The following is a 72,089-nucleotide window of genomic DNA, read 5'->3' on the forward strand; positions in this document are numbered from 1 at the left end:
TTGGCCGCGCTGTTAATAGAAGAAAGCATCATAGATCCATAAAATATCGAAAGAAACACATTCATCATTCCCTGGACGGATTTCTTGGGTTATAAATAACATTTATTTTTTGTTTTGATACGACAAATCGGTATTACGTATGGCGTTGAAATACGAGGAAAGAGTCGTGACAGTTTTTGTTAACGACTGCATATAAAAATAAAAACAAATCATTATCAAAAGAATTTTTTGGCAATGATTAATAAAATATATTTGAAAAAAAAAACTAAGATAAATACAAATTTTACTTCTTTAATTCATTTTCGTATGACAACTTTCGTGTTTTTATCAGATGACAAACTTTATATTGAAAATCTGTTAAGAGTCCTCGTATAACGATTCAAACAATGCAAATTTCTTAGTTCTTGTTCAAAAGATGATTTCGAACGAATTATTTTACATTTAAAAAAATATACATTTTTTTAATTTTGTATGAGAAAAAAATTGTCGTTGTCGTAAATTTTTCGTGATACCATAAAATAACCCTACGACAACGACTACGCCAATGACTACTACCTCTACGCCAGACAATTATTTTGATTGTAAAAACTGTAGGGTTGGTTTTTCTTCTGGATTAAAAGCTTAAATATGATCTACTAACAATTCTATTAAGTTTTATACCAAAAGAATTCTTTAAAATTTGATATTTTAGCTTTAAAGACGAATATATTCATAATACCAATCAGTAGTTTCGACACGTCAACTTTCAATTTTGGATACGACTACGCCAACCGTAATAGGGCTGAATGTCTTTGAGCAATCATTTTAAGTTCGAGTAGCAATATTATGGAATATGCTTCCGAACCACCTAAAAATCTTTGCAAATCATCGAGAACTAATAGGAAAAAACTCATCACTTATTTTTTCTCAGGATTTACTTTAATTCATCTTATATTAGTTTCACTGGCAGTTTTTACAACTTACAGGTAGTCTTTCCCTTCATGTACTTTTTAAAAATTTGCGTTAGTAAAGTTTTAAATTCTAAATTTAGTCAATGATGTTATAAAGTTTTGAATTACAGTAATTTTGAATTTTAAGTTAGTTAGAAAATTGTTATATTTTTATACCCAACACCAAATTGTGATGGGGTATTATGTCTTTTTGCATTTGTTTGTAACATGAAAAAAGAAACGAGACCCATAGTTCGTTTTGGGGATATACATAGGATCACTTTCTGAGCGTTTTCGCATGTCCGTCCGTCCGTCTGTGCATTTATTTTTGTTCGCAACGTACAGGTCGCATTTTAATTAATTTTTTTTTCAGATTTGGGTATAGCTCCCATATATATTTTCGGCTGCACCAAACACGCTATATATGTCCGATTTCGACATATATGACTAAATTCAGTCTAGAAATAGATATGCCAAATTTAATCGAAATCGGTTTAGATAGATGTAGCTGCCATATATATTCTCGGTCGATTTCATGTATTTGCTGCACCAAGTACGCTATATATGTCCGATTTCGATGAAATTTGGAATGTGTGACTAAATTCAGTCTAGAAAGAAGTTGTGGCAAATTTAATCGAAATTCGTTTAAGTACAGTACACATTGTAAGTTTTGAATGACGATTTTTTGCAATTATCGATAACTGTCCAACCGTCCAGCAACCACAAAATATTTGGTGGTTGCATGATGAATGACAAAAATGAACGGTCACACTAGCAAGCAACAACAAAGCTGCCATTCAAAACTGGCAATGTGTACCCAGCTTTAGATTTGGATATAGCTCCCATATACATATGTTCTCGGTCGTTTTCATGTATTTGTTGCCCCAAACACGCTATATATGTTCGATTTCGATGAAATTTGGAATGTTTGACTGAATTTGGTCTAGAAACAAATGTGCCAAATTAAATCGAAATTCGTTTAGATTTGGATATATGTATGTAGCTCCCATATATATTCTAGGGATAGGTAATGGAATGCAATAATCGATTTTTCGACTTTTCGATTTTGGTCTAAAACTAAAAATGCGATTATTTGGTCTGGCGATTATTACACTTGTCATAAAACTCGACTTTCGACTTTTTCATAACCGCAGAAAATCGATTATGATCGATTATTCGTCGATTTTCGAGTTTTTTGTTGAAAATGTAAAACCGCCAAATGTAAAACCGATCACAAGATAATCGATTATGCGATTTTCCCTCCGGCTAAAAGTCGACCACGATTTTTAGACTTTTAACTGCAAAAAGTCGACTAATCGATTAATCGAAAGTCGACTTACCTATCCCTAATATATTCTCGGTCGATTTCATGTATTTGCTGTACCAAGCACGCTATATATGTCCGATTTCGATGAAATTTGGAATGTGTGATTAATTTCAGTCTAGAAATAGATGTGCCAAATTTCATCGAAATTCGTTTAGATTTGGATATAGCTCCCATGTATATATTCGGCCGATTCCACGTATTTGCTGCACCAAACACGCTTTATATATCCGATTTCGATGAAATTTGGAATGTTTGACTGAATTCAAGTCCAGAAATAGATGTACCACGTTATATCGAAATCGGTTCAGATTTGGATATATGTAGCTCCCACATATACTTTCGGCTGATTTCACGTATTTGCTGCACAAAACACGCTATATATGTCAATGAAATTTGGATTGTGTGCTAAATTATATCGAAATCGGTTCAGATTTGGCTATAGCTCCCACCTCCAACTTTGATCCTTTCCTTACTGGTTTTTCATATATTATGTTTTCTATCATGTTATAGCCCATGTGAGGACTTTTTTGATTGAAAGAATAAATAAATAAATATCGAAAATAGCAACACATAGCGGTGTGGAGCAGAAAAATATTAAGAAACCCGTTATCAGTTTTCTCCTACCGTTAAAAAATATTCCGCACCGTTAAAAAATATCTCACCAATTCGGTGAGATGGAATAGATGTTCAAAAAGAAAAAATATCCAAAGTCCTTAAGAAATCTGTGTCGGTGCGGAACTAAAATACGAGTTTTCGTTATAAGGACAATATTCCACACATGGTACTGGCGAGTTTTTTGTGGTTATACCGTACCGGGACGGAGGAAAACCCAGGGCAATATACTTGTGCTCGGTTTGTCACATCCGCATCTTCACCCATATCCAACCTTCGGTGAGATGGAATAGATGTTAGAGGTGGGTGTATCTTAGGGGTTACTCTGGACTTGTCCATGTTAGGCCGAATTACACTAATCACAGCTTCTGAGATCTATCCAATCCTTCTGATGTTCGGGAAGCGGAAAGGACGTTCCGAGACATCATCACATCGAATACCCGAAGTGAGACCTAACTTCCCAACAGAGTCGACGGGATTAGGAAATAAGAGTGCTGAGCTTCGTCAAGCCAACCCCAGTTACCCCGGGGTCATGGAGCTGACGCTGGAAGTTAACAGGTTGTCGAGTACCCCGGAGTACAGGGCGAAGAAAAGAGTACTACGTCGCCTCAGATCTCTTCCTGCCGATGGATGAACCATGATTTAGCGTTCTTGATGGAATTCGCAACACCATCCAAAGCATTGGACCCTGATGGAATCTTCATGGTAATGCTGAAACAGCTGGATGTGCCGGGAGTGGAGTATCTCACTAAAGTTTTCAACCTGTCGCTAGCAACCTATCGTTCCCGAAGTATGGGAAATGGGCAGGGTGGTCCCGCTACTGAAGCCAGCCAAGGATGTCAGCAAATGTGAATCGTATTGGCTGATTTCGCTTTTTCCGCCCGTAGCAAAGACCCTTGAGGCCTTAGTCCTCCCCAGCGTCAGTAATAGCTATCCAGTTGCCGATCATCAGCATGGATTCCGTAAGCAACAGCACGTTATATACGACACATATTTGTCGAGGACTCAACCAGAGAAAGCCTTGAGATAGAACAGTGATGGTGGCGCTTGACTTATAAAAAGCATCAAGCACGCTGCACAGTGGACGCGCCCAACGACAAAAATAGTCATTTTAAAAATTAAAAGATGTACGCCGCTTCAAAACTTTCCAAATTTTTCGAAATTCAATTTATTTTTTCCATTTTTCGCGGTTCTTAAGGAGAAAAAGCCTCACAAACATGACTAATTTTGAAGAAAAAAATGTATTTAAAAATTAGAAAAAATAGTTGTATTCTAAGCGAATTTATGAAACAAAGTACTATTTTTATCGCCTTAACTTAAGTTGACTCCTTTTTTAGTTGCTGAATTTATATTTTTGGAATATTTTTAAGTAATAGGCCGTTTACATATAACCGGGTTAACCCAGTGGGTCTGGGTTTCAAATGTCATTTCCATTGTGTATACTTCAAATAAATCCTCATAAAGAAGGTTAACCCTGCAAAAAACTATAATCTAAACGCCGTATAACATTCTTATATTTATGTTCAATATAATGTTTTTGTGCTATTAGCGATTTCTATTGTCATGGTAACTTGAAGCCGCACTGAAAACTCATGAAAGAAAAAGAAAATGTTTTGGGGACACACTAATGTTGTATCACGCCAAAACGTGAAATTTCCCCGCACTAAGAATCAACAATAAGCTATTACATGCAATTCTGCAGAAGAAGCTGATTAAATCTTATAAACTACCGAAGAATGGATGGTAACCCTATATGGAGGATGTGGTCAAAACTGGATCCATATCACATTTCTTTTTAAGTTGGTTTTCTGAACTCTGAGTTCATAATTAAAAACCATTGGTTATCATCTGCCGAAATAAATCACGATGTAAGTCATATAGGGAGTACACCAAATCGTGGACCAATATTGGCAGTTTATCCTAGTACCGGATTACAGCGAATTCGGTTAACAAAATGCTGGCAACAGTAAAATACTTCAATTCAGAATAATTCGTTACATGGGAACCACGCGAAATTTTGGACCTAGGACTGCAATATTTTTGTTAGGATGTTTTTAGCCCCCGAGGACCAATTGATAAAAATTTCAGTACGATATATCATCTAGAAGTATTTTTGGCACACCTTCCCATGTAAGTGACGCCATTGTGCGCTGTTTGAGGACATTGAGCATATAACGCTCCGGCCAAGCTTGAAACGTTGGATAATCAATTAAATGCGTGGGCGCCAGGGTTTAAAATGCTAACGCCATATTAGCAAAAGCACCGAATATTTGCAGCTTTGCCTGCTAAAATTTTTTCGAAATATGTTTAGCAACAATGAACAACGGCAACATGTAGCTACAAATTTCACAGAAATATTGCTAGCGATGCTATTTGATATTGTCGCTTTAATAGAAAAGCATCGGACACGCATACTCATATTTTGCAGCACACATGATCAACACATATCAGAAAAGAGAATAATAGGTACTTTACACGATATGTTATTTTACACATGTGCTGTCATTTTGCATATACATTTTGTATACAGAAAGTGACAACCCATATGTAAAAACATATAGTGTAAAGTACCCATAAGCAACAAAGTTTCAACGGCTTAGCCATGTTGTCCCTGTCCACACTAGCGTGAATTTCATTAAAAAATTTCATGAAATTAGGTGTTCTTAAATCGAATTCCCCACTACAGCAATTTTATGATTTTACTTTACTATGGAGGTCGATCTAGAGACGCATAATTTCATCAAATTTTTCAATGAAATCACTCTAGTGTGGACCGAGACTTTTCAGCAAACAATTGTTTTTGAAATCAGGGTTAAAAGTGTAATGCATTAAAAACCAGGGTATAATTAATTCCACTTTTTCGTTCAAAGGACATGTGAATTTTTGGTGAAGCCGTTCAAAATATATATTTTTTTATTTTTAAAGAATAATAATTAGTATTCTTTAGGTTCTACCATATGATGGGAGCATTTTGACATGAAATGACATCTTTTTTATTACTGCGTTGGCAACTCTAATGACAAAAAACACCCTCTCTGGCTAATTCGCTGTGACGAATGGTCAGCCGACTGCTAAATATGTAGCGTGGTTGTCGATTATGCCTAACGAAAAAAAGATTAGGCGTAAAAAACGAAATAAGCAAAAATTTACAAAAATAAATATGCGTTCGATTGCTTGTTTAGTCGTGTGTGTGAATATTGCGTAGCAGTTGAAGTGTACAGCTAATGCTAATGTTTTTAGATGCTGTCTTTTAAACCCTGGTGGGCGCCAGTCGTACGTGGAATTCACGAACAAGAAGTCCAACCCCGGAGCTATGCGCGACAAGCTGAAATATAGGAAAAAGGTCCTCAAGTTCCTAGCAGTACTTGGGGTGCAGTTAAAAAACATATAACACTATAGTTCGGTCTGTGGTAAGCTATTCGGCGCCAGTTTTGTCCGCGAATCTAAGTGACACGTGATGGAATAATATTAAAATTTTGCATAATGCCTCGCCCTGAGAACAGTAACAGGGTAGACCATCTACATGAGGAGACAAAGATTCTTCCGATACACAGTGGCATGCTTTCGTTGCAGTACTTGCTTGGGAGTATATGGTGGATAGGACCCCCATCCCGGCATGTCAGTAGGGATCTTCATGATTTAGAAAGAGAGGTCCATCATTACAAGAGAGAACCTCTAGGTCAACAAGCCTATCAAGCAAGTTTAAATAGCATTCACACGGATGCATTCGCTGATGCCATAAACAAATATTGTGTGAATGCTTCTTCATTTTCTATCGCCTGCTTGACGGAAACATCACTTAAAAGCGATTGTGGTATCTGCTGCGACAGATAAGAATGACTAAAGAAACTGTTTCACTTATGCGGCACCAACTGTGGAGTCGCTTCCGTCGCTATTGGAAGTTATTCAAGTCCCGGTCCATACTAGAGCGATTTCATTGAAAATTTTTTATGAAGTTACCCGTTCTTATATTGAATTCCCCACTACAGCAATTCCATGACATTTCTCTTCTGTGGAACTCGATCTAGGGACGCATGATTTCATGAAAATTTTCAATGAAATCACTCTAGTGTAGACCGGGACCATGCGATAAAGTTGGCATTGACGAAAAAAAGAAATTTTTGGCCGGTTTCTCTAAGACGATTCGAATTCAAATTTGTAAAATTATGAATGAAAAATCATCGGTTTCTTTTTATTTCCCATTGTTCCATTATTTTACAGGTAGAGACAAGTGTTGTTGTGCAACAAACTTAACAACAACCACATAGTAATTTGTTTTTGTAAGTAATACAGCAATGGACCGGATATCATAACGCAGACCACCTTATCAACACATCACGAAATAGAGAACTCTTTAGTCAAATCATAAATAACATTTAATGAAAATAGAAATTATGTAATTGTATGATCGCTAATATTCGAAAATCGAATAAGCAAATAAAGAAGAAGATGCTCTGTTCCAGAACCTGCAAGAAGCTACCATTTTTTACTACGATAACAATTTTTCCTTTATGTTATCGAAAAAATAGTAAAAATTAGTACATTCTTGCAGTACTGGAACAGACCATTAATTTCAAAATAAAAATTTTTAAGTGGGGCATACACTATCAAATGTTGATGTCAATATTTGTAGTAGTATGTGTAAATTTTTCAAAATATGAGAATGTGTGTGAGTGAATTTTATGGATTGAGCAAAATCAAAATAGTTTTTATTTTCAAAATGAAACCCAGTCAATTCGCGTTTATTTTAAAAATTGTCAAAAAGCAATTTTGAGAAACAAAACATTGTGTTTGTGAAGAAATAAAAAAATTAAGTTCATTCATTTTTTGAGGAAAATTTGAAGATTTCGGTTGCAGATTGAATGCTTTGCTGGGTTATAGCGGTCCACTCCTTCCGATATCTCCCACACGAACATTTTTGGAAAATTTGTGCGCACTATAACTTTTGAAGGCAGTAACCGATTTTATTGTTGTAACAACTTGTATTCACTGCCTCCCATACAACGGTACAAGTTTCATCAAGGGCAAGTCCATACTTCCTAAGAAAATACCCTGAAATGTGCAAAAAAACCTATGACACCGAACGGATCTGCCGATTTAATCCTAAATTTGGCCTTCGTAATATTTTGTCCAAACTTAGTTTAAGTTCGAAAATAAGCCACATCGGTTCACTCCTTCTGGTACCACCACCACAAAAGTTCAATAATGTTCAGAAAAATTGTGCGCACGATAACTCTGAAGGGAGTGACCGATTTGGCCCATACTTTACACATCCTAGATACTTTACACATCCTAGATATAGGTGAAGTTCGAATATGGACTATATTTGTAAATTTTGGATCTCCTAATATTTTGTCCAAATTTAGTTTAACTTCTAAAATGGCTCATATCGGTCCTCTCCTTAGGGTACCTCCCCCACAAAAGTTCAACATTTGTGTCTAAGTGTAGTTTAGGGTATGTTCGAAGATTCTTTGGAAATGTATACCGATGCTGTTCGTTGTGGTCCTGTTTAGAACAAACAGGTCCAAACTGGCCCAAAATTTGTACGATGACCCACTGAAATGGCTAGTGGGCGCAATATCTATCCAAAAGATATGACTCTCAAAATAAGATCCACTTCCATAATGGACTATGTCGGTTAATTCCTTTAAGTACCTCCTCCGCAACACTTTTGAACTTTAATCATAATCCACATTTTTGTCGGCAAGTTCAAATGCCCAAAAAGGGCCACAAACTTCTAAAAAGCCCCTAAATTTATTCGATCTGTCCGTAAATGAAAGCTTCAATTCACACAGGCTGAGGGTATATCTCTGTCGGCAAAGCCTACTGATACTTTTTTTTGATGTATTTGAGAACCTTCCTTCCTTCCTTTTCTTTCCTCAGAACTGTTTCCCTTGCCGACTTTTTGTTCGTGATAAGGGGAGTTCCTCACGGAATTGTCACTCGGGATTGGGCTGAATGTATTTTGTCTGTGCGAGTTAGCATTATCAAAAGTCTAAAAATAATAAATAGTTTGTCTTTACAAGCAAAATGTGTCGTTATTTTCAAACAAAACTTCTCAAATTCACATTCCATTTGCATGAAATATCACACGCTGTTTAGGACAAATTAAAAAAAATGCAATTAAAATAAACAGTAACGGATCTTTATGTACATATGTATGTCTATTCAAGTAGTTTCTTTCATTATGTGCCAATTCAATTATTTTTTTATTTACTCATATTAATACAACAACCCTGGCCATGGGCCCATGATTGTTTTAAAAACTATACATTAACTACTCTCAAGAACTTAAAGGTATTCTATACATCGACTTGTGGTAACACACATAATTCTTCATTAAAATTCGCTCCCAGATTGCAACACCTCCTCTTTCAAGACCACGTCCCTGACAAGTGATCAACAAACCCACACAGAAGTAATAGAACAAAACAAAAGGCAATGAAGAACAACCAATCAGCTGTAATATGGCATGCAGATTACGTTTTGTGAAAACTATAAGCCGGTCCGGGGGTTGGTGGTGTTCCCAAATAATTTTCACCGATTGTTCTTTTTTTCGTTCGTAAATTGAATTAACAACTAATAAAGTCGTATCGCTTTAGATAACGACTTAAGATTAGAATTCGTGCGTTTAATCGATTATAAAAAATATCGTTGGCGTCGTTACATTATCATAAATCTAATTCTTGAAAAAAAATAGGTAACATATAAAATAGTAACAATAACAACAATAGTGAATAATTTATATGGCACAGTGATTGGGAAGTAGATACAAATGAATTATAAAATGATTCACATGCTTATAAAGACACGCGTAGATAAATGTATTGTACAGTGGCGCCCACAATAATACAAACGATGTTTATAATGTTTTGCAGCGATTTTAGCACCATCTAATCTATTCTTAAATTATGGAATAAGGAGGAGTTTTTGTTTCCTGCAAATTATTCTTCAGTTCTATAAATTATTGGATTTGTGTGGGTCAAATGTCCATTTAAAAATGATTTTTAGTTTATTACAAGTGTTCGAATATGAGTTTTGCCTACTGAAGTTCTAAGTTCCTACATGTCATAAGTAGAGTGAAATAAATTAAAAAATCGCTTGGATATATTTTCAATTTTAAAATTTTGCTGTTGCCCCCAACCACTGTGCATTCATTCCAAATAGGGAGAACTGTTTTCGAATTGTGCCGGCTAGCGTTTTCTTTTGTTTTGTTTCAACGTTATTATTATTACTAAAAGTAATATTAGCAACAAATTTTCAGTTGTGGCCTTTAGTTGTCGCTAACAATTGGTTGAAGGTGGTGGGAGTTCGTTCGGTAATTAATTAACCTAACGACGTTTCGCGCGATTTTCGCTTAGGATTGAATGTGGATAACGGTGCGGCGGCGGCATTACATCGAAGTTAAACCCGTATTTCCGTTGGTGGCAGCAGTTTTGCCTAGTTCAGCAAAATGCAAAGAAATATTTCAATGCCGGAAAATAGTGCAGCATCAGATATTGATGGTTTGTAAATATTTGAAAAAAATATAAATAAATATTGACATGTGTTTTTGTTTAAATAATTGTTATTGTTTAATAAACTTTATTACAGTTTGCATGCATCGTGATAACAATTTGTTCTTCTTCTTCTTTCTTCTTTATTTGCCAATCCGTGTTCGGATGTTAGCGATCATACAATTATAATGCAGTGTTACATAAATTAACTAATTGTTAATATTATAGTACAATTAAATATGTTCTATTCAATTATCGAAAGGTTTCGGTTTCTGGCGGCATTTAAAAGAATTCGTTCGTTTTGCACACCCGTCCATTCTTTAATGTTACTTATCCATGTTGTTTCTTTTCTTCCTCTGGATCTTTTTCCTTCGATATTGGTCTGTATAATGGCTTGGAGCAGCTTATATTTTTCATTCCTCATTAAATGGCCCAAATAGGCAGTTTTTCTGGTTTTTATCGTACGTGTAATTTGAAGTTCGGTATTCATGCGTCTAAGCACTTCTTCATTTGAGATACGTTCAGTCCAACGAATTTTTAAAATACGGCGATATATCCACATTTCAAACGAATTTAATCTTTTCTGATCTGTTACTTTTACCGTCCAGGTTTCGGCTGAGTATAATAGTACTGGCCATATGTAACATTTAACAAAGCGCATTTTTGTTGTTAGGCTTATATCATGACTTGTAAGCGTTTTTTTATATTTAAAAAATGAATTTCGTGCCATTTCAATTCTGCACTTGATTTCTTTCGACATATCCCACTGATCATTAATCTGGACTCCCAGGTATTTAAACGTTTTAACTCTTTCTATTTCGGTATTACTTATTAACATAGGTGCAGTTGTTTCCACAGACTTTCTGCTCACAATCATATATTTGGTCTTTTTTATGTTAATACGTAATCCATATATTTCGCTTGTTTTCACAAGTACATCTAATAATCTTTGTAGCCCCGCAAAACTGCTTGCTAGTAACGTAGTATCGTCGGCGTAACGGATGTTATTAATTAGCGTATTGTTTATAGCAATACCAATGTTCTTTCTAGCAATGGATTCTACGAATATTTGTTCTGAATATATGTTGAATAGAAGGGGAGACAAAACACATCCTTGTCTTACACCCTTTGAAATTTGAACATTGTCTGTTAATTCACCATCTACATTAATATTTGCTACTTGATTCCAGTATAAATTTTTAATGCATCTTATATCCCATTCGTCTAGCCCAATAGAAGTCAAGATATTCATCAGTTTATCATGTATCACCGTATCAAATGCTTTCTCATAATCCACGAAGCAAATATATACGTCTTTTTGAACTTCTCGACATTTTTGTATTAATACGTTAAGTCCAAGTAGTGCTTCTCGCGTTCCCATACCTTCATTGAATCCAAATTGCGTCTGCCCCATGCGTGCCTCACATAGTGGGTATATTCTTCTGTGTATTATTTTTAGAAATATTTTCAGGGCATGGCTCATTAAACTAATTAACAATTTGTTGAGAACAGTAAATGCAATAAAATCGTCAGAGTCTAATTTCCTTTTTAATGAATTTATGGAAACATAAATTTTAATTTGTTTGGTGGTAATATTGAAATTATGAGATTTGTTGTTGTTGTTGTTATTTTATTTAGTTGAGAAATGTTCGAAATTATAATAAGTGAAAAAGTATTACAAGAAATGTGTTAATTATAAATCAAGGTATTTTACGAGTTTGAATTACAATTGTTAGTTTGTATTCATAACTGTTTAATGAATGTGCAGTTAAATGCGTTAAAGTATATAACGGAAATGACATAAAGGTAACTCGTTTTTTAGAAACTTTTGCAAAAACAGCATACCATGCATTTCTTATTGTTGTGAAACAATTTTAAAAATAAATTTATATACCCTCAGTCTTTGAGCCAAATCGGTGTCTTACGACGCCACTTATAGAAAAGTTTTACATGGCTGGAATACTCAGGAAATGTCGAATGAGGGGTAGTTTGTCACCGTTGGAAAGTATGATGTGATTGCCCGGCTTGGCTATCGAACCCAGACATACAGAGTGTAAAGGCCTGCGTACATAAGCTGCTTCGCCTGGTTGCTTGCTTTCCTGCTTCATTTTTGACATAATAAAAATAAAAGAATAAAGGAGGCCGAGCAAATTTTGAACTGGGTTGCCCTTTTCTTTTTTATTCTTTTATCAGAAGCAAGCAAGGAAACCAGGCAAGGCAGCTTATGTACGTAGGCCTTAAGGCGGACCAAGGTGGCATAGGATTTTCGTAAATGATTCCTTTTTTTTAAGTGTCCACTATACATTTTTACGCAATTGTGAGGTAATAAATAGTACATTTATATATAACCGGATTTAATAAACCCACTGGGCTTCAAATGTCAATTCCATTGCGTATGTGTCAAATAAATCCTCATAAATCCTTAACGTTGCAAAAAGTTATAATATTAACAGGCTATAAGTGTCAAAACAGTGGGGCTAATTATTTCACTGACAGGCCCATTCAACACAGTCTACACAAAAAAAGAAAAAACAAGTAAAAAATCGTTGAGTTCGGCCGGGCAAAACTTTTTATACGCTCCCACCATAAAATATTCTTAACTAAAATGGCCTCCATTAGTTTCCTCCCTATCCAAAATTTTAGGTGCAAACATTTTTCGACAACGAATACCCCAAATGCCTAAATTATCTAATCTAACCTAAAAATGTGTTCAATCAGGTCGAACCTTGATATGAGGGCTATATCAAAGTGTGGACCTATGTTGACAATTTTTTTTGGAAAAGTTTTGTGACTGCAGGTTACATCAAATGTCAAATTACGGATAGTTCCGTCAAACATGTAGCAAAAACCCTCAAAATACCGAACATGGACCTATTTTGACGATTTATCGTGGAAAAGTTTGGTGAGTACAATAGTTATTTGGGGGGATATACCAAAACATGAACCTATGTTTACAATTTGTGGTTGGGACTTTCGTGACTTTCGGGTAATTCCGCCAAAAAAATTTTGCCAAAACCCTCAAAATACCGTTATGGACACATGGACCTGTACTGACAGCTTTTGGTGGAGAAGTGTTGTGACCAATAGGAACTTCAAATGTCAAATTACAGAAACTTTAGTCAAGAAATACAGCTAAAATTCTCAATACAACGAAAATCTGGAGGTAAGCTTAGATGGGGCTTATACCAAAAAGTGGAACTATATTGGAAAATTTTAGTGAAAACGTTTCGTGACCACTGGGAATCTCAAATGTCAATAATCAAAATACCGAAAATCGGTAGGTACCGTTATATGGGGGCTACACCAAAAACATGGACCTATGTTGACGATTTTTGGTGGAGACGTTTCGTGACTTGACTTGACTCAACACAAATGTCAAATTACAGCTAGTTCGGTTAAAAATTGTAGCTACAATCCTCAAAATACCGAAACTTGGTAGGTACCGTTATATGGGGGCTATATCAAAACATTAACCTATGTATGTTGACGATTTTTAATGGAGAAGTTTCGTGATCACTGAGAACCTCTAATTTCAAATTACACCTAGTTCGGTTAAGAATTTTAGCTACAATCCTTAAAATATCGAAAATCGGGAGGTACCGTTATATGGGGGCTATACCAAAACATGGACCTATGTTGTTGATTTTTAGTGGAGAAGTTTCGTGATCACTGGGAACCTCAAGTGTCAAATTACAGCTAGTTCGGCTAACAATTTTAGCTACAATCCTCAAAATACCGAAAATCGGGAGGTACCGTTATATGGGGACCCGTCATTATCGACAGAAGTATGAATACAAAAATATCTCTTGAAGTATTGCCTATAGTCATAGACTATTACCCTCTTTTAAATACAATACGAGATGTGGCCTTAAAGGGATGATCCGGCATAGTCCGCTTTGGAACTGGATCTAATTTTGGCAGTAGTTCTTTTCAATAGCGATCGTGGCACCAGTCATGTAAGTTGATCAACGTAGGATATTTTAGACCTTCCTTACATTGTATTGAACACGAAAAAATTATATTGTTGTAATCTGAATTTCAAGGACTACCTTTGATGAAAATTTCAAAACAATCCTCGAACAACCCATAAACTGCACTTCAGGAAAAATGTTTAATTTTTATGAAGGAGGTAACGAAAGTAGTTGTCCGATGTAGTCCATCTTCGAACTCGATTTACGTTTAAAGGAAATTTTACGACGAGCAAAGTTTCGGCCAAATCCGATACTCATGAGTCATTTTAGTCGGTGCCGCCAGAGTTTTTAGGGCGTTTGGGCCATTGCCTCCGGAAATATGGACATGCTCCCGAAAAAAATGAGACATATTCTTAAACTGCAATTATCCAAAAGGTGTTGAAATTTTGTGTGGGAGTTTCCCGAAGTCGTTTTATTTGTTGTTGTTGCACAATTTAAAATCTGGTTCTGGGACTATCTACACTTCTGGGAATGTGGCTGTATCGATGGGATGTAATCACAGATGAGGAGGTACCCTGTTGCAGTTTTCAGGGCGGCATTCTGACCGGTTTGAATATTTTCCCCTCGCTTTGCACTTATATTCGCGGACCAAACTGTTGCCGCATAGCTTATAGACCGACCTATAGCGTGATATGTGGTCATCAGGGTTTTTTTTAACTGCACCCCAAGTGCAGCCGGCTAGGAACTTGATGACCTTGTTCCTACATCTCAGCTTGTGGCATCCGCGGACAAACATGCTGTCGAATGTGACCTCAAGAATTTCGGGGTAGTTTGTGGTCGGAATTCTGCTACCATTGACTATGCCAATTAACTATTTTCTCAGCTTTGTCGTCCATGTTGTGAACAGAGTGACCGTAGATTTAGATGCTAAAATCAGCCTATCAAAAATGACACCAGGGAAGGTACCTGACGCCAAGATCGTACAAGCATCCGCATACGTTACTATCTCAATGTAGTCTGGAGTGGGCGGAATACAGGAGAGGTAGAGATAATACAGTTCCGGAGATATTACCTTGGGGACTCCCTGTTTTACTCTACGATGCTTGTACTTCTTGTTTCTGAATTCGACGTACGACTATTGACTATCCAAATAATTGATTATCCAAAACTTCAAGTTTGGCCGGAGGTTTGTCTGCTCTATGTCCTTAAACAGCGTGGAGTGCCTGACATTAACAAAGGTTTTTGATAAAGCGCACACGGCGGTCTCTGGTTGAAACCTTGACAAATATATATGGAGATGGCGTGCAGCGTTGCTGTCATGCTGTGCTGCTTACGGAATCCATGCTGATGATCGGCAACTTGATAGCTATTTCTGATACTGGGGAGGACTGAGGCCTCAAGGTTCTTTGCTACGGGCGACAAAAGCGAAAAAGTACGATTCACTTTTGCTGGCGTCCTTTCCATTTTCCAGACTTCGAGAACAATGGGGGTGGCTAGCGATAAGTTGAGATCTTTAGTGAGGTACTCCACTCCCGGCTCATCCAGCTGCTTCAGCATTACCATGGAGATTCCATCAAGGCCTAAACTGTAGTGGTTCATCTTTGGCCGGACGAGATCTGATCCCACGCAGTACTCTTCTCTTCGCCATGTCACTCCCGGGGTGCTCGACAATCTGTCGATTGAAATAACTTGCGCACCTCTTCGGGTCAGTCAACGTAACGTCGCCAAACGTGACTGAGGTCCTATTTTGCATCCTTCCAGGGTTCGAGAGTGACTTAACCGTTGCCCGCAATTCACTAATTTTGGCTCTAATGTGACAACTCTTCAGATGATTTAACCACTTGTTCCACCACTTGGGGTTGGCTCGACGAAGCTCATCACGCTCATTTATGATTATGTCTGGCAAACTGGTTACTCTCCACTAATTCTGATAGAGGCATCCTCATTGACCGTGCAAAACCGACAATTGTCGGTAAAATGAAAATGCTTATGGTGCGATCCTTCCTCAGTACGTTGTAATTATCACAACTCTGTAAGCTGCTGAGGTTGAGGTTGTTTTCTTGCACCGTCGCGACGTTGATATTCTTCCGACTCATGAAATTCACTATTTCCTTGGTCATACCTCGGAGTGCATTGCAATTAAATTGTAAAAAGAATGCATTGTCAGGGATTGCAACAACAACTGCTGGTGTTAGGTGCTGCGTGTACGTGTGCGAAGACGTGGACGACTCACTGGGTGTTATGTTCACGCAACATGCAGCAACATGGTCCTTCGCAGGCACGAGTCCAGAACAAACCCTGAGATGCACACACTCCCGGCATCTATTGCATCTCTCTGAAGTTTGGGTGTGGTGGATGCGGATGTATTACAGGGCAGCATTACGGTATATTTATTCAATTGATTTAGTCGAGAGGTTCCAAGTTCTGTGAACTTTTGCCAATCTGCCTTTCTTCACATTCCTCCATAAGTGAAATTTCTAAATTTGGTCGACACAATAAAATATGCTGATACTGCTCATGTTAATCAATAGTTCGGAAATAATCGTACTTGCGCCAGCGCATTGCGTAGTACCTGTTGCGTTTGAAAGCCAAGACTTTTGCTTAGTACAATCCCAGGAAACGTGAAGTGCCCCTTATGATGTTCAAATCGCTCCACCCTAATAAATATTGGCTGTTTCGTGGGTGTTGTTTTTGTTTCAATGCCAATTCCGTAGCAATTTCACAAGAAAATTAAAAATTACTTCCAAAAGGAAATCGCATGTTACATGTAATAGATAACATTTTGATTAAACTTTAATTTAAAAATTTATTATTTTTTAATGTTTAATGGGAACAATTTAATAGAATACTCGCATGTATATTAATAATAATAAATACTGGAATGTAGGTGCATTTCAATTATACAATTTGGACGAAATTATAAGTGTTTTAAGGTAAGACTAAAGGCCGCGGCACATACGGTCCGTTAAGCGTCGCGTTACAACAACCACACGAAAACTTCAAGAACAAACTTGGCATCACGTACACATTTTTCATGTGGTTGTTGTTTTCAACGCCTTAAGGTTTGAATTCGCTCTGCGTGTCACCTGATGAAATTTGCTTGATCGAGCCTTTTGTGGCTCTTGTGCAATTGAAAACTCAAAATTTTTGCCAGAGAAATTCACCAGTAACATTTTCCAAATTTTATTAGGTGTCAAACTAGACAGCCAATTCTGTCTCTTTCCAAGTATTTTTTCCGAATTCCGTCTTATTACTTGAAATACTTTATACACGGGAAAGTAATATCTGGTGGCATGACTTGGCAGATATCGTCCGCACTACACTATAGCTCTGTTCCTTTACGTTCAAGAATCTTCAAGTTTTACCACTTTTTACTCGAAAAGCGTTCCTTTACTTCAGACACCACACAATTCATATGGGAGCAGTTTACAACTTTTACCACTTTTGCCGGTTTTACCATTTTCAAAAGTAAAGGAACAGACCATATATACCCCAATGTTTATTGACTCCATTAAAATTGTTAAATGTTAGGTAGTAACAGTTATGATCGGCCATTAATTGATAATAAAACTTCAATAAACTAGATTGTTTTTATAGACCCGATAAAACCCAGCAGACATGGGTTACTAACTATTGTGCTAGTCTCAGATAATCACTTCTATTTTTGGCTAATTACATATTTTTGTGTTTTTTTGGGAATTTCTTATAATTGGCAAGAGTTAATATGCCTAATGTGAATGATTAAGCCACAAATATTATCAATATTAAAAAATATGAGTGGGGAAAACAGCTCAATGCAAATTGTTGTTATAGAGTGTTACTAGTGAAAAATGCGACTTTGAAAAAAAAATCATCTTCTTTCTTTAGAACTGATTAGGAGAATCGTTAAAAACCTTTTTTTATGACATTTATTCTTGTTTTCAGCATATACATATCGCTCATTTACTGAAAGAGTGGCATAACTCAAAAAATGCGTTTTCTAAATTAGCAATTTCTATTTTTTCTACGACTTCTAGTTTATCTTGTGTCAAATTTTCATGCTGTTATCTCTAAAACTCGACGAGTTACAGCCCATTTACTACGAGCTTCGCATAATTCAACACAAAAGTTTTTTGAGTTTATGAAGCACTAAAACCCTTCAAATCATGTTTGATTTTGCGCAGATATCTGGCTAGCTATTTGCAAAATAGGGTCCAAGTAGTTATATTATATCTTGTGTAATAACCTTTTTAAGTTGGGAAGTCCAATTTCAATCGCCAACTTAAAACGCGTTTTTTTTGAAACACGATTTTTTGAGATGTGTCACTCTTTCAGTAAATGAGCGATATGTATTACTTACTTACTTACTTACTTGGCCTTCTACAGGACATTTGTCCTATAAGCCGAACTAAGAAAATATTTCGATTCCTCTGTATTTTTCCTTTATTTCTCCAATTTGGAATACCGCGTTTTCGATCTCGTATTCCACTTGTGTAATCCATTGAAGTCTTGGCCTTACAGTTTTGCGAGTACCTTAGGGTGGTTTTAAAAATCGATTTCGGATTTTTTTATGCGGCACCCCCCTAACGTGTTTAGTTTTGTTAGATTTTAAGATTGTCAAAGTTTGAGCACAATCCACAGTGGTCCCACTTGCATGGGAAGGTGTGACAAAAATATTTATAATCGTCGGATCAATCCGATTTTTTTCAGTATATGCTAAAAATAAGTAAAAAATACTTTAGACAAAAAATCATCAATATGGGTCCAGTTTTTCCTATAGCCCCCATGTAGCGGTACAACCCGATTTCAGGTATTTTGAAGCTTTTATCTAATTGGCTGTACTTTGGTAGTTGGGGTTCCCAATGGTCAAAAACCTTTTGCGCCAAAAATTGTGGTCTTGGGTTCAGGTTTCGCTATAGCCCTCATATTACGGTACCTCGCTATTTCAGTTATTTTGAGGTTTTTATCTACATTTTCGGTTTGAATTGATTGTAATTTGCTATTTGGAATTCAAAATAATAAAGTTCTGTGTGACCGAACTTTATATTTTTCTTGTTTTTCATATTATATGTAGCATCATACATACATATATCAAAAATATACAAATGTAAAAAATACACTCATAAGTAGATCCCAAAACAAAAATGTCTAAATCTTTAAAGAAAAAAACCAAAACAAACAATTAAAACACAAAACAAAAAAGAAGCTGAGAATACAGTAATAGCTCATTTAGACTTGCCATAAATCCTCGACTGGATTTCATAAATCCAGTACAAATCTCATTGCATTTATATATACATTTTGGAGGATTTAAATGGCAGTCAGCTGATTTTTGTTCATAGCACAATTACCAAGGTAGATACATCAGCCCATCTGATCGAATTTGAAACGTCAAAATAATTTTTTGTAAATTGAATTCGTCTCAAAAAACATACGTCAAATTACAAATTTATTGTTTAATACTGAAAATGTTAGCACATTATGCTACTATTGCTAACTAAAGAGCAAATAAAGAATTATTTTATCGCAGTTTTCCCATCTAAAATAAACGAATTATTTTATCGTTTGGACATCGTAAATATTAATTTTGGTTGATTAAAATCAACTTTGTACATCAAAACAAATTTAATTTTTCCGCCTTTCTTTACAAATTTTTACATTTTAAATTATTTTTAGTGTAGGAATTCACCGATGCATCTACCTTGTTTCTCGTGCCAGCTTGCAGCTTTTTGTATTTTCTAGCAACATATTGCAAAAACGGAGTTGTATACGAGGATTTATGCCAGATTTAAAACAAATCTACCCAATACGAGGATTTACTTTTGTATGGGAAATCTGGTAGATTTTGGCTGGATTTAGCAAATAAATCTGATAATGTGCTAAACCTGGAACCCTGAAGTCATATCTAAATGGCATCGTCAGTATTTTTAATGTCACACATGGAAATGCAAATATATACAGCTGGAACCAAATTTTTTGTAAAATTGACACTATTTCGAACATTCTTCAAAAAATTTGGAGAGTGGCGACGGATGGCGAAGTTAGTAAAACTCAACTTAAATTTTTAGGACTTTGAAAAAAAATCCACAAAAAATTATCATAAAAAATGTGATTTCCAGCACATTTGATGCGAATAATTGGTATGTTCCAGTACTGCAAAAATCTACTAATTTTTCCGATAACATAAAGGAAAAATTGTTATCGTAGTAAAAATAAGTAGATTCTTGCAGTTTCTGGAACAGACCAAATATGTACAAATTTGTATGTAAAAGTAATTAGAAAACCTTGTACTAAAACTTCCATATCGAAACAAATAATTTTATCCTTTCAATTTTGAGTTACTTGCCTTATAAGAAGTCACAACCTTACTGATGATTTTAAAGTTTTTAAGAGATCATACGTAAATGTCAACTTCTTCTGTTTTGTTTTGTTAAATACCGTTATAAATTACAAAAACATTGCTGGAATATTAAAATATGATATGTTTACGAGTAGAGACAATTTGCTGAATTGTCGCAGAGATTTGCTAATATAAGCTCTGTTCCTTTACGTGCAAGTTTTACCACTTTTTACTAGAAAAGCGTTCCTTTACTTCTGACACCATACAATTCATATGAGAGCAGTTCACAACTTTTGCTACTTTTGCCGGTTTTACCATTTTCAAAAGTAAAGGAACAGACCAATAGATTTTTCGATTTTTGTCGCAGGTTGGGACCAGTGTGCAATCGTTATATTTTAACACTTGCCACTGGGGCCTCAAAATTTCCATAGTAATTTCTATGGGGCCAAAGGTGAATTTTCACGAAATTGCCCTAACATATTTATTGTTCAATCGATCAGAAATTTATACCAGTTCATTGCTGTGGCTAGAAAACAAATCCTAAACAAATTAATAAAAATCGAGTAAGATTTTTTATTGCTCCAATAGTATATTTGGTCAATTTGGGCCTATAATATAGCCTCATATTAAAATCCAGCCAATTTTCACAATTGGCAATCTTAAAATGTAACAAAACTAAACACTTTTGGGGTGCCGGATAAAAAATCCAACATAGATTTTTTCCATTTGAGTTAAAACCAGAGTATTGTACCGCCATGCGGCCCGCATTTATACGCCTTTTAGCGGTTTCAACATTTCAACTATAGACGCAGAAAAATATATGTTAGAAATATGTTTGGATTCAAACAAATGTATGTTTGGGACTGGTTGCAAACAAATATATGTTTGGATCCAAGCATAACATGATTGGGTCCAAACAAAAATATGTTTGCAACATTTTTTAACATATCACAATTTTATTTGTTTGGGTACCAACATATTTTTTATGTTAGAACATATTTTTTACGTGTGGAGAGTGGATTTTTGTCGAAGAAAGTAACAACAGGGCTTTCGCGACTGCGGAATGCTGTTTTATAATAAAGAGCTGTGTGTATGGTATTTGTATGAAGAATTGAACGAAAACGTAAAGGCTAGTGCTCATCTTGTTCATCTATGGTATGGTGTAATAGAAGACACAGAAGCGAAGACGGGAGGGTAAAAAGTTTGTTTGGTGGAGGTGTGTATGCCAAACGCGTGTGTTTCGTGAGTTGTTGTTGCGATTTTTTCCACTTTTTTTCCAATTTTGTTCTGTTTCCCTCAGTTAAGCAACCTATCAAGCGAAGAGGAAAAGAAAAAAATGGCATGAATTATTTTTGTTCTTTCAGTTTTCTAAATTCAATCGTTGAGTAAAGACGGTAATGTCTGTGAATAAATCGGTGTTTTGTGTTTTCTTAAAGAAATTGTGTTTTTTAGTAAATTAAATGCCCAAAACATTTTATAATTGGAAGTTTTATAATTGAATTGAAAAGGTGAATTGAAATATTTTATTGCGCAAAGAAGAATTCGCATTTAATATTGGTAATTACATCAATACATTTTTCATATACATACATATTTGAAATATGGTTGTACCTGTTTATTACATTATATAATCATTTGATTCCAGATGCCGATTTTTCGCTGATGATTTCAACTTTGGAGAATGTGTTTATTTCACAACTATAATGAAAAGCGTTCAACGATGCTTCTCTATAATTTTTTCTTTTTAAAAGTGTGATTTTTTATAAATTATTCCATTCCGTTTTTCTTTCATTATAACTACGCGTCTGTGGTTGCTTTTGTGTTTGGTATTTCTATGTATTTCAATAAACTACCACCATTTATAAACGTTTTTTATGTTAGAGATAGCCAGTGAGTGCTTACTGAGAGCAAGTGAGCATACATTTCAATGTGTTTTACATTAAAATTGACGCTCACTTTTGCTCTCAGTAAGCGCCCACTGGTGCATGTGTTTTGTTGCTTTTGGGTTTGTATTTATATTATATCTAAACAAATATTTGTTTGACCCAAAAATAAATTTGTTTGCACCCAAACATAAATTTGTTTGCAGGACCCAAACAGACAAACAAATATATGTTTGCTGCAAAATTTGTGTGGGACATATGTTATGTTATGTTATTTTTTCCTCCGTGCTGCATATGCAAGTAACATGTGGCTATTAGTGTAAATTGTACATTTTTAACACCTGCATTACGTATAAACTTATGCAGCAAAATGTCGATCGGCATCTCTTGGTTCTTCTCCAGGATTTGTCGCAGGGTAAATTTCTGGTCAATGGTGGATTTGCCAGTTCTAAAGCCGCATTTAGGCTTTAGTCGTTCGCACAATATCACTGACAATATCTGGAGCACACAGTCTTATCTTTGTGGACGGGGCACAGGCTTAGGTCCCAATCGTCGGGTACGCGTTCTTCCTGCCAGATGGTACAAACTAACTGATACATACACCTTATCAGCGTGTTGCCTCCGGTTTTGAACAGCTCAGCTGGTAGGCCTCGCCTTCTTCTGACTTATTATTCTGAAGCCGGTTTATTACTGTCTTTGCCGGGCTGTATACAAGCACACTATATGTATTTCTTATCAAATTACCTTGATGGTCTCTACAGGAGGATGTGCCGTACCAAAGCCATCAGATTGATGTATCTCACTTTGGTAGAATTTTCGGAAATTCTATTTTTCTGTACATCTCGATTTTTTCACACATCCGCTTTTCCATTTCTCCCTTTTTTTGTGCGGAAAAGACGTTTATACTATCCATTTCTCCCGATACTTCTCTCGTGCCCTACGCGAGTGGATTGTAGAGTAGTCCTATATGTCGAATTTTTCTCTTCTTCTCTTCAAGTATGGATTTAGCGGTTGTTTGCAAGGAGTAGGCAATACCCAATGTGCTGATATTTTATCGGGACCAGAAGTGTTTTGATTAAGCAATTGAACCAGTTGAGTGGAATATGTTGTGGCTATCTACTGTGATTTCAGCTTAACGATGTCTAACTTCCGTGTTCTGTCTGTCAGTACTTTATTTGCTACGTTTAATCGGGTAGGTACCCTTGCTGCAACAAGGTGGTGATCCGAGTCTATGTTTGCTCGACAGAACGATCGTACATCCAACACACTCGATGAATGTCTTCCATCTATCCGAACGTGATCAATTTGATTTCTTGTTTTTTTTTTTTTTTTTTGGTCTGGAGACAGCCAGGCTCCCTTATGAGTATCGAGATGTTTAAATCTGGTACTGCTAACTACAAAGTTTTTTTTTTACTGCTGCGAAGTTTATTAGCCTCATTCTATTGTCAGATGTTTCACTGTGGTGATGTTGAAGAATTTTGCTTTTATTCGTGTTGTAGCAAGCCTGTCATTCACTGGTGTGAAGCTAGAAACCAGATGTTTTAACCTCGGTTTTTAACGCGGGACTCATGTTAGCTTACTTCCTTTAACGGATGTTAAAGACAGCTCCCTAGGTGACACCACGGGAAGGTCAGTGTCCACTTCAGATGAAAGAGGGATCAAAATAGGTCTTGGGCTTTGCTATGTTAAAGCCGGTCAGTAGTGCGTTTCCGTAAGTAGTTAACGACAGAATTACCGACAATCGTCGGTAAGTTTAAATTTTTAAATGTCAATAACTTTAAATATTACCGCTAATTACTACCGATGTCAGCTTTTATTTATATTTTTCATTCGTAATTTTTCGTTTTAAATATTACCATTTTTTGCCGATAATATTCAAATCAATAACAAATTTCAACTTTAATTATCCATTTATATGTATGAGTTAAATTTTAAATATATTGATATTTGTCTTCATCAAATATTGTATTAAAATTAATAAATTATTTTTACAAAAAATACATTTCAGATAGTTTATTGTACAAAGAAAAAATACCAAATATCGGTGATAGGCTTAAGGATGGCATTAGCAGGGGATGCAGCCTATCAACAATTGCACGTAAATTTCCCATAATTGGATGGTTACCAAAATACGAGGCGAGCTTTTTGTTGCAAGATTTTATTGCTGGATTTACAGTGGGTCTCACCACCATACCACAGGCCATAGCGTATGGTGTTGTGGCGGGACTTGAACCTCAATATGGGCTATATTCAGCATTTATGGGTTGTTTTGCCTATATAATATTCGGTTCCTGCAAAGATGTTACAATAGGTGAGTAATAGTCTCAAGGTATCTCATTTTTTTAATTTGATGAATTAAATTTTTATGGAATTGTGTCCTGCAGCTACCACCGCCATTATGGCTCTTATGGTCCATCAATATGCCGTACTGAGTCCTGATTATGCTGTTCTAGTTTGCTTTTTGGCCGGCTGCTTGATTTTATTGATGGGTCTTTTGAATTTGGGCGTTTTGGTGCGTTTCATTTCAATACCCGTGATAACAGGTTCGTGGAAATTCCTTTTTATGATAAGTCCATAATTACATATAAATATTGATATTTTCTTTAGGTTTTACAATAGCCGCTGCTACTACCATTGGAAGTGCCCAAATCAATAACCTGTTCGGAATGGCAAGTAAGTTGTTATAAAAATCAATGAAAATGGCCTACACCTATAACACTTAGGGTGTCCAAAAAACCGGTTTTTCCAAACAAAACGGTTTTCGGTTAACCGAAATTTTAAATTTTTTCAAAAACCGGTTTTCGGTTTTCAGCATTTGGCAAAACCGGTTAACCGGTTTAAACCGGTTTTGTTAAATAGGTACAAAATTGCTCATAATTTATAAATAGTTGATTAAAAATGTGCGACAAGGGGTAAATTAAGCATAATGACTTCGTTATTATATAATTATCTCAAAATATCCTTGTTATTTGGTATTCAACCTCGAAATGGGTGCTGCAAAATTAAGACAGAAATTGTGCTCTAACAATGGTAAACCATACAAATATAAAATTGTGTACCAAAAGAATTAAGTTTACATTTCATTAAGTCCGGATTCTTCGTCTCACTTTGCCAACCTCAACTTATCGTGAAATGCCTGAATCCAACATTTATTTTGTTACCGTTACCCTTTATAATCTGACATTCGTCTAATGATTGTGTTAACTATGCACAGACTTCCCCTAGTGAGACTGAACATTCGTCGATCTTTAATTGGTTGGTTTTAAATTGTAGCTACTACAGCTCTAGTTCCTAGTTCACTGTACTAGTTCCAAAACGTGTGAACAATGTCATACAAACTGCTGTGTGATATTACGTATACGCAGTTTTCATATAAAAACGATGTGGGCTATTGGAACTGCGTAGTGAACTAGATTGGCACAACTTTACATTTTAAACAAAATATATTTCAAATTTAAAGGTTAATAGTTAAGTTTAGTTTACTTTCAAGGAAACAACTGTAGTGAAATATTAAAAATATCACTATTTTTTAAAACCGGTTAACCGACACAAATAACCGGTTTTGTCGGTTAACCGAAAATGTCGTTTTTGGCGAAAACCGGTTTCGGTTTTGTAACTCAAAACCGGGTAACCGGTTAACCGGTTTCGGTTTTGGACACCCTAATAACACTCGACTTCGCTGAATCTCGAAGATAGGGTATATGGGTCCCTCTTTCGGGTCTCTCTTTCGGGTAACTCCCTACAAAAGTTCAACATTAAAATGGTGCGCACGATAACTCTCGAAGGGAGTAACCGATTTGGCCAAACTTTGGACATCGCAATATTTTTTGCAGACATAGATTAAGTTCGAATATGCAATGTGTTAGGTTGTAGGATGTGCACTGCCGTTGATTATTGATAGCCACTTCACTTGGAGGCCAGTGGTCCATTGTGCTCATCCTGAAAAGATACAGAAAGGGAGGGGATAGTAAGGGGGAGGTACAGGAAAGAAGTAGGTGGGGAGTAGATATAACGGGGAGTTATGAAAGTAATTAGTTGCTTTGTCTGGGATGAACCGCCCCATAGTCACTTAAGACTCTTACAATAATTTAGCAGGGCTGCAGGGTCTATGGAGGAGAAAATAAGAGATATATACAATCTCATGCACTGCAAACAGCATGTGTCTTTTGACTGCATATGAGACATACAAAGGAGGTGCGCGATTGTTTGAACTTCTTCCACATCCTCACGTAGCTTGCAGTACTAAATGTTGTTGTCCTCCCACTTACTTGTCATGGATCTAATGCTGCAATGACCAGTGATGACCGAGAGAAGGGGAGTAGTTCTACGCCCAAAGATTGTCGCCCTGATTGAATCGATAACTTGCAACCAGGTGGGCCTTGCCAGATCCTTACGGGTTCCCTTGCGTAGAGCTTACAAAGTTTGCTAAAGAAGAAGCAAAGCGGTGCCTTGACACAGTCCTCCATCCGAAGGTTCCAGAACTGGACCAGTTCATCAACTATGTAGCTCACTTCCCTCAACATTACAGTGCCCTGGTACACAGGAAAACATAACGGCTATGTTGCACATTTTTAGGATAAACCTAAAACTTTGAACAGTCTTGTATTTAATATATGTAGGTCCACTTGTTTTTAGTAGGTTGTACTTGACGTACATATATGTTCGAGGGCAAGTCCTTACTTTCTGAAATAATGGCAAAAAACTCTAAAAAACGCTGCCGGTACCAACAAAAATGCTTGATGAGCATCATAACTTACGAACTGAATAGCGGATTTGGCAGAAACTTTGCACTTCGTAAAATTTCTTCCAAACATACATCAAGTTTCAAGAAGCTTTACATCGCACAAAACCTTTAGGTAACTACTTCACAAAATTCCGAATTTTTTCCAAGTATAGTTTTGACATTTTCTACCAAAGGTAATCCTTGTGCCCTGTAATGTTTTTCGTGTGGAAGACCATGTTTCGTGACATTTGACATTTTCTACCAAAGGTAATCCTTGTGTCCTGTTTAGAATGAAGCAATGTTTGTCGTGTGGAAGACCATGCTTCGTGACATAACGACCCAAAAGCTCTAAAATAACCTACGGTGACCAACTAAAATGATAGGGCGAAGTGGAGTGTGCTACGTCGTATAAGAAGAGTAGTCCTCCCAGCTGAGGAGGTACCACCACAATACGATACCATACGATGAACGATGTTGCAGACGTCATCCGAAACGCGAAATCATCCGAAGCGTTGGGTCCACACGGAACCTCAATGGTACCAAAAGACTGGAAAGTTGGCAGGGTGGTCCCGCTACTAAAGCCAGGCAAAGATGCCAGTAGAGGTGAATCATACAGGCCGATCTCCCTCATGTCGCCAGTAGCAAAGATTCTAGAGGCACTAGTCCTCCCCATGATGAGAAGCAGTTTCCCAGTTGCATGGATTCCGAAAATGCACAGCACTACAACAGCATTACAAGTCATATCCACGGTCATATCAGTCGAGGACTGAACCGGAACACGCCGTGCAACTGACCATTTATGGTGGCGCTTGACCTAACTGTTCGGGGACATAGAGAATACTTCCTTCAGCCATATTTGAAACGTTGGGTAATAAACTGTATATGTGGAAGCCAGTCGTTTGTAGAATTCAGAAATAGGAAGTCCAAGACCAGTAGGGTGAAACACGGAGTTTCCCAAAGCGGGGTAATATCTCAGAAATTGTTTAACTTCTACCATGCTGAAATTCCACACCCTCCAGACGGCATAGAGATCGTAATGTATGTGGATGATTGCAAGATCGTGGCGTCGGTTCCTATCGACGGGTGACATATGTATCTGTTGGGTTAGTGCACTTCTTCCATCTGAGGAATATGAAAATATCTGCCGCTAAATCCAAAGTCACACTGTTCATCACCTGGACGTCTTAAATGAGGCTCCCCTTGAACATATTGAGCGATGGTGTCCAGATGTAGGAACAAGGTTCTCGAGTCGCTGGCCGGCAGTACTTGGAGTGCTGACAAAGAAACCTCTTAAAAGCAATAGCCGGTCTATGGTGTGGCGCCAGCTTGGCAGGGAGAACCTCTAGATCAACGAGCCTATGCCGTGTCAATGCCGTATTTGGAGACCAACCCCTTCCATCGCAGCAGAATAACGCCAGCTATCAAGGCAAACACGAGTGCTTTTAACCCAGTTATCCGGATCCAGAACCGGACGGTGCAGCCGCCTTAATTCATGTTGGGCCCGAATTGATACCACGATACATAACACATGACCCGCATTCAAGGGTCCAGCTTGATGTTTGTACCAGAGCAAAAGGTCAGACAGGGTTACAAAGGGACATTATAAGCCATCACCTTACTTTTCAGATGGTTCAAACCACAAGAATTTCATTTATTACCAGAAGTCACAGTATAGGTGAGAGAACTCCACCCTATGGTGTACCTCTGTTAACAGTTGTCCTGACGGAACTTTAAAGGTAAAGTTTTAGTTTTTTATGTTCTTTTCAACGTGCCAGTGGAAGTGGTGAGGATACTATGTGGTCTCGTACATGCTCTCACCAAAGGACAAGGCGGACAGTATAGGTCTTACCACTTAGTTCGCTCACCTTATTCTTATATAAATAAGGCTCCAGGACTTGGGCGATATCGATGTCTAGAGGGGTTTTAGGACTTCAGCAGCTTTGAAATGATGTACAAAGCTAAAATTTTGCTGATTCCTTCCAATTGGTGCTTTGGAGCAAAGTTGATGAGAAGTCCGTCGTTCTTCTGAAAGGAATTAAGAACCCCCCACTTTCCTATCTGAAGACCGACGTTCTATTTCTCGACTAACTTCAATATTCGGCCCAGCTCCATTGAAGGAGGAGGGGCCCATACTGAAGTCACCATCCCACATGGTATTTCAGTGACAGCTACAACTGAGAGTTTGCTGCCTTCCCAAAGCTAGCCAATGTCCTTAAATGTCTGAATATTTAAATCTACTGATTCCTTATTCTCGCAGCTAATTGCCGTACATTTCTCTGTCCCTAAGATGACCATCCAACAGCAACCAATGACAATCGCTGATGAGCAAATTGGGATCAGCCTTGCCGGTGATCATCCGGGACAATTCGTCGATTGGTATTGTCAATATGCTTTGGGTTAGACGAGCACGGATTCTGTGAAGAAGTGACATTCGCGTCCCCTTCGCAGACGTACAAAATTCGAAGATTCACTGAATGAAGAGATTTTCCTCTCTCCAGTAGTGATCTTCTCACTAACCTTCCTCGTCACCAAGGCATACGATGTAGGCGAATAGACCGGCGGTGACAGTGTCAACTTCTTCTCGGCATAAGGCTGTTCCCTGGACGAACTCATCCTCTTCACAATCACTGGTTGTGATTTTGGATTGGTCGTTTGAGGACCGACGACTTTTGAAGCAGTTGACGCAGCCACAGATCCATCATTGCTCAACCTATTCGCGTTTGCACCTTAGTTAGATGGTTTCTCTTTGCTCATCAGCTGACACCAGGGATGGAAAAATTAAAATTTCAAAAAGTACTAAAATGGTACTTTTTTCATTGAAAATGTACTTTTTATTATTTTTTTAAGGAAAAAAAAATAAAAAATTATTCAGTAAAAAAACAACAACAAAGCCTTAAATCTATGAAGTCTGAAGAATGTTCCAAAATGGTATATTTTTTATACCATACTGGAGGTATAATTAACTTTGTCATTCTGTTTGTAACACATCGAAATATTCGTGGGAGACCCTATAAAGTATATAACCAGGTCCGTCCGTCTGTTGAATTCTATATACTGCTCTCAATATTTAATGTGGAGCTTTTTATATAGCCTCCATGCAACAGTACCTACCGATTTTCGGTATTTTGAAGGTTTGAGCCACATTATCATACCAAAATTGTTGAAATTTGATATTTAGTCTTCGTTGGGGCCACAAAACTCTCCCCCAGAAATTTGAAAGTGCGGTCCTCGTTCTGATATAGCCCTAATAGAACGGTATTTTAAAAGATTTAGCCTCATTATCCCATCGAAATTACTGAAATTAGATACTTTGTATTCGTTTTAAATAGTCTTGAGCTGGCAAACTATCGATAGTCCGACTATTGTTTTGATATTGAACTCTGGACAAATTATTATTTTTTTAAATAATTCGTGACAGATAGTCCAACAAATTTTTTGCTGGCCGATGTAAACTTTGTTTTTCGTCAGTAATCTAAACGATAGTTGGACTGTCGATAGTTTTCCAGCACTAATATAGACCCCATAAAAGAGGTATAGCAGATTCTCATATTGGAATGTACTTCGATCCCGCTCGATGTGAAATCTTTTAAATGATTAGTCTACCGTAGTGACTCTAACTTTATATTTCGGATCCCCAAGGGTGGAAGAGCTCCACGAAGAAAATGATCAATATAGGTTCATATTTTGGTATATTCCCAACATAAAGGTACATATATCCAGATTTATAAAATTTCTAGTAATTTTAATCTTTAATTTTGCATTTTTAGTTCCACATAAAATTTTTCTAGACTAGAGTATGGAAATGGTACTGAATTGGCCGCGGGGGTACTTCGGTACTTTTTATAGTGAAATGGTACTGAAAAAAGTACTATTGTACTGAATTTTCCATCCCTGGCTGACACACATCCATCACCCTTTCACGGGGTTTTGAAGTTGAGGCAGTTGAAGAGTCAAGTGAAACCTCACCGGAGAATTTGGACACCTTCTTTGCTTTTTTAGCTTTTTCTCAGCCTTTATTGAAGGCTACGACCTAGACGCTTTGGAGGTAGTAATATCCTTTTTCGATCAAGAGACTTTCTCCGTCGTTAACCCTTCTAGATAGTGGTTCCTCTTGTTCTTGAGGTGGGCATTTTGTTGACAAAAGGTTCCGTTTTAGTTGCATAAGGCTAGTTCCTTTCGAACTTCCTTACAAACTTGAGGTTACATCTTATCAGCTGAAATTCCCTTGCTCTAATGGTGTTTGGATCTTTATTTGCATACCGATTGCCCTTCGATATGCTTTCTTATCTATTACTTCTTATCCATTACCTCCTTTGCCTTTTGTCTGATTTGTCCGATGCAAAAACGTTCGGCCCAGTGGAACAAGTCGGTTGGGGTTGCAATATCACGGCTGGAATTGGAGCCATGGCTTCATCCTTTTCTTCATCCTAACCTTCTCCTCCCTGAAGGTTAGGGGCATATTTTCCTCAATGAAATTGTTTATTTATACTGTTGTTAATATGGTGCAGCTCCGGAAAACCGCCCCGCCCTTGGCTACATTCAGTTTCTCTGCTACATCAGAGCTTGAGCTGGTGACAGTAGTTAGGGGTTCGCTGTCAGTGTGAAAGTCAGGGATAGTAAGGTTGATGCACTTGTAGAAGTGAAGATTGAGTGTGCCAAGGCATCCGAAGGTTTATTTTCGAGTTTTGTTGTTGTTTTTTTTTTTTGCGAAAGTTAGTAGATCCATGAGTGATTAGTGGAGAAACTGGTGTCAACCGCAGCATAGCCTCCTTACCACGGCAAGGACTTGACCAACTAACCCTAATACTCGTTGAGGCGCTCTGGTATCAACGAGGCTCTGTATAAATATGGTTGGCACCGTACTACTAACGTTGAAAAAAATACCGATATGTACATGATCGCTTAACATCCGGGTGTTATATATGTCATTTGTCTCAGAGATGTATTGTGAAAAAGCCAATCGATATCATTGGCTCTCCACAACCCCTCCACTTTTTCAACCGGGCTTGGGATCGCTTTCGGCGGAGTTACCTCGAGGATAGTTTTGAAATTCGTACTGAAGGTACTACTCGTTGGTCCAGTTTACAGCGATTTAGTATACCAATGCTTCGTTGCAAAAAACGACTGGTAGGTACGCTGATCTCCCTCAAACTTAGGTCAAATTTTAAGTTGGATTTTATGGGTACCTTTCGGTAACTCCCTCACAAAAGTTCAAAATTTTCGTTAAAGTGCAGTTTAAGGGCTGTAAAATATGTGGGGCGAACCAAAAGAAAAAAGGAAAAAGCAGTGTCTGTTCCCATATTGGGCGACTGCAAACAGCGTCTGTACTCCAGTGGAGCGGCTGAATACCGAGAAGGAAAACTGTAAACCCTTCAGAAGGCAACGGGAAACCATTGAAGTAATATCCCATGAAAATCATGCAAATATGGACACACATGAACAACGGCCCTCAATCTCCGGTCATACGAGGGTGCTAAGAATCCCCGGAGGTAAAACAAAACACACTCTGAATATTGGTACGTGGAACGTGCGAAGTCTTTATGAATCTGGAAAGTTTGCTAATACCGTGAATGAAATGAATAAATTGAAAATCGACATTTTAGGAGTCTGCGAAACCTGGTGGCCTTACAGTGGAGACTTTGTCTCTGAAAATGTTAAAATGTTTTATTCAGGAAATATGAATAAAAATCACAGAAACGGCGTTGGAGTTATTGTTAAAAAACATATAGCAAAATGTGTATCAGGCTTTATTCCCAAATCTGATAGAACAATGCTTATACAATTGGAAGCAAGACCACTAAAAATTAATATTATACAAGTATATGCACCTACCGCTGATAAAAGCAAAGAAGAAGTCGAAGAGTTTTACGAAGATATTAAATACTTAATGAACATGACTAAACACCATGAAATAACAATAGTTCAAGGCGACTTTAATGCTAAAGTGGGCCAAGATATAGTGCCCGGGATTACGGGAAAACATGGCCTAGGAGAGAGGAATGAAAGAGGCAGCAGAATGATCCAATTCTGCCAGGAACATAACATGAAAATTACAAACACAATGTTTTCCCTTCCTCCTAGAAGACTGTATACCTGGAAGTCACCCCAGGATAGACCAACACACATAGTGAGGAATCAAATCGATTATATATTAATTAACAAACGCTATTCTTCTTTTGTAACAAAAACCTCTACGTATCCAGGAGCGGACGTCCCATCCGATCATGTACTACTGATGACAAAGCTACAAACAAAGCTAAGGACAAACATGAAGAAAAAAATACGTAAGAGAATTAACGTTGAGAAACTTGATGAGCCATCAATAAAAACAGAAATAAAAGCCCTCATAGGGCAAGAATTTAGTAAAATTGAAGGAATGGACAGTGAAAGCATATGGAAGTCGGTAAAACAATCGCTAAAATCAATAGCAGATAATAATTTAGGAAGCAATCCAAGAAAACGGAAGAATGAATGGATGACTACAGAAATACTGGGCCTAATGGAAGAACGTCGAAAATATAAGAATTCCAACTACGAATTATATCATGAATTAAATAAAGAAGTACAATCTGCAATCAGAGCAGCGAAAAATGACAATCTTAACAAACAATGCCAGGAGATCGAAAGATTACAAGAACTTCATGACGATTTTAATCTCCACAAAAAAATTAAGGAAGCAGCGGGAATATATCGTAAATCACTGCCAAAAGTTCTATACAACAGCAACAATGAAGCTGTTTTTGATATTACGGAGAAAAAAGCTATATGGCAGAATTACATAACCTCTCTTTATACAGATGAAAACAGATCAAACTACGACATAATGGAACCCGAGCCACAAGTAGGAACTCCGATAACTAAAAACGAAACTGAAGCTGCTATTAAATCTTTAAAAATGAAGAAAGCATGTGGTCCAGATGAAATCCCATCCGAAATTCTTAAACTGATTGAAGGCGATAATATCAACATACTTGTAAGGCTTTTTAATTGCATATATGAAACCGGTAAATATCCACAGGACTGGCTAAAATCTACGTTCATAGCTATTCCTAAAAAAGGACATCCAAAAGCATGCAACGATTATAGACTAATTAGTCTTATGAGCCATACCCTTAAAATTTTTCTCAAGATAATTCATGGCAGGATATATAAAAGATGTGAAAATGTTATGGGATTCTATCAATTCGGCTTTAAAGAAGGAATGGGAACACGTGAGGCGCTTTTTTCAATTGAAGTTCTTCTTCAAAAATGTAAAAATGCTCAAAAAGACGTTTATATTTGCTTTATAGACTATGAAAAAGCATTTGATACAGTCAAACACGATAAACTTGTAGAAATCCTTGCATCTATTGGTATCGAAGAAAAGGAAATTCGCTGCATAAAAAGTTTATATTGGCAACAGACCGCACAGGTTGATGTTGAAGGAGAGATGACTGAAGATATAATAATATCTAAAGGTGTTAGGCAAGGATGTATATTGTCACCTTTACTATTCAATGTATACTCCGAAAAAATATTTCAGGAATCATTTAAAGATGTTCAGAAAGGAATATTTGTAAATGGCGCTTTCATCAACAATATAAGATATGCAGACGACACAACAATCTTAGCTGACAGCATGTCAGGCCTTCAATATCTCTTAAATAGGCTGGTAGCACAAAGCGAGTTGTATGGGTTAAAAATCAATATTAAGAAAACAAAATATATGATTGTGAGCAAAGAAAACCGCTGTCCCCCTTTCACACTAACAATAAAAGATACACCAGTAGAGAGAGTATACAGCTTTAAATATCTCGGTGCAGTGATAAATGACAAGCTGGATAACTCATCCGAAATAAGATGCCGAATTGAAATGGCGAGGGAAGCATTCATCAAGTACAAGAAAATCTTTACCAGCCATGATATAAACATAAAAACCAAGCTGCGATACATGAAAACATATGTATGGTCAGTTCTGTTATACGCTGTCGAAGTTTGGACCTTAAAGGCAACAGATATTAAAAAACTAGAAGCTTTTGAAATGTGGACATACAGAAGAATATTGAAAATTCCATGGACGCAGTTTGTTTCAAACAGTGAGGTACTGCAAAGGCTACACCAGGAAAAGGAAATAATCCATATAATAAAAAAACGAAAAACAGCTTATCTTGGTCATATAATGCGAAACAACAAATATAAGCTACTCCAAAATATAATCCGAACAAAAATTGAAGGAAGACCCACTAGAGGAAGAAAAGAAATGATATGGATTAATAACATACAGGAGTGGACTGGTATCCAAGATGTTGGGAATCTTCTCAGCGAAAGCCGAAACAGAGAGTCATTTGCTGAGATAATAAGAAATTTATAAACACCAAAATGAAATTTATAATGTAACAGATGTAATATGTATGTATATAATTGGATTGATCGCCAAAATTCGAAAAACGAATAGGCAAATAAAGAAGAAAGAAGAAGGGCTGTTCGAGGATAACTTTGAATTTTTCATCGAAGGTAGTCCTTGTGATTCCGATTATAACGACATCTTTTCGTGGACCTCCTGAAATAGTGACCCAATAGTTTTGAAAAATCTTGCGATAACTATTGAATCAATACAAGCTACGTTCCCGTACTTTAAAAAAATTAAAAAAAAATTTTTTCTCACACAAAAGTTTTTTGAAATAGATCGGGAACGGAAAAATGGAAAATACGTCAAAAAAACTGGAACAAATGTCAAAGTCGGCGTATCAGCCAATCAGACGTCGGCAACCATGTTACTATTTTTTACACGCTCAAATTTGTCGAGTCAAAAGTTTTTAGAGAGAGCGCCATTCAGCGCCATTTTTGTTCAAAGAGAAGTGAACATTTTACAACTTTTTTTGTGTACGGGAACGGTTTTTTGGGTAAAATGTGTAAAAGTCGTAAAAATTGTAAAAACTTTATAGTTCTGGAACAAAGCTACTATAAATATCAAAGTTATATCCAGTGACTAGATTGACCATGTTGGTCCCTTTCTTCAGCTAACTCCTCTTCATAAGTTCCAGTTTAATGCCAATTTTCGCAACAAGTCGGTCCATTTCTCCACATTCCTCCTCCGTAAAAGTTAAACACTTTTGCGTTTTAATTCAGATTAAAGCTACTTTTCGGATCTTGTTCGAATTGTATTTGTTTTGATAAGTTAGTTTTAGCTGAATTACTCTTCTACATTGTGTGTGTGTCCCATTTGTTGTTTACATTCATTCGCCTTTTTGTATATGTTTGTATGGACATCTGTGAATGAATGCATTTCATATTGTAGAACATCCTAGATTGAGGATTCTAGAACTGTCTATGCTTCAGCGACGGTATATAAATACGGGAGAATAACAGGTGGGTGAGTGTGTTGTAAATCAGACCGCGAACTAAAACCGGCTGTTAGAACGGAAGTAAAGTGTAAACTTATTTTTTTATTTGGTACAAATTGGGGAGTAAAACAACGTCTACAAGGGTTAATTTAAATCTGATTCCGTAATAATATATAAAGGAATATAACTATATATGCCACAAAATATTTTTCTTTAGATGTCAGAATGTGAGTTTAAGCCCTTAGTCTCGATGAAGAAGTAAAAAACTTATGATATATAATTATACCAATAACATCTAATTATTTCCAGGTCCTTCAAATGATCTGATACCGGCATGGAAACATTTCTTTACACATTTAAATAAGATCGGATGGTATGATGCTGCCCTGGGTGTAACATCGTTAGTATTCTTGTTTCTTATGAAGGTAAGGTCAACTTAAAGCCAACAAAGTAATATTAAAGTTATTCCAGGCGACAAAATATGACTACTTCATAAAATATCACTTGTCCATGGTTTATTTCCCATAATTCCTTTATATGTGTCTTACAAAATTTATTTCTTTTGTTTTATAGAAAACAAAAGATATTCCCTATGGTAATCGCACCTTTTGGAAGTACGTGTCATTATCTCGCAATGCCTTAACTGTTATAATTGGCACATGTTTAGCCTATGGTCTTAGCCGGGATGGTAACCAACCATTTAGAGTTACGGGAAATATAACTGCCGGATTACCACCATTTCGGCCACCACCTTTTCACACTATTGTAAATGGAACTGAAGTCAGTTTTGGGGAAATGCTTAATAATATTGGGGCCTCATTGGCTTCCATACCGCTGGTGGCCATTTTGGAAATTGTGGCCATATCAAAGGCATTTTGTAAGAAGAAATTTTTCTTTTAATTTTCCTATCAACTAATCAATTTATTTTATCTTTCAGCAAAGGGAAAAATCGTAAATGCCTCCCAGGAAATGGTGGCCTTGGGCATGTGTAATATTATGGGTAGTTTTGTTTCCTCCATGCCGGTGACGGGCTCCTTTACACGTACAGCTGTCAACAATGCAAGTGGTGTTAAGACTCCCTTGGGTGGAGCTGTTACGGGGGCTTTGGTCCTAATGGCATTGGCTTTTCTTACCCAAACTTTTTACTATATACCAAAATCGACATTGGCCTCAATTATCATTGCCGCAATGATATCCCTTATGGAATTTGAAAAAGTTCGTGATACATGGAGATCAAAAAGTAAGACCTTTAGTGGGATTCTGTAACTCATTTTTGCTGTTACCGACAAAAATCGGTAAAATTGAATCGCCAAATTATGACTTACAACATAAAGAAAAATTGACATCACTGTTTGTGTCGGTAGAGGCTAGCGACTACTTTTTATTCATCGTTAACTTACCGAAAAATTTCGTTAATTATCGAAATTATAAGCATTTTAATTTTACCGACAATTATCGATAACAGCAAAAATGAGTTACAGAATCCCACTACTTATTGAGATGGTTGTCGTTAAGTAGAAATATTAAAAATGTTTATCTTTCATAGAGAAAGATCTGTTTCCGTTTGTGGCCACTTTAATACCCTGTATGTTTTGGAGTTTGGAATATGGTATATTGTGTGGAATGGTTGCAAATATTTCATATATTTTATATAGTAGCGCTAAACCTCAAATAAAGCTGAACATTGAAAAGGTAAGGGAGCCGGAGAATGATTAAGTAATGAAAGTTATTTTTAATAAGTACCAATTTTAGGTTTTAGATTACGAGGTGGGACTGGTTGAAGTTAAACAAAAATTGGATTTTGCCTCAGCTGAATATCTTAAGGAAAAAGTTGTCAAGTTTGTGAATCTCAATACGGTGAATTTGATTATAATTTTGGGACAGGAAATTAATTCAATTGATTATACAGTGGCAATGGTAAGTCAAGGATCTAATGCTTATGTACATTAGGGCGGCCCAAAAAAACGATATTTTTTTAAAAGTTTTCCACTTGTTCCAAAAACCTTATACATGAAATTTTATGGCGATCGGTTAACGTTAGCCCGTGCCGCCTGAGCGATCTTTGTTTCCATAGTAATTTGGATGGGACCAAAGGTGAATTTGTACGAAAATGCACTAAAGGCCGCATTTATGGTCCAAACGAAGAAAAAACTTTATCTAGGCCTTTCAAAAAAAAAATATTGTCTTTTTTGGGCCGCCCCTAATGTACATATATGTACATATGTTTATATGTATATCAATCTTACTTGTAAATACAGTAGCTTTTTCATAGCTACATAATCCCACCCTTTTTGCAATTATTTTTCTCATTTTCTTGCAGAATTTAATTACATTACGTGAAGATTTGAAAATATTAAAATGTGATCTAATCTGCTGGAACTGGAACATATCGTCCGCCGGTGTGGTATGCCGTCTGAACAATGAAATGCGTGAAATATTTTATTTTGAAAAATCATTGGAAGAGGTTCTGACAAAATACCATCAGCAAGAACATTCCAATAATGTATCGGAAAATAGTTTATATACCTTAGCCTAAATACATATTTTTATGTTTATTATTATTTTAATTAACTAAATATTTAGTAGAAAATGTATTTTAATTTATAACAAAAACAACAATAAATTAAAACAAATTTATTTGAAAATGTTTGCCTTTTTAGACGACGACCATTTTTAGTATTAATTTTATTAATTTTTAATTAATTTTTCGTTGGAATCGAGCTTAATTATCAATAATGCAAGTAAAGAGGGAAAGCTGACGATTCGAACCCACACACCCATCACTATGCGGCATGCATGTTTCGCCTTCGGTAAAGGCTCTTCAGACATATCGGATGTGGAGCGTCTTCGCTGTCTTCGAACTTTTCTTCTTTCAAATGCATTTTGTTCTGTTTTTTTTTACAACAACAATGGGAATTTACTCATTTAGTTGTGCTTTCATGACAAACGCTTAGCGCTGCCTTGGAATGTAATGAGTTTGGTTCTGAACGCTAACATGTCGTGACAACACTTTTTTCTTGTGTTTTTCAGGGTTGTGGGTTCAAACCCCAGCCTGGCTCAGCTGATTTTATTTTTATTTGAAATTTTTTTCCTTTTTAGGCGAAGAAAAAACAAAACAAAATGCATTTGAAAGAAGAAAAGTTCGAGGACAGCGAAGCCGCTCCACATCCGATATGTCTGAAGAGCCTTTACCGAAGGCGAAACATGCATGTCAGATAGTGGTGGGTGTGTGGGTTCGAATCGTCGGCTTTCCTCTTTCACTTGCATTATTAATCATTAAGCTCGATTCCAAGGAGAAATTAATTTAAAAAATTAAATGTTCAGAAGTTTGAAGTTACTGACCGTAAAATGGTTTAGATTTTTTCGGGAAAAATCAAGTTTTTCTATCGCTAAACATTTTTATACCCTCCATCATAGTATGGCCATGTTCGTCTGTTGTAATCACTCTAGCGTCCACAATAATTGAGCTAGAGCGTTATATTATTGCATCAGTGTGTCTTTGGCAGGTCAAGTTCGATGATGGGCTGTATCGGCCCACGTTTTGGTATAGCCCCCATGTAATGGTACCTTCCGATTTTCGGTATTTTGAGCATTTAAGCCAAAATTTTTAACCAAACTAGCCTAATTTGACACTTGATGTTCTCTGTAGTTACGAAACTTCTCCACCAAAAGTCCACAGGTCCATGTTTTGATATAGTCCCCATATAACGTATCTCCCGATTATCGTTATTTCGAGGGTTTTAGCTAAATTTTTTAACCTTATAAGGGTATCTCCCTATTTTCGGTATTTTGAGTATTTAAGGTAAAATTTTTAAACAAACTAATTTGACACTTGAGGTTGGCAATGGTCACGAAACTTCTTTACTAAAAATCGTCTACATAGGTCTTTGTTTTAGGTACCCATATAACAGTACCTCCTGATTTTCGGTATTTCGAGGATTTTAGCTAAAATTTTTAACCTAACTATGTAGCTGTAATTCTACATTTGAGGTTATCTGTGGTCATGAAGGATATCCACCAAAAATCATCAACATAGGTCTATGCTTTGATATAGGCACCATATAAGGGTACCTCCCTATTTTCGGTATTTTGAAGACTTTAAATAAAATTTTTAACCGAACTAGGTGTAAATTGAAATTTGAGGTTCTCAGTGTTCACGATAATTCTTTACTAAAAATCAACATAAGCCCATGTTTTGGTATAGCTCCTGAATAAAGGTACCTCCCTATTTTCGGTATTTTGCTATTATTTAGCTAAAATTTTTAACTGAACTAGCTGTCCGTGGTCGAAAAATGTTTGTACCTAAAACTGCGGACAGGAATGTAAACTCATTATTCTATTTAAGTTTAGGATATTTTATGGTGGAGGGTATAAAAAGTTCGGCCCGAACTTAACGACTTTTTACTTGTTTCAGACGAAAAATGACAGCGTCTATAACCACTACTATAATTCCAGGTCGGCAGGTTTCTCGATACCGGATTGACCCGGAACCGCACAACACTCGTGTTCCAGCTGCTGCCACCTCAATGTACACATGTTTTTATTTGTATCATTTTTCTGTGTTGGGAGGATCATATCCCGGAATTCCTGGTTTGAATTCTTTTGGTTCCTGCCGGAACAGAGAAAAACACAGAACCCGTCCATTTGCATGCTGCGTGAACACAGCCTCCAGTGAGTCGACGTTGTCGTCAACAGACACATCCTGGCATCTCGTCGTTTCTCTTGGGTCGGACCATCTCCCCATAATTGTCTTCAGAGATGTGATCAACCATTCTGATGCTGCAGCCGATACCTATATACCTGCTGGTCGAATACCCGGAGTGTGACCATCAATAAACTTTCATTCCAGAAATTATGGGCATAAGTCCATATTTTGGTATATCCCCCATATAACGGTACCCGCGATTTTCGATATTTTGAGGATTTTAGAAAAAAATTTTAACCGGACTAGCTGTAATTTGACATTTGATCGTCTCAGTAGTCACGAAACTTCTTCACCAAAAATCGTCGACATCGGTCCATGTTTTGGTATAGCCCCCATATAACGGTACCACCTGATTTTCTGTATTTTGGAGATTTTAGCTACAATTTTTAACCAAACTAGCTGTAAATTGACATTTAAAGTTTTTAGTGGCCACTAAACTTTTCCATCAAAAATCGTCAATATAGATCCATGTTTTGGTATAGCCCCCATATAACGGTACCTACCGATTTCCCATATTTTGAGGATTTTAGCTACATTTTTTAACCAAACTAGCTGTAATTTGACATTTGAGGTTCTCAGTGGTCACGAATTCCTCCACCAAAAATCGAAGTAGCTCCCATATAACATTACCTCCCGATTTTCGGTATTTTGAGTCTTTTAGCTAAAATTTTTAACCGAACTAGCTGTAATTTGACATTTGAGGTTCTCTGTGGTTACGAAACTTCTCCACAAAAAATCGAACTAGCTGTAATTTGACATTTGAAGTTTTCAGTGGTCACGAATTTTCCCCGATTTTCGGTATTTTGAGGGTCTTTCTTAGCTACATTGTTTGACGGAACTATCCGTAATTTGCCTGCAGTTATAAAACTTTTCTACCAAAAATAGATAGGTCCACACTTTGATATAGCCGTAGGTGTTGCCTTGCTGAACATGGTTTTTAGATAAGATTATATAATTTAGGCATTTGGACTTTCCACCTAAAACTGTGAAAGGAAACTAATTATTCCATTTTACTTAAGACTATTTTATGGTGGAGGGAATAAGAAAAGTTCGACCCGGCCCAACTTATCGACTTTTTCCTTGTTCATTTTATAACTTTTTTTGGGCATTTATGGTGACGATATGTTGTTTTCTTTGAAGTTGGAGATAAATTTTACATAAATTTTACATAAATTTTACAAAAAAAAACTCCAAAAATATTAAATCAATATTCACGGTGCTCTTGAATCAAATTTAAATGGAAGGTGCTTACACCTGGGAAGTTTTTGCGGATTCTGAAACTACAATGTTCATAGATGAGAAAAATCGCCGGAGCCCTTTTTAAATAAATCGCGATTCAAGTTGACATTTTTACGGGTTGTTTAGGTTTTCACGATTTTGCTTAGAAACCGCAAGTTCTATCAAAATGAGTCTGAAGAAAATGTTGTAGCCATGAAAATTCTCTACAAGATAGGTCTTTACGGTATTTTCGTAGGTTTTACCATTTTTGAGATATTGAAGTTCAAATTGGAACAATGCACTGACTGTATCACCCCCCTTATAAAACAATGTCATGAAGGGTGCGCCTTAACTAACTTTTAATGAAACCCGCTTACACAGGGGAAGTTTTCATGAATTCTGAAACAGCAATGTTCATAGATGAGAAAAATCCAAAAACAAGAAAAAAATCGCTGTAGGGATTTTTAAATAAATCGCGGTCAAAATTCACATTTTTAGGTGTTTTTTAGGTTTTCACGATTTTGCTTGGAAACCGCAAGTCCAATCGAAATGGAGCTAAAGAAAATGTTGTAGCTGTGAAAATTCTCTACAGGATTGACGTTTATAATTTGTTCTCAGGCTGTATGATTTTTGAGATAAAGAAGCTCAGTTTACATTTTTAGGTTTTTTTGGTAGTATTTCGCGGTTTTGCTTGAATACGGCAAGTCTTATCGGCATGGGACCTGAGAAAATCTTATAGCTGTGAAAATTCTCTGCAAGACTGGCTTATGTAATTTTTCCTAGGTTGTACCATTTTTTTAGCTATATAAGTTTAAGTTGGGAAATTGCAGTCATGACATTGTTTTATAAGAAGCCGATACATAACACTGTGAACCGAAATTTTGGGGTGTGGAAAATTCCTTTTGTGGATGAATGCTCTTGGTGAGTGCATACAGAACCCAGAAGGACTGATCCGCCGTGAGTCGAACTTTTGAGATATGGCGTGATGAAGTTTTTGCTAGAGACCCTGTAAGCCATCAGGAATTAGCGTTATATCTTTGTTCACTGTCAATTTAGCTTATCTTTGAGATCACATTTCTTCAGTCAAATCGAATGAGGATTATTTTCGTAGAGCATTTTGACCTTCTATCTCCCTTCAATGTCCCTTTCGTCCTTTATTTTAACAGCCGCTATAAAAGTACCACAAGATGACGTTTTTCAGCTTCGAAATGTTCTGCAAAAATGTCTTTCTTTATTTCCATTTTGATAGGATTTGCGGTTTCCAAGCAAAATCGCAAAAACCTATACAACCCCTAAAAATGTCAACTTAAATCGCGATTTATTTAAAAAGCGCTCCGGCGATTTTTTTAGTTTATTGATTTTTCTCATCTATGAACATTGTAGTTTCAGAATGCCAGGTGTAAGCACCTTCCATTTAAATTTGATTCAAGAGCACCGTGTATTAGGTGTGTACCATAACTTTCCCAGCAATAATTACTCAGTCAGTTCCAGCAACCTCTCTCAGTGAATTTTACTCTCTCAAGCAAGAAAAATTGCATAAAGTTATCGATCAGCATTTTGCAAAAACTTGCAAGAAAGTCAGCTGTTTCCGAAAATATGTATATGAAATTTGCTTTTGTTCCTTTTGATATTTTACACCAAACGGAACAAAAACATAAATTTTAAAATTGCAGTTTACTTATTTAATGTTTTAATTCTATCCACAATGCTTTAGATTCTAAAGCTAAAGTTTAGAATCTAAAAAAATGTGCAATTATGAAATTTTCTTGGTCAAAAATGTTAACATTTCGAGTTGTTTACCTTGAACAGGTGATTAAAAGTCAGCTGATCAGACTTGCAAATATTTGCGGGACAAATTTTCGCAGCGAAAATTTGCAAGTTCTCAGTCACAAAACTCTCCAAAAATCTCTCCAAACTCGCTCTCTTTTGCTGGATAATTTTGTTATCGAACAGCATTTAGTAAAAATTTGTACAAATTTGTACAAATTTTTGGGTTATCGTACATAAAATATTTAAACATAATTAGCTTATTATCCTAAAGGGATAAATTGTAAATAACGAAATTTATGAAAAATATGTTGATAACGGACTACTAATTGTTTATCGACAGGGTTCTATATTAAATTCCTTCTGATAACCTAATAAACGTCGGTCTACCACAGGTTCTTAACTATTTGGGACATATGGATATAAAGGCTTTAATATGAATGCACTTTGTCTGCCTATGTATATATTTTACGGCGTCTGACTGTCTGCCAATGGAATTTGAATCCTCAATTCTAAGAAGAAAATAAAAACAAACCCGAAAAAAACCTTGAAAACTCTGTCTAGAGTTATTAATTACGTAATTAATACAAGGACCCAAAAAAACCCAGACATGCAGTCTGCCAACTTGGATTCTTTTGCCCGTTCTTGTTGTTGTTTGTGAAAGTGTTGTAGTATTTTGTGTGCGATGAAATTTCAAGTGCATATTCTGGCAACCTTGAATTGATCACTGTATTCATTCATTGACTAAAACATAATTCTGTGTGTGTTTTTTTCTAATTGTTGTTGTTTGTGAACTGAAGGACACATTTAGTTAACCTCCAAAGATACGAACATTGTCATCTAGGCATAATTATTCATTGTCAAAGGACACTTAACACTTTGGTCAACCACTACCAAAAACAATGGCAATGGTGGTGGTGCCACTTAGGAATAATTGTGGGTTGTGGTTTTTGCTTTGTTCCCAGAACTTCGTTGGGAACATTTGAGGATTGAAGTATGTTGTCAGCCAGTGAAGCGTTTCTGTTTTTCTTAAGATCCATAAAAATATGAAATATTAATAAAATTATACTTAAAAATGTGTAAAATCCGGATAATAACATTATCTCAAATGACACATTAGAATTTTTTTCGAAGAAACGTGAGATGTCAGGAGAAATGTCTTTATGGAGGAAGAGTGTAATTTCATTTACGAGAGAATATAGAAAATCATTTTTTATGAACAACTTTCATTGACAGGAATACATTTTTATACAGACCATTATAGAGGTATCTACAGAACCAACCAATATACAGCGACTGTCACTGAAAATGATGCAACCTGAAATAAATGATTGGTCTGTTCCAGTACTGCAAGAATCTAATTTTTACAATTTTTTCGGTAACATAAAGGAACAAATGTTATCGTAGTAAAAAGTAGTAGCTTCTAGCAGGTTCTGGAACAGAGCAAATGTTAACGTTGATAACTTGGAGACGAGTTGAGATTTTTTAACAATTCAAAAAACAATTTGCAGGCTGAAAAGTTGTCTTTAAAATGGCATACATAAAAAAATATTGCGTTTACAGTACCGTTACACAAACATTTTACCGGAAAAAATTGGGTATTTTTAAATTGAGCATTGAAAATGATCGATAATCGATTAATAATTTCCAAATTGTTAGCTTTTTATGCCATTTAAGTAATCAGATTGGTGAAATTATAGGTTTCCTATCGTTTTCAGTAGTTTTGTCATTGATTCCGATAGAAAAAATGGTGTTTCTGGCGTAATTTTGGCATGATTGTAATGAATGTCACATTGTAGGCAATTTGGCTAGAAATTTCTAGTTTTTGAAGTTATTTTCCAAAAAATGACTTTGAAAAATCATTAACGATTATGTCCACAGCACGTACAAACAATCTAATAATATATATGAAAAGTCCTGTATTAGTCAGGCTTGCCCTATATTACGAGTATAGTAGTCTTTAACGGTGTTGTCCTGATAGAGGTAAAAATTAGGGCATAGAACAACAATTTTGTGCCCTTTTCTATGAAAATACTTTTTGAAAACATTCTTAACAATGTAGTGATCATGAATAAAAACGATCGTTGTGCTTCAAACGACGTCAGAGACGAAGAATCTTGGATCTATGCGTATGAACCCGAAACAAAATAGCTATTGACCGTGTGAATCTTCGAATGTGAGCCAAATCCAACGAAAGTTGCTCATGGAAAAATCACTTCGAAGCAAATGGTAGCCTGTTTCTTCGGCAAAACCGGCCGTATAGCAACTATGGAGATGTTATTTACCTGGTATAATATTTTGTACCCCTAGCAAAGACTAATAAATAATCTCAGTTATTCCGGTTGAATAATAAACTTTAACAAGTAAAAAAGTATCAGTCGGCTTTGCCGACAAAGATATACCCTCAGCCTATGTGAATTGGAACTTTCATCTACGGACAGATCGAATGTATTTAGGGTCTTTTCAGAATTTTGTGGCACTTTTTGGACATTTGAACTTGCCGACAAAAATGTGGATTAGGATTAAAGTTCAAAAGTTTTGCGAAGGAGGGAATGGACCAACATAGTGCATTACGGAAGTGGATCTTGTTTTTAGAGTCATATCTTTACGAGAGATATCGCGCCCACTAGTCATTGCAGTGGGTTATCGTACAGCTGTTTGACCAGTATGCCAGGAAGCATGGACTTCTCCACGGAAAGCATACATTTCCAAACGATCTCCGAACGGACCCTAAACTGCACTTGGACACAAATGTTGAACTTTTGTTGGGGAGGTATCCTAAGGAGAGAACCGATATCGGCCATTTTAGAAGTTAAACCAAGTTTGGACAAAATATGACGAAGGCCAAATTTTGGACCAAATCGAATTCTCAGTTCGAGAGTTATTGTGCTCTTCAGCTACTACATATGATGCCATAGGGTTCTTTTTACTACTTTCGGGCTGTTTTCATAAGGCCTTGGCACTGAAAAAACTGTTACCGTCGTAATTGAGACAGCGATTGCAAGTTGCTTCAACAGGAATCGAAGTTAGTCAAGAGCAGGTCTTAAAGTGACCTTATCCGAAATTTTGTGTGGGAGGTACCCGATGGAATGGACCAAATCGGTCCTTCCCTTCAAGAGTTATCGTGCGCACTATTTTTCCGAACATTTTTGAACTTTTGTGGCGGAGGTACCTGAAGGAGTGAACCGATATGGCTTATCTTCAAACTTAAAGTAAGTTTGGACAAAATATTATGCAGGCCAAATTTTGGATCGAATCGGCAGATCCGTTCGAGAGTTATCTTGCGCTCCAACCACTACACACGGTGTCACAGGGGTTTTTTGAACCTTTCAGGCTATTTTCTCAGGAAGTATGGTGTTGCCCTTGATGAAACTTATACCGCCGTATGGGGGGCTACAACAAAAATCAAAACGATTCGAGAGCAGGTCCTAAAGTAAACTTTTCCGAAATTTTGTGTGGGAGGTACCCGAAAGCGTGAACCGATTGAGTCCATATTGGAACCTCATCTAGGTTTGGTATAAATTTCACGATGTGCAAAGTATGGACCAAATCGGTTACTCCCTTCAAGAGTTATCGTGCGCACACATATTCCGAACATTTTCGAACTTTTGTGGGGGAGGTACCGGAAGGAGTGAACCGATATAACCCATCTTCGAACTTAAACTAAGTTTGGAGTGCGCACCAATGCTTAATCGACTCCAAATTGTCTGAAACACATTTCGTCCAAACATACTTGGGGTCTAAAACCATTATTTCGATGAGGCACATTTTGCCCGTATGAAAGTGTATATACCCTCGTTAGCATAAATGCTGAGGGTATAAAAATACAGAAAATCGGGAGCACCGTTCTATGGAGGCTGTATCAAAACGTCGACCTGTACCGAGTAATTTATGGAGGAAAGTTTTGCAACTCCAACGTAGTTTTAATAAAAAATTTCAGCCATTTTTGTGGGATATTGAGGCCACAACCTTTAAAATACCGAAAACGGGAGGTAACGTTTAATGGGGACTATATGAAGACGTGGACCTACATATATCACGAGGAAAATTGTATACCACCAACGAAGACTTAACACCAAATTTCAGCCATCAAAAATTTTTTACAAGTGAAAGAGGAAAGCGGAAGATTTGAACCCACACAACCACCATTATGTGACCTGGTTCCGATGTTGTTAGCAACTCATCAGACATATCGGCTGTGGAGTGGCTTCGCTGTCATCGAACTTTTCATTTCTCACATGCAATGTGTTTTTTTACAGTGATGAGCATTTTTCTCATTCAATCGTATGGCTTCGACGACAAACGCTTTTTTTAGCGCATCCTTTAGAGGTTATGATTTTGGCTCTGAACGGTAATACGCCGTGATAACACTTTTCATATATTTTTTAAGGAAATGAGCTCAAACCCCAGAGTGGCTTGGATATTGAAGTCACAACCATCAAAATACCGAAAATGGAGTAAGACCGTCCTATGGGGGTATATGAAGACGTGGACCGACACAGGCAAATTTCTGGTGGAAAGTTGTATACCCCAACGAAGGCTTAATACCAAATTTCAGCCATATCGGTGCTATATTCACGTGACACGCCAATCCGTAATTTCCCTTGGGTCGGATCATCTCCCTATTCTCATCCTCAGCAATAGCCACCCGACTACAAAACCTCTGAAAGCCAAATGACAAGGATTCAGAGAACTCATCAATCAAAGCTTTAAACAACTGCCCATTCCCTCTGACTTTCGTATAGAAGAGAGGAATTTCCAAGACATCATCTCTACTGTAACCGATCGCCATATTACTGCAGGTCGAATACCCGAAATAAAACCTAATTTAGTAGCAAAGGCAACGAGATTAACGAATCAGCATGTTGAGCTTCGTCGCACGAGCCCATGGCGATTGAGACCGAGAACTGAAACTGACCGGGCGAAGAGAAGTGTTTTACGACCATGGCGATTTCTTCCAGCCGAGGAGGAAGCACAATTTACGATGGGTGATGTTGCGGATGTTATCCGAGGCACAAAATCACCCTGGTAATTATGCCAGCAAATGTGAATTGTACTGGCTGATCTCACTTTTGTCACCAGTAGCAAAGATACTCAAGGCTTTACTCTACACCCCTGCATCAGAGCGTGTTATCCAGTTACGGATCATCAATACCACCCTCTGGCCTTGTTTAAAACTTTGAGTCACCAACTATGTATATGTGTGATCGCCAGTAATACGTCAAATGGTGGCTTCTACGGAATAGAAGTCCACCAAAGGAGACTTTTATGGAACAGTAGGCCACCGAAGAAGACTTTTTTAAGATCAGAAGGCGTCCGGAGGAGGTTTCTTTAGAATAGAAGGCCTAGCAGGGAACCTCCTATAGATTAGGAAGCGCTCTAAGGCTTCAAAAGCAGGTTTAATCTAGAAAGTCGTCCGAAGAAAGCTTCTTTGGAATAGCAGGCCTTAAAATGAGGCTTCTATGGAGTAGAAAGCCGCTAAATGTCACTTCTATGGTACAAAAACCCTCCAATGGAGGCTTCTATGGAATAGAAAGCCTCCAGAGACTTCTGTTAAATAGGAGACCTCCATAGTAATCATCTGTAGAATAGGAGGCCTCTAAGGGGAAGTTTTTATTGAATAGAAGGCAAGCTTCTGTAGAATGGAAGGCCCCCAAAGAAGGCTTCTGTAGAATAGAAGCCCCCAAAGGGAAATTCTGTAGAATAGAAACCCACCATAGAAGGCCTCCAGAGATGCCTTCTATAAAATAGAATGCCTTCAAAGGGGTCTTCTGTAGAATAAAAGGGCTGCAACTGAGGCTCTTATAGAAAGAATGTATCCAAAAGAGGGTTCTATCGAATAAAAGGCAAATAAAAGAGGCCCTTATTAAAGAACAAAAACCTTCTAAGGAGGCTGCTATAGAATAGAAATCCAAACCCAGTAGTGTGTATCGGGAAGATTCCCACTAAGTCAACAGCCACACTGTTCACCACATGTGTGGTGGAAATGAAGTTCCCAGTGAATATGCAGATTGATGGGTCAATAATTCCGACCACTAACTACCCCAAAGTACTGGGGGTTAAATTCGACGGCTTGTAAACGTCGTCAGCGCATGTCACAGCTACTGGGATAAAATGGGAAGTAGGGACAAGGTCCCCAAGTCCCTAGCCGGCAGCACTTGAGCAGCAGATAAAGAAATCTTGTTAATCACATACAGCGCCATGTGGTGAGCTATGTGGCGCCAGTGTGGTTTGATACGCAATGGAAAAACTTGCAATCTTGCTAGAATGCAGCCCTGAGAACAGAACAGTGTTCGAAAATAAACACTATGGTATCGTACCGTACCGTTCTGTACCGTACCAAGGTGGATAGGTACACTACGATAGTGTACCACTCCGGAACACAAACACTAAAAAATATTTTAGTGATACTGTACCGGAACACAACGATAATCGTAGTGTACCGCATGCCGGAGCACTAAAAATCGTAGTGCTCCGACTGCGGAGGACTAAAAATCGTAGTGTTCCGACTGCGGAGCACTAAAAATGTTAGTGTTCCGACTGCCGGAGCACTAAAAATCGTAGCGCTCCGACTGAGGAGCACTAAAAATTTTAGTGTTCCGACTGCGGAGCACTAAAAATCATAGTGCACCACGTGTTGGAACACTAAAAAATAATAAAGGCATTATGTTTTCTTAGGAGAATTAAATATTTGGTTAAATTAGATCAAATAAAAATTAAGTTTAACTGTTACATCCATGTAGTTAAAGACATTGCGAAATTTGGTCAAAATTATGAAAAAAAAAACAATATTTAGTTTTTGTGGAATGAAGCACAAAAATCGTCGTGCCGGAACACTAAAAATCGTTTTGAACCACGTTTTGAAACTATAAGGTAATGAACCATACATGAATTTATTATGATTTCTGAGGAAATTAAATATTTTATACATATATATATATATATATATATATATATATATATTTTTTTTTTTTTTAATAAATAAAAATTAAAAGAAAATGTGAAAAACATCTGTTTTGGTTTTTGGACAATCGAGCACTAAAAATCGTGGTGTTCGTCTGCGGAACACTAAAAATCGTAGTGTTCCGGCTGTCGGAGCACTAAAAATCGTAGTGTTCCGACTGCCGGATCACTACAAATTTTAGCGTTCCGTTGTGCACCACGTGTTGCTAAAAATAACGTTAAGGTAAACGTCTGTTTGTTATGATTTATGAGGAAAATAAATATTTTATGTCTTTAGGATAAATAAATACATATTAATAAATAAATATTAGAAGTAAATGTGTAAACTATCTGATTTGATTTTTGGACAATGGACCACTAAATCGTAGTATTCGACTGTGGAGCACTAAAAATCGTAGTGTTCCTACTGCCGGATCACTAAAAATCGTAGTGTTCCTACTGCCGGATAACTAAAAGTCGTAGTGTACCACGTGCAATACAATAATGTACCACACATGAGTTTATTATGATTCGTGATGAAAATTTAATATTTTATGTTTTTTTAATAAATACAAATTAGAAAATAAAAATTAGTAGGAAATGTGAAAAATATCTGACTGGTTTTTGGACAATGGAGCTGTAAAATGTTTACTTTCGACGTTTAGGTAATCATCTGTTTATTATGATTTATGAGGAAAATTAAATATTTGATGGCTTTTGGGTCAAGTAAAAATTAATAAATATAAATTAAGATGATTTTGAGAACGTTAGTAGAAAATATGACCAGATGTATGCGGTACAAATTTTTATAAAACACTATTTATTACATTTTTTAAATATAATCTAAAATATTACACGTTACTGTGGTTGCACATTTAGACGCTCAGTATGTACGTATCAGAATAACAATACTTAGTGTCATAAAGATGTACATATTCGTATAAAAGTTGTCTTCTTGATCTTCATGAATTACTTAATTTTTTAATGTGAACAAAAGAAATAAGGAACGGAAAATATTGATAACAACACAATGTTTGCGGAAATTGTACCTGTAACTTTTTGTATCAAAAACAAAATTACTCATTGAACGTAGTTGTATGTGGATTTTCCCAAGTAGACTTGTACGTTTGAAGTCACTTATTATTTTGGGGAAATTGTACCTGTTGATATTGGTACAACAAACAATATCACTCAATGAGAATGTGCTGATTTTCCGCAAGAAGGATTGTACATTTAAAGTCAACTTTATGACACAATTATTATTTTGGGGAAATTTTACCTCTGGCCATTTGTACAAGAAACAATATTCATCAATTAACTACGCGGATTTTCCGCCATTAGGAAAATTGTACTTGTTGGTTTTTGTGCATCAAACAATATTCCTCAATGAATGCAGTTTTACGCGGATTTTTCGCATAGCCAATCAACGTAAGGTACATATAACACTGAGCACAGGTATTCTTATTGAAATTTGGATAAACCCGTAAACGTTTAGGTATCTGTTAAAGAGTTTGTTTTTAACACTACGATTTTTAGTGCTCCGCAGCCGAACACTACGATTTTTATTGATCCTTTGTTTCGATTTTTAGAGACACGGCAGTCGGAACACTAACATTTTTAGTGATCCGGCAGTCGGAACACTACGATTTTTAGTGCTCCGTAGCTGAACACTACGATTTTAATTGATCCATTGTTTCGATTTTTAGAGATCCGGCAGTCGGAACACTAAAATTTTTAGTGATCCGGCAGTCGGAACACTACGATTTTTAGTGCTAGGCAGCTGAACACTACGATTTTTATTTATCCTTTGTTTCGATTTTTAGAGACCCGGCAGTCGGAACACTAAAATTTTTAGTGATCCGGCAGTCGGAACACTACGATTTTTAGTGCTCCGCAACCGAACACTACGATTTTTATTGATCCATTGTTTCGATTTTTAGAGATCCGGCAGTCGGAACACTAAAATTTTTAGTGATCCGGCAGCCGGAACACTACGATTTTTAGTGCTCCGCAGCCGAACACTACGATTTTTATTGATCCTTTGTTTAAATTTTTAGAGATCCGGCAGTCGGAACACTAACATTTTTAGTGATCCGGCAGTCGGAACACTACGATTTTTAGTGCTCCGCAGCCGAACACTACGATTTTCATTGATCCATTCTCCAAAAATCAAATCAGACGTTTTTCACGTGTTCTATTATAGCTTATTTCTTAATTTGTATTTATTAAAAAAAATTATAAAATATTTAATTTTCCTCACCAATCATAATAAACTCCTTTGTGGTATTTTCTATGTATCCACAGTCAGAACACTACAATTTGTAGTGCGCCATTGTACAAGAACCGAATTAAAGTTTGTCATTTTTTCTACTTAAGTTCCCAACGTTATTAACTAATATGTATACATACATGGATATAACAGGTGTATCTGTGTTTTTATGTCTTAATTTGTACTTATCTCAAAAATTATAAATATTTAATTTTCCTCCCAAATCATAATAAACTCGTGTGTGGTACATTATCATTACGTTATTTTTTAGTGTTCCGACATGTGGTACACTACGATTTTTTAGTGCTCCGACTGCGGAACACTACGATTTTTAGTGTTCCGACTGCGGAGCACTACGATTTTTAGTGTTCCGACTGCGGAGCACTACGATTTTTAGTTCTCCGACTGCGGAGCACTACGATTTTGAGTGTTCCGACTGCGGTACCCAACGTTTTTAGTGTACCAAAATGTGGTACACTACGTTTTTCGTTGTGCTCCGGAACAGTATCACTAAAATATTTTTTAGTGTTTGTGTTCCGGAACACTAACGCTAAAAATATTTTAGTGATACTGTTCTCGGAGCGGTACACTATGTTAGTGTACTGTTTATTTTCGAACTCTAGAACAGAAACAGGTTGTCTCCTATTGTCTTCAGTAGACCATTTACATGAGGAGACTAAGATCTTGCCGGAATGTTTTCGATGCAATATCTGCTTAAATGCTACTAATGTAAAACCATCCACCATTTGGTGGTTAGGTACCCCCGGCCAGGCATGTCAGGAGAGATCTTCACGATCTAGGGAGAGAGGTCCAAAGATAGAAAAGAGAAGAGATCAACAGGCTAATCAGACAAGTTTTGAGGGATATTTATACTGATGCAGTCGCCGACGCTATAAGAGTCTATCGTATGAATACCATTCTCGGAGATCACCCACCATCCGTAAGAGCGGAAGATCAACAGCTGCCTAGCCAAGCGAACGTTATTTTGGCGCAATTGAGATCCGGTTGGTGTAGCCACCTTAATTCATACGGGGCCGGGATTGATGGTAGAACATATACCCAGCAAGCAGCACCTGTCCGCATGATACGCTGCACCTTTCCAACTTAGCCAAGCCAGCACACCTAACACCACTCTTATTGTAACCCAATCCTTTTCAGATGGCGTCTTTTTAAGTTTAAGTTGAAAGCGGAGCCGAATGGATAAACTAAAGACATATACGTACTTATAGTACCTGCTACAACAACAACAAATTACAGTCTTCTATTCATTACAGCCCATCATATAAACCTTAAAAGAAAACACCGATTAAATTTTATACATTTTTACACACTTTTATATTCACAAACATTTATTTCAATTTTTACAACATAAACTCTTAAAAAATACATCATCAATTATAGCCTCATCCGCCTCTTAATAAATACCCAAAACACGTTTACCCTCCAAATCGAATGGACTTCTCAGGTGGGCCTTGGCCTTATAACGTTTACCCAAAATATCGATTTCATAATCACCCGATTTAATGTAGTCAACATCAATAACACCACCATCAGGCTTTGAAATATAAGTTTGACCCAATGGCTTACCCAAATAGTAGGCGTATTCAGCTCGTCGCAGGAAACCAACAGGTTCACCATTACGATAGACACCTTCCAAACCCCAGATGGGCACTTGATCATCCAATGTCAAATAGACCAAACGTTTCTTAATGCCTTCTTTGCGTTGTTTTTCAATGGCTTCCTTGCCCTTATAGCTGCCTTCCTTGCGGCACGTGAAACCTAAACCAGCCTCCAAGGGTGTATCATCGGGACGCAAATCAAAACTCCACAAATGATAACCCTTTTCACTACTCAACGAATAGAGAGCCCTGTAGCCGGCATTGCGCAAATCATTCGACTCACCCACTTTCATGAGGGATCTATAAACCTGAGAACAATATTCCTTGGGCACATGTAACTCATAACCCAATTCACCAACAAAACTGACACGCAACAAACGGACACCATATTCCTGGGAATTGTTGAGGATATCTGTGCAATTGGTCAAAACGGTGCTGTTGGGAGGAATATTTTCATCACTCAATTCACAGTTGACAATTTTCTGTAGAATTTCTCGTGACTTGGGACCTTGTATGGAAATTACACCCATATCGGAGGTAACATCTCTAACTGTGGCATTGAACCCTTGGCGACGTATTTCATCCTTCATCATGGTATAGGTGTAATAAGCCGATGCACCACCGGCAACAATATAAAAACCTTGTCCCTCAAATTTGGGATCATGTACAGCACCGGAACCCGGATTCAAGCGTGAAATGGTAACATCAGCTTCCACACCACCGGCATCGTTGAGGGCACAGGTGTAGACGGTTCTGTAAAATAAACACAACGATGGTAATTCAGGTTAACATAGTAGGTTTTATAAGTTAATAAGAACTAAGAACAAGACCTTGCAGTATGACCTTTCAGCGTAAGTTCTATAGACAGAGGACTTTTGTAGTTAAAATACTTATCTAAAGGACAATCGCTTTTATAGACGGTAGACTTTTATAAACATGAAGATCGTTCTGCTTCTTATAGAACATCTTCCCTTAGAAGCCTCTTGAAAGGCATTCTTCCAAAGGAAGACATTCTTTTCGTAGAAGATTTGAAGATAATCTTAAGGTCTTCTTTCCGTAAAAGCTAGAAGAACTTTCCCATGTCTTTTTCCCATAGAAAAGCTTTTAAGACCTTTTTCTCAAAGAGGCCCTTGGGGAAGATGCCGTCTTCCCATATAAGAGCTATTGAAAGGTCCTCCTCCAATAGAAGATATTTTTAAGGTCTTCTTCCCCTAGAAGAACTCTGGGAAAGATCTTCTTCTCCTCCCATACAACAGTTTTTTGTTTAAGGTATTATTTCTATAGAAGAACTTTCCCATATAAAAGCTGTCCCAAGGTATTCTTCCCCCAGAAAAGCTTTTAAGACCTTGAAAGGCCTGGGTACATAAGCTACCTCGCCTGCTTGCCGTGCTTTCCTGCTTCATTTCTGACATAACAACAATAAAAGTATAAAGAAGAAAAGGGCAACCTAGTTCGAAATTCGCTCGGCCTTCTTTATTCTTTTATCAGAAGCAAGGCAAGCAGGCAAGGCCGCTAATGTACCCAGGCCTTTACTCAAAAAAGCCCTTGGGGAAGATTCCGTCTTCCTATAAAAGAGCTCTTGAAAGGTTATCTTCCAATAGAAGATATTTTTAAGGTCTTCTGGGAGAGATATTCTTCTCTTAAAATATCATTTATTATGTTATTGTACCATAGAAGAATAATCTCTTTTGAAATGCAATAGAAGAACTTGGGGAGTCCTCCCAATAGAAGAGCTTTTGTACGGCCTTCTTCTCATAGTGGGATTTGGGAAGGAAAGAATTTATTATGTTTTCGTTCCATAGAAACCCTTTTGGTGAGGTCTTCTTTCCGTATAAGAGCTTTTTTAAGGTGTCCTTCCGATAGAAGACCTTTAGAAGAGGTCTTCTTTCCATAAAATAGCTTTCCCAGAAACGCTTTTGGAGAGGTATTCTTTCCATAGAAGACTTTTTGTGAGGTACTTCTCCAACATAAGAGCTTTTACAAGGCTTTCTTCTCATAGAAGAACTTTAGGAGAGGTCTTCTTCCTCTAAAAGAACTATGGAGGATGTATTTTCCCATATAAGAGCTGTATTAGGTTTTCATTCCATAGAAGAGCTTTTGCAAGGTCGTTTTCCCAACTGAAGAGCTTTTGTAAGGTGTTCTTTTCATAGAAGAACTTTGGGAGATCTTCTTCCCATGAAAGAAGTTTGGAAGAGGTATTTTTTCCCCATAGACGAGTATTTATTATTTTCTCTTTCCATAGGAACACTTTCGAAGAGGTCTTCTTTCGATGGAAGAGCTTTTGACAAGCCTTTTTCCCATAGAAGAGCTTTCGTAAGGTTCCACTCCCCTGAATAGAAGGGCTGTTGTAAAGCCTCCTTTTCATAGAAGAACTTTGGGGAGGTTTTCTTCCCATAAAAGAACTTTAGAAGATGTGTTTTGCAAAGACTCTCTCCTAGTAGAAGAGCTTTTGTAGGCCTTCTTCTCATGAAAGAACTTTGGGTAAGGTCTTTCTTCCTCAAAAGAATTGTGGAAGATGCATTTTTTAACACAGAAGAGTATTTATTAGGTTATCTTTCCATAGAAAAGCTTGTGGTGAGGACTTCTTTCCATAGAAGAACTTTTGTAAGGACTTTTCCCCAATATAAGAGCTTTTGTAGAAGAATTTTGGGAGAAGTCTACAGAAGTCTACCACAGAAGAACATTTGTTACATTTTGTTTTCACAGAAACCGTTTTGGAGAGGTCTTCTTTCCACTTTGGGAGAGATCTTCATCCAGAAATGAACTTTAGAAGTGGTGTTTTCCCATAGAAGGGCATTTATTAGGTTATCTTTCCATAGAAACGCTTGTGGAGAGGACTTCTTTCCATAGAAGAAGTTTCGTAAATTCTTTTCCGCAAATTTAAGAGCTTTTATAAGGTCTTATTCCCATAGAAGAACTTTTTTCTTCTTCCATAAAAGAATTTTGGAAAAGGGCTTTTTCCCATAGAAGAGCATCTATCAGGTTCTCTGTTCATAGGAACGCGTTTGGAGAGGATTTTTATTCATAAAAGAGTCTTTTCAATTTTTTTCCCCGTAGAAAACATTTTGTAAGGAAAGCTTTGTTATTCCTTCTTTTCACAGAAGAACTTTGGGAAAAGTTTTCTTCTCATGAAAGAAGTATGGAAAAGTAATTTTCCCATAGAAGTGTATTTATTAGGTTTCTCTTTCCATAGGAACGCTTTCGGAGAGGTCTTCTTTCCATAAAATAGCTTTTGCAAAGTCTTTTTCCAGTAGAAGACTTTTGTAATTTTTAACCAAGAAGAGCATTTATTAGTTTTCTCTTTCTATAGAGACGCTTTTAAAGAGGTCTTCTCTCCATAGAAGAGCTTTTGTGAGGGTTTCTTTTGATAGAAAAGCTTTTGGAGAAATATTCTTTCCACACAAAAGCTTTCGCAAAATCCACAAAAGAGCATTTATTTTTTTCATAGAAGAGCTTTTGCAAATCTTCTCCCCATCAATAGAAGAATTTTAAGAGAGGTCCTCCCCCAATAGAAGCGCTTTTGTGAGTTCTTTTTCCCGTAGAAGAACTTTAAGAGAGTCTACCGTCCATAGAATACCTCATGTAAGTGGTTGTTCCACCAGAATACAGTTTATGTTTCCAATCAAAGAACTTTTGGAATCGGTATTTTCATAGAGGTCTTCTTCTTTTAGAATATCTTGTGAGAGGTTTCATTCCTATTGACTATCTTTAGACAGGTCTTCGTCCCATAGAGAGCCTCTTAAAGGCTAAAAACAGTAGAATTGCGATAATTCGTATCTCGATAAATCGGAAATCTCGATAATTCGTATAAGCGGTCGGTCCCTAGAAACCATTTCCTTTGAAAATGTTTTCCATAGTAATAAGGTTTACATTCCCCAGACGATCTTCTGAACCTCTTAGACAAAAGACGTTTTAGAACGCACCTCTTCCTATATATATGAAGCAATACTTACTTCTTGGGATCACGATTTGTATTTCCAGTAAATATCCAATCTGCAGCCTTTTGGGCATCAGGACCTTCCAAGAATAGTTTACAGAAGTAACTCATGTTAAAGACAACGGCATTATTACGGCAGGCCATTGCCTCCTCGCCAATCTATAGGAGAAGTTTTAGTAGCAGTAGCAGCAACCACGGTCATCATAGGTCGTTTGGGGAGGCACCATGTAGGCAGGCATATAGGCGCAGCGTATAAACATTAATTGTTTATTATATACAACAAACAACAATTAAACGGGAAGGCGTCCGGGTGTAGGAAAAAGGTAAAAGACATTCCCATAGATGGATGGACGGACGGACGAAAGGCCATGCAAATGAACGGATGGATGGATAGACGACGGCCGTATGGCAACAGTTGGTTTATATCAGAGTGGTGTGTATGCGTGCGTGCGTGTGTACACAGCAAACAATCGGGCAATTTAAGAAAAACATCCGCAATGTGGTGCGATACGCACGAGAGATGTGGTTTAAGCAAATATCACACCAAAATTTCGCGCAACAATAAGACGCGGGCGATAATGTGTGGCACGCACCAAAATATGGAGGCAATAAGAGGAACATGAAAAGAGAAGAAGAAGAAGAACATGAAAAGAATTAGAATAATATTTGGCAAATGCCTCCATAGTTTCCCGAAGAGAAGGGATAGATAAACATACATCCTTACTTCTATTTACTTACCAAATTGTGATAGTCCGAGAAGTTGCTGTATCTCAAATCACCCTCCAACACCCTTTCATAGGCACAATCCTTGTGACGTTCATTGCCATAACTGCCGTACCAATCGTATTTCTGTACCGGTGCCGATTCCTTTAAAAAGAATCCAGGACGTTCCCAGCCCTGCTTCTCTTCCATAAAGGCATTGTGGGCCATCATGTCATCGTGCAAGGGGTCCTTTTGGAAATCACGACCAGCCAAAGGTTGATCGTATTTAAAGACCATGCTGTAATTCTTTACATAACTTTCGTGGGACTTTTCATTAATCCATTGGGTGGCACGACTTTGGGTGTCGGTAAAACGACGCAAATCAAAACCGAACATGGGCAAATCGGGTTTACCATTCATGATCCACAGGGCAGTTTGTTCACCACAACCACCACCAAACATCATGCCGGCCGAATTGAAACCACAATTATGATAGAGACCCGTGATGACGGTGTCAGGGCCCATCAGGGGCTTGTGATCGGGTGTAAACGACTCAGGACCACACACAGTACTCTTTACGCCATAATTGGCATAGGTTGGGCACAATTTAACGGCACCATTTAAATGGGTATCGAACACTGACCAATCCAAATCATATAAACCGAAATGGAAATCTTTGGCAACGGGATCCAAGAGAATTGGATTTGGTTCATAGCCACCCATGCAAATGGCATCTCCTTGGATACGGAAATAGGTGGAATAGTCGTGATCTCTGATATTGGGCAAACCACGTACACCGGGTATAGATTCCGAAACAATGTAGGCATGTTTCATGGGTATCAGTGGCAGGAAGGAGCCATGTTTCTCTATTAAATCACGACCCCAAACACCCGTGGCATTGACCACCTTCTCAGTTTTAATGGTACCATAGGGTGTCTTAACACCAACCACCTTTTTGCCTCCTTTACCCGTTTCTTCCACCACTAAATCTTCAACGGAACAATTTTCCACAACTTTGGCTCCATTTTTGGTGGCAGCCCGGGTTAAGGCTGTGCACAACATGGCAGGATCTACAACACCATCACCGGGTGAGTACAGGGCTCCAATAAATGCTTTGGGATCCAGTAGAGGGAAGACCTTTTGGGTTTCTTCTGGTGTTAAAATGTAATTTTCAATGCCCAAAGCATCGCCTACGGTAGCCAAACGCCGGTATTCATCTAGACGGGTCTACAAGATTGAAAAGCATGAATAAATGGAAATTAGAAAGGAAATTATGTTTATTTAAGGCTCTTCCGTGTTTTATCGTGAGTTTTTGTTAGTCTTTTTTTCGAATTCATAGATCTGCAATCGTGAAAAACAGGTATTCCCATTTTACTCCTGAGTAATAGGATATATCTACCTCGGCGTGGCCGTAACCAAAACCAAATATTAATTTTTAAATTTACAATCTCGCGACGGCCGATTCTATGTACCGGATTGATCCTAGGAACCCTGACAAAAATGTTTAATGACGTGCTAGCGACAGATCCGAAAGGGCACCCCGGGTGAAAAGAAGTGTCTTACGTTGCTTGCGATTTTTTCCAGACGAGGAGGAATCACCCACATTTACGATATGTGATGCTGCAGATGTTATCCGAGGCGTAAAGTCATCCAAATCCCTTGGACTTGACAGAATTTCAATGGTTATGATCGGTTATCTGTCATGTTTAACGGTATGATTGTAAGAGATTCGACAATTTATTGAGCATCCCGGCGAAAAGAAGTGTTTTAAGTCGTTTGCGATCTCTTCCAGCCGAGGAGAAACCAGCACAATTTACAATGGGTGATGATGCAGAGGCTCACAGTCGTCCAAAGCGCTTGGACCTGACGGAATTTCATTGGTGATGCTAAAGCAGCTGGATGAATTGGGAGTCGAGTATCTGAGCATGGTCCTCAACCTATCGTTAGCCAATCATATTGGCTGGTCTCACTTTTGTCACCAGTAGCAAATATGTATACTTGAGACGTTATTCCTCCTCAGCATCAGAGCGTGTTATCCAACACATATTAGTCGTGGTATTAACCAGAACAGGTCGTACCACAGAACTGTACAAATAGCATTGGATCTAGCTAAAGCTTTCGAGGTTCGAGATTGTTGAAAATCCTACCCTGTCGCCTTCTTTGAAACGTTGGGTCACAAACTATATGAAGGAGTCTTCTAAGGAATAGCAGTCCTCCAAAGAGGCTTCTGTGGAATAGAAGGGCTCCAAAGCAGGCTGTTATGGAATAGTATATCACCAAAGGAGAATTCTATAGAATAGAATTGAAGGCCTCAAAAGGAGACTTATATGGAATAGAAGGTTTCAAAAGGGGAACTTTTACGGAATAGAAGCTTCCAAATGCTCCTTCTATAGGATAGAAACACCCAATCGAGGCTTTTATAGAGTAGAAGGCCTCCAAAGTAGGTTTCTGTAGAATAGAAGTCACCAAAGAAGACTGCTGTAGAATAGCAAACCCCAAAGGAGGCTTCTGTGGAATAGAAGGCCTCCAAAGAAGGCTTCTGTAGAATATAATCTCCCAAAGGACACTTTTGTCGAATCGCAACCGCCAAAAGAAACCTCCAACGGAGGCTTCTGTGGAAAATTAGGCCTCCATAGGAGGCTTTTAATAGAAGGCTTCTACAGAATAGAAGGCCTCCAAAGTAGGTTTCTGTGATAGGGAAGGCCTCCAAAGGAGACTTCTGTTGAAAAGAAGGGCTCCAAAGCAGTATTTTATGGAATAGAAGGTTACAGAATTCTACAGAATAGAATGGACGACATCCAAAGGAGGCTTCTTTTTAAGAATAGAAGTCTTCCATAGGAGGTTTCTTTAGAAGAGAGGGCCTTTGAAGGAAGCTTATATAGAGCTTATATAAGTTGGTTTCTGTAGAATAGAAGCTCTCAAAGTAGACTTATGTAGAATAGCAACCCCCAAAGGAGGCTTCTATGGAAAACAAGGCCTCCATGGGAGAATAGAAGGCCAAAAGAGGCTTCTCCAAAGCAGGGATCTATGGAATTGAAGGCCTCCAAAGAAAACTTCTATACAATAGAAGGCCTCCAAAAATGGTTTCTATAAAATATAAGGCCTTCGAAAGAGTCTTCTGTAGAATAGAAGCCTTTCAAATGAGGGTTTCTATAGAATAAAGTGCGTCCAAAAGATACCTTTAAGGAATAGAATGCCTCTATAGAATAGAAGAACAAACACCGTAAGTTGAATCAGGCAGTTTCCAAGAAATGGAATATGAAAAAAAGTCCATCTGGATGTTTGCGCATGCCACAGCTCCTTGGGGTAAGATGAGAAGTAGAAACAAGGTCCACAAGTCCCTAGCCGGCAGCATTTGGGGAGCAGATAAAGAAACCTTGTTTACCATATATGGTGGATATATACATACACAGATACATATGTTCCGACAACATCTCCGAAGCGACAATACCTGCACCCAGATTCATTTTGGTTCTACTTTTTTTGGTCAAGTCTGAATGGTATGTCTTACGACACCACTTGTAGACGAGTTTTCAATGGCTGAAATACTCAGAAAATATAAGCCAGCATTACGCTGAGGGTATTTGCCACCACCGAAAATTTTGATTTTCTGGTCGTAGATTGAACGGCAGACCTTCTGAGTGCAATACGGACGCATTTAACAACGCACTACGGTGGCTCCACGTAACTTGCTAGAATGCAGCCTCGAGAACAGCAGCAGGCTATCTCCTCAAGTCTTCAGTTGACCTTTTACATGAGGAGTCTAAGATCTTGCCGGTGCGTCGGCTCAACAAGGTGTTGAGCCATCTAGTGGATAGGTACCCCCGCTCAGGCATGTGAAGAAATATGTTCATCATCTAGAGAGGGAGGTCCCAAGATACAAAAGAGAACCTCTAGATAAACAAGTTTATCAGGTAGGTTTGAGGAATATTCTTACTGATACAGTCGCCGATGCTATAAGAGAGGGCGGCAACTCCATACTTCTTGAGAAAACAGCCGAAAGTTGGAAAAACCCCGTAAGGGTATACCGCTGTTTTTCGTTGTGGTCCTGTTTGCATCGATATTATGTTTTCCGTGGTCCAGTACATGCTTCCTGGCATACTGTCCCAAAAGTTATACGATAACCCACTGAAATGACTAGTGGGCGCAGAATATATAGCTCCCAAAATTAGATCCACTTCCATAACGGACTTTGTCGGTCCATTCCTTTAAGTACGTCCTCCGCAACACTTTTGAACTTTAATGCTAATCCACATTTTTGTCGACAAGTTCAAATGTCAAAAAGGGCCACAAAATTCTGAAAAGACCCTAAATAAATTATATCTGTCCGTAGATGAAAGTTTAAATTCACATAGGTTGAGGGTATATCTCCGTCGGCAAAGTCGACTGATACTTTTTTACTCGTTAAGATGAAGCGAATATGTAATTATTTTGTCATATGTAAACGGCAGATAAGTGAACCTCTAAATGAACTCACCTCGAAGCTAACGAAGCTCCGCAGTATTATATATGATCAATATTTTGAATACTTAGAGTATTTGGAAGGCGCTTATTTTGCAAGATTTATGAAGCAATTAGTATTCTTCGCAAAGAGTTTGAAGTTAATCCAAATAAGTGAGTAATTAATTAAAAATAATCTCTAGCCACTAATTTCAAAATAAGTGTTCATGTTTAAACCGGATTCGATTTATCACTTAAAAGGGTCAAAATCTTTAATCTTCAATCAAGAAGTGTTCGCAATAATATTTTAACTGATTACAGAATTTCAAACAAGAAAAAGAATCATCTAAAAACTAAATCATCAATCTAAATCATCTAAAAACAATAACAACAAACATAACAACAAACACATCTAAAACATTTTCAAACTATTTTCACTTTCATTTTGATTTGGCATCGCATTTTTTTTAGCTAAAATCAAACTTGCCCTCTTATCACCACTCGTTCACACTCACAATAAACACGGAAGAGCTTTCACACAACACAACACGCTTATCACATCATTCAAATTCAAATAAGACACTAGTGAACGAGTATTCCTTGAAACATGACGTACATCTGAATGTGCTATAAATACACCGCCATTTTGAATCCAACCAGGATCTAAACCTGTTTCCTGCTCCAATTGCATCAGCATGTTGCGGGAATTGGCCAACAGCTGAATATCAACGTCATTGGGACGAAGACGCCACACCAAGCCGGCGGTGTGCCATGTTGTACCAGCCGTCAGTTTAGCTCTTTCCAAGAGTACAGCTTTGACACCACGTTTGGCCAAATGATATAAAGTATGGCAACCGGCAGAACCACCACCAATGATGACAACATCTGCTGAGGCTGGAACCTCAGGCACTGGAGCTTGGGTGGCCTGTTGCGAACTGTAACGTGTTTGAACACTAAGCGGTGCTGCTTTCACGGAAAGATCCTTGGCTATTGGAGCACTACTTTTAATTAAATTTTTGCTTATTCTCCACATTTTCGCGATGATCCGTATTACCAGAAGACCGAATTAAAACTGAATGCAAAATTTCTGAATTGAGGTATTACAATAAGTCTCGTTTTGAGTTTATATTCCGAATGTTTAGATGATGGGTCATCGAAAGGGTCACATTCCAATGATAAGTTTTTTTGCTTCTGCTTTTGCCTGATACTGATAATACTTTTCTATTATTGAATTATTTAATTAAAATATAGGCTCGTACACCTCGTTGGTTAATGTTATGATAAGAAAGGGTGTGCTGGTTGTTTGTCAACCAGGGTCGTAGTTAGGGAAGGGTTTGGAACCCTCTTGAAAGGGTTTGGTGTGGACGCGTAGTTGTTACAGAAAAAGTAATTCCACTTGGAGGTCTAATGGTCCATGTGTCCATACTGGAATGGATGCTGGAAAATACTTACTTAGTTGGCCCTCTGCAGAACATTTGTGTAAAAGTTATTCGGCTTATAAGGCGAACTAAGAAAATATTTTCATTCCTCTCTATTTTTGCTTTTCTTTACCAATTTCCAATATCGTTTGTTTGATTTGGTCTTCCATCGAAGCCTTGTCCTACTAGTTTTGCGTGTACCGCCATGCGGCCCGTTTTTATACACCTTTTTAGCGATGACGATATCGCCCATTCTCATTACATGGTCTAGTCAACGTGATCATTGTATCTCGATATGTTTAAGTCAAGGACTATTAAACAGGTCACGCAAAGAGCACAAAAACAACTCTATTTTGACTGAAAATTCTTGTAACTGTTAACATGTTTTTTTACGTTTTCATACAATTTATTCACAATAACAAAAAATTTGACAGATTGGAACCAGCTACCGGGACGTTTTACGTCACCCTATAATTTCATCATGGTTTAACCAATTGCTCTGTTCCAGAACCTACAAGAAGCTACTATTTTTTATTACGATAAAATTTTTTATACCCTCCTCCACATGGAGGGTATAATTAAATTTGTCATTCCGTTTGTAACACATCGAAATATTCGTCGGAGACCCTATAGAGTATATATATTATTGATCAGCATAAAATTCTATGTCGATTTAACCATGTCCGTCTGACCGTCTGTCCGTCCGTCCGTCTGTTGAAAGCTTGATTTCAGTTCGCAATTTTAAAGATAGAGAGTCAATATTTGGTACAGAAGTTTTTATTACTTGCAGGATGGTTGGTATTGAAAATGGTGATATATCGGTCCACGTTTTGATATAGCCCCCATAGAACGGTACCTCCCGATTTTCGGTATTTTAAGGTTTTACCTTCATTATCCTACCAAAATGGCTGAAATTTGGAATTTAGTTATCGTTGGGTGTATAAAACTTTCCACCTGAAATTTGTTGGTATAAGTCCACGCATTCATATAGCCCCCATAGAACGGTACCTCCCTATATTTGGTATTTTGGAGGCTTTAGCTTCATTATCCCACCAAAATGGCTCAAAATTTGATATTTAGTTATCGTTGGGTGTATAGAACTTTCCACCTGAAATTTGTCGGTATAGGTCCACGCCTTCATATAGCGCCCATAGAACTGTATCTCCCGATTTTCGGTATTTTGAAGGATATGACGTCAATATTCCACCGAAATGAACGAAATTTGTTATTTAGTCTTCCAACGGAAACGAATTGTTCCATTTTACTTCAATATAACTCGCGGTGGAGGGCCCGGCCGAACTTAACGCCATTCTTACTTGTTTCTTTTCCTCTTCGCTTGCTACGTTGGTTAACAACAACAAAGCACGAAACACACGTGTTTTACGCATTACACCATGCACACAGCTCTTTATTATAAACCAGCATTCCGCAGTTGCGAGAGCCCTGTTGTTAATTCCTTTGACAAAAATCCTCGCCTCCACCCATAAAAAATATGTTCTAACATAAAAAATATGTTGGTACCCAAACATATTCAATTTAGATATGTTACAAAATGTTGCAAACATATATTTGTTTGGACACAAACAAATTATGTTTGGATCCAAACATATACATATTTGTTTGCAATCAGTCCCAAACAAATATTTGTTTGGATCCAAACCTATTTCTATTATATATTTTTCTGCGTGTACCTTAAAAGTCTTCTGTCTACAATAGAAGACCCTAAAAGATCTTCTATCTACTAGAGAAGACCTTAAAAAGTCTTCGCTCTACTAGGGAAGACTTTAAGAGGTCTTCTGTATACTATAGAAGATCTTAACTAGAAGACCCTAAAATATCTTCTGTCTATTATAAAAGACCTTAAAAGATCTTCTGCCTACTAGAGAAGACCCTTAAAGTTCTTCTGTCTACTATAAAAGATTTTAAGAGGTCTTCTGTCTACTAAAAAGACTTCAGTCTACCATAGAAGACCCCAAAAGATGTTCTGTCTACTAGAGAACAACTTAAATTCTTTTCTATCCAATAGAGAAGACTTTAAACTTCTGTCTTCTGTCTAGTAGAGAAGACTTAAAAATGCCTTCTGCCTACTAGAGATGACCCTTAACAAAAAAAAATAAAATATGTCCTTATGTCTACTAGAGAAGTCCTTAAAAGGTCTTCTGTCTACTAGAGAAGACCCTAAAAGATCTTCTATCTACTAGAGAAGACCTTAAAAGATCTTCTATCTACTAGAGAAGACCTTAAATGGTCTCCTGTCTACTAGAGAAGACCTTAAAAAGTCTTTTGTCTACTAGGGAAGATCTTAAAAGGTCTTCTCTCTACTATAGAATTCCCTAAAACATCTGTCTACTGGGAAGATCTTAAAAGGTCTTCTGTGTACCACAGGAGACCCTAAAAATGTTCTATCTATTAAAGCAGACCTTAAAATGTCTGCTGTCTACTAGGGAAGACCTTAAAAGGTCTTCTGTCTACCAGAGATGACCTTAAAAGGCCTTCTGTCCTTAAAAGGTATTATGTCTACTAGAGATGACCTTAAAATATCTTCTGTATAGCCGAATGAGCTTTGCGGGGATTCCAAATTCAGACATGACTTGAAATACCTTTGAACGTAAGGGGCTGTCGAAGGCTGCTCTATAATCGATAAAAAAATGGTTAGTGTCGATATGGATATTAGGGTGGGGCGATTTGTGTGGAAGGAAAAAAACCTTAATGAGCCCTTCGCGTTTCTGATTCCTGGGAATGAACTGAGCAAAAAAGTCCACGGGACCATATATCTACCGTGAAAATCGAGCCTTCCGATTTTGACTTTAAGTTTTTTATTGACGTTTTTTGGATATCTTGGCATATACCAGCCAAACCATTGAGATTTTCGATCCAATACAAATACAAAAATTGTAGCCAAGACAGTAATTAAGAACCCTCTAATACATCGCGAAAGCATTGGAACGCTCCTTCAGGCAGTTTTGGCCTTGAGAAGGTGCAAACTTTTCGAAAAATGTCGATAAATGACACTGTGCTACAAAAGTTGACCAGAATAATATTCAAGTGTTTTGATGCAAAATTAAATCGTGTTGGGATCCATGGACAACGACAATGCCTTTAGTTCGTTGGGGTCACTTCGTTTTATTTTTGTTATAACGGTAAAAGTAGTGAAAATCTGGGTTTCTTACATTTTCAAATTTAAACGGACATATCTTCTTTTTTTCACAACAGATTTCTAGTGATCCTTCTCCTTTTAAAGGGGTGAATAATATATAAAGTGCCACTGTAGGTCCCATATCATTGAGCTTAATATGAATCGGGGTGCACTCATTGATATGAGAGAAGTCTCCCTTGTCCCGTATGGGATGTTGTGGAACAATGTTTTTTTATGTTTTATTGGATCGAAAATCTCAATGGTTTAGCTGGTATATGCCAAGATATCCAAAAAACGTCAATAAAAAACTTAAAGTCAAAATCGGGAGGCTCGATTTTCACGATAGATATATGGTCCAGTGGACTTTTTTGCTCAGTTCATTCCCAGGAATCAGAAACGCGAAGGGCTCATTAAGGTTTTCAAATCGCCCCCGCCTAATGGATATGCAGCCTGGGTATTTCTACGATTTGCCCCAAGTTAAATATACATATCGCTCATTTACTCAAAGAGTGGCATAACTCAAAAAATTCGTTTTCTGAGTTAGCAATTTCTATTTTTTCTACAACTTCTACTTTATCTTGTGTCAAATTATCATGCTGATATATCTAAAACTCGGCGAGTTACAGCTCATTTACTACGAGTTTCGCACAATTCAACACAAAAGTTTTTTTGAGTTTATGAAACACTAAATCAATTCAAATCATGATTGGTCTTGCACAGAAATTTAGCACTGACATCTGGCTAGCTGTTTGCAAAATATGGTCCAAGTAGTTATTTTAGTTTTTGTGTAATAATCTTTTTAAGTTGGGAAGTCAAATTTCAATAGCCAACTTAAAACGCTTTTTCTCGAAACTTGATTTTTGAGATGTGTCACTCTTTGAGTAAATGAGCGATATATACTCAATTGTGGATTTGCCAGGTCTAATGCCGTATTGGGTGCCACCTTACAATCTGCATGTCCAGGTTCGATTCCCAGGTCAGGCAAAAACATACTTTCCAAAGGTGACAAAATACCCCTGAGCGTAATATAGGCGACATTTCCTGAGTATTCCTGCAGTTCGGACTCGGCGATAAATATGCACTCATTGATATGTGACATGTCTCCCGTGTCCCTTCGGGGTTTTGTATGGTAACCTACGTATAATTGTAAAACCGCATTGATATGGCCCAATATTTCGTTGATGATAGTCTTTAGTCCTTCATACAATATCCCTGATACTATCTTATAAGCAAAAGGGGACAGACCTATAGTTAGAACCCCCAGTCTTATCTCCTTTCTTGGGGACGGGACACAGGATACTTAGATTCCTATTGACGGTTACGAGTTCTTCCTGCCATATGGTGCTAACTATCTAATGCATGTACCTTATCAGCGTGTCGCCGCCAGGTACAGTTAGTCGGGTAAGCTATCAGCACCTGCTGCCTTATTATTCTTCAGCCGGTTTATTTCTGTCTTCACCTCATTTTGGCCAGGTGGTATACACTTAATACCATCCTCTGGTTCGAAATTGACCCTAGTTCGAAATTGGTTTGACCTTCTTTATTCTTTTATTTTTATTATGTCAGAAATGAAGCAGGAAAGCAAGGCAAGCAGGCGAGGCTGCTTACGTACCCAGACCTTAATTTTGATATTTCACTCAATGGTAGAAATTTTTGTACTTCATTCTGACTCATGTACATTTAGATTTTTTCACATTCCCGCTTTTCACCAATCTCTCCTCTTCTACCGATACCTCTCTCGTGCGCTTCGTGTTTCGTCGTCATATCATGGATTCCTTGGTGAAGTTTTCTGAATGGAGTGGGTAATACTTTGTCACTGTGTAGATATGTTAGCGGAACGAGGAGTGCTTTCATTAAGCAATTGGGATAGTTGATGCTGTGGCTATTTGTCGTCAGCCACAGTGGTAAGATCGTCCGCCTTGCATTCAGAAGTTCTGAACATCAAAATTTCCGGCGGTGGCAAACCTCATAGTGTTGTGTCACACTTCCTGAGTATTTCATCCATGAAAAACTTCTCTACAAGTGGTGTCGTAAGATACGCCGCTCGGACTTGACAATAAATAGTAGGTCATGTCTCAATATAAATTGTCGTGTACTCATTGGAATAAGAGGAGTCTCCGTTATGGGAACATATGTATATATTGTCGGTATTGCAGCTTACCGACATCCACCTTTCTTGCTAGGCAAGATCGTACTTTATTTGCGACGTTTAATCGGATTCGTACCTTTCCTGCAACAAGTTGGTGATCCGAGTCAATGTTTGCTCCTCGAAACTATCGTACACTCAAAAAGTTCGATGAATGCCTTCCATTCAATGACAATGTGATCAATTTTGATTTCTTGTTTTTTGGTCTGGCGTCTCCCAGGTGCCCTTATAAATGTCGAGATGCTTAAATCTGGTACTGCTAGTTACTATGTTTTTTGCCCCAGCGAAGTCTATCAGCCTCATTCCATTGTCAGATGTTTCAATGTGGAGACTGAATTTCTCCACTGTTAGGTCAAAGATATTATCCTTTCCAATTTTGGCATTAAAATCTCATAGAATAATTTTAATATCATTGGCAGGGCAACGGTCACATGTTTGTTCTAAGCGTTCGTAAAATATATCTTTGGTCTGTTTGTCTTTGTCTTCCGTGGGTGCATGTAAGCTCATGTTGAAAAACATAGATTTTAGTCTTTCATTCACTGGGGTGAAGCTGGAGACCAGTTTTTTTAACCACCCGATCAACTACAAAACCGCAAGCAAATATATGCTTTATATCATGGCAGCTATAATACAGGGGGTGATTTTTATCGCACCTTTTCTTTTTGACACCTTTTCCCAATCCATTGAATTTCCTGTATGGCTGTAAGATCGGCGTTGTACTTTGCAAGTATGTATGTATGTACTTCTGCCAGTGCATAAACTACACCTTCGTTACAAAAAATCCGAACATTCCAGGTGCAGATTCGGAAATCGCGGCCCGTAGTACGTTTGTGAGAATAGTCAACTTCAAAGGGGTTCGTTTTTCTTTGCTTATTTTCATATAGTAGTATGACAGGTGACACCACAGGGAGGTCGGTGTCCACTTGAGATGAAAGAGGGACCAAGATAAGTCCTGGGCTTTGCCATGTTAAAGCCGATCAGGGCCGCTGCTTACATCCCCTACGTCAGCCAATTTTAATTATTACAGCTGATTTAATGCTTCGATGTCACGAAATGTTAGAAATATATCATTCATCACAAATTCTCATTTACAATATATTTGTTGTCTAAGTATCACTAAGTATCCACTTATTATGCCGGTACTTTTTTCCAATTCTTATTTATAATATAAATCATTCTAAGTATCCAAATATTTACATTGGATGTCAAAACAATATGTTTGCAATCCGTTTAATTTGTTTTTCCAATAAACAAAAATTCGATGATG

General features: G+C 37.4%; 2 protein-coding genes across 2 annotated transcripts; one reads left to right on the plus strand and one right to left on the minus strand.

The window, feature by feature from the left end:
- Positions 1–9,347: 9,347 nt before the first annotated feature.
- LOC141405758 (sodium-independent sulfate anion transporter) lies at positions 9,348–39,158 on the plus strand. Its single transcript, XM_073990444.1, has 11 exons — positions 9,348–9,568; positions 10,133–10,373; positions 24,486–24,788; positions 24,862–25,020; positions 25,085–25,150; positions 36,833–36,948; positions 37,097–37,400; positions 37,461–37,763; positions 38,070–38,215; positions 38,276–38,440; positions 38,844–39,158. Exons 2-11 carry the CDS (start codon positions 10,322–10,324, stop codon positions 39,057–39,059), a joined length of 1,830 nt encoding a protein of 609 aa, XP_073846545.1. The 5' UTR covers positions 9,348–9,568; positions 10,133–10,321; the 3' UTR covers positions 39,060–39,158.
- Positions 39,159–54,735: 15,577 nt separating this feature from the next.
- Positions 54,736–65,223, minus strand: Sardh (Sarcosine dehydrogenase). The gene is made up of 4 exons (XM_073989346.1): positions 64,739–65,223; positions 59,719–60,909; positions 58,997–59,139; positions 54,736–55,796 (listed from the first exon to the last, which is right to left on the minus strand). Exons 1-4 carry the CDS (start codon positions 65,153–65,155, stop codon positions 54,839–54,841), a joined length of 2,709 nt encoding a protein of 902 aa, XP_073845447.1. The 5' UTR covers positions 65,156–65,223; the 3' UTR covers positions 54,736–54,838.
- Positions 65,224–72,089: the final 6,866 nt, after the last annotated feature.

The sequence above is a fragment of the Musca autumnalis genome, unplaced genomic scaffold (genome assembly GCF_047663935.1).
Source record: "Musca autumnalis isolate F117 unplaced genomic scaffold, ASM4766393v1 scaffold_5, whole genome shotgun sequence".
NCBI classification, from domain to species: Eukaryota; Metazoa; Arthropoda; class Insecta; order Diptera; family Muscidae; genus Musca; species Musca autumnalis.

Excerpts from the sequence above, each read along its gene's own strand:
- LOC141405758 (XM_073990444.1), top strand. The coding sequence starts at position 10,322 with ATGCAAAGAAATATTTCAATGCCGGAAAATAGTGCAGCATCAGATATT. Across the intron at positions 24,789-24,861 it reads CTGCAAAGATGTTACAATAG|CTACCACCGCCATTATGGCT; the intron begins GTGAGTAATAGT and ends TGTGTCCTGCAG. Across the intron at positions 37,764-38,069 it reads TGATACATGGAGATCAAAAA|AGAAAGATCTGTTTCCGTTT; the intron begins GTAAGACCTTTA and ends TATCTTTCATAG.
- Sardh (XM_073989346.1), bottom strand. The coding sequence starts at position 65,155 with ATGTGGAGAATAAGCAAAAATTTAATTAAAAGTAGTGCTCCAATAGCC. Across the intron at positions 60,910-64,738 it reads TATTTATAGCACATTCAGAT|ACCCGTCTAGATGAATACCG; the intron begins GTACGTCATGTT and ends TCAATCTTGTAG. Across the intron at positions 55,797-58,996 it reads ACAAATCGTGATCCCAAGAA|AACCGTCTACACCTGTGCCC; the intron begins GTAAGTATTGCT and ends TTTATTTTACAG.